The sequence below is a fragment of the Trematomus bernacchii genome, unplaced genomic scaffold (genome assembly GCF_902827165.1).
Source record: "Trematomus bernacchii unplaced genomic scaffold, fTreBer1.1, whole genome shotgun sequence".
NCBI classification, from domain to species: Eukaryota; Metazoa; Chordata; class Actinopteri; order Perciformes; family Nototheniidae; genus Trematomus; species Trematomus bernacchii.
The window spans coordinates 9,389,591-9,461,679 of record NW_022987720.1 but is presented as its reverse complement, the minus strand read 5'-3'; the positions used below and the strand labels follow the sequence as shown (position 1 = coordinate 9,461,679).

The window sequence follows — 72,089 nt, the reverse complement described above, 5'->3', positions numbered from 1 at the left end:
TTCTGCTTTCTGACTCACAGTGCTCTCCTGCAAGGGGCATACACATGGAAATACACTGGTACACAAACATCAACTCAACAGGGTTTTTTTGTTTATGAGATAGAAATAGGGGATTGGGAAAGAGATGAGGAATGGAAAAATGGAGTCAGAAGATGAAAAAAAACAAGAAGAGAAGCAGGGCTGCCAACCCTCGCATTGAGCGTGAGAGTCACGCAATTAACACACATCTCAAGCACACACATGCCTTTCCTCGCATTACGTTTTCGTCCAAAATAAATGTATATAAAAATAAAGTGAAGGAACAGCAAACCGAGCGGTCTACGAAATGAGACGGTCTGGTTTACGGAGGACTTCCTGTTTTGCGTCACGACCTGACACCCGCTGAGCTCCCATTAAAGTTATTTACGTTAACGTGGTAAATCGGCTAAAATAAAAACATGTTTTCCAAAAGAAGTACGCATCGTATTCTCTCTTGAATGACAATATGCCTGCACTCAGGGATGTAGTGCTGCCGCCGGAGAGCACCGGAACGCCGCTCCGAGCGAGAAAGAGAGAGAGAGAGAGAGAGGGCGCATGGTACCTGGCATTGTTGTTGTTATCTCAGTGGGTCTCAAACGGTTTGGTCACCATTTATGTAAACAATTATTTCCGAGGCACACCTTCATATGATCATTATAGTTATAAAACAATAAGAGAATAAATTAAAAACAGTTAGGAAATAGCCTACTATATGACAGCAAAACAAGAATACAGTTTAAAAGGGGAGTGATTTGTAAAATATCCATAAAGAAAAAGAAATCTGTTTACAGTTCTGTTTCATATGGGTGTTGAGAGATGTATCCATAGATCTCTTCATGTTGCTCTCAAAGTGCACCAGATTGATGCATCTAACTTCAATATTTAAAAAAAATCTTCCCAGGGGAGCATGCCCCCGGACCCCCCTACAGGATGTTAGGTCCACCCCCCATTTATAAAAAATAGCACTTTACCCCTGCTTACACCTATGTGAGCTGATTATCGAGCCTTCATTGTAAGAGACGCGGGTACACTGTGTACTGTATGTGCGTATTCCACTGTAGCGCCCGGTACATTAATGGGAAACCCTAAATGTTTGAGCACCCTCTATGAAAGGTCAAGCTACCCCACAGCACCCCCAAAACAAAATATCTGGCGTCGCCACTAGTTTATGGAAGCGACCTCTAATTTATTAGAGTTAATCCCTGTCAGGTTATGTTTGTCAATTTTTTATGTAAATAGTTTGTACATGTTCAATACATTTGTAACACTGGACACATGAACATTTCTTTATTTTGTTCACCCCCCCCCAAAGAAAAAATCTCACTCCAAGCTGAACTCAAAGGTTGGCAGCCCTGAGAGAAGAGATCGAGAGAGACATGTGCTTAGAAACGTGACAGTCGAATTTGAGAGCAGAGCAGCTGTGTGTGTGTTTTCGTCAATCTTTTTTTTTTTACGTATGTACCTTCATTTTGCAGAATCACGCAGACTGTGAAAGAAGTCATGTCTGAGGGAACTTTAGGGGATATTAAACCAACTTGAGAGGATTGTTTAATCCTCGCAGGCACTGTTGTTTTGTTTTTACGTATTGGCTTCCCTTTTTGATGTCACCTCTCGCCCCTCCCCCACACTGGAGGACAGATTGTGTGCCATGTGAACATTGACCAGGTGAGTAGGTGACAAAGACAGGAAGCATGCATCAACAAAGGAGACGATGCACATTCAATGACAGCTCAGCACGAAAGAAAATAATAAATTAAAGTATACAGCTTCTTTTGCAGTGAAGACACGTTTACTAATGGAGACCAAATGTGCAAATGAATGAAGGATAGGAACAAAATACATTAAAAAGGTTAACAAAGAAAACTACTGAAAATGTAAAATATCTATTTATTCTGACATTTATGTATAGGGAAACATTTGATGTATTCTGAATTCATTGCAAACATTTATTAATTTATTTCACATGTCTCACTCTTTTCTCTTTTGTGTGGGAGAGAAACTGCCTTTGGAGGGAACTTTGGGATTTTAGCCTTTGCAGACCATTTGCATGCATAAAAACCAATACAACACACTTTAGGGAAGGGAAACCCCTAAAAAACATAATAGGGCTTTTATATGTTAATATTTCTACATGTATATTACTCAATACATACATAAAAAAGGCAAAAAATAAACTGAAACTGTGGCAAATGTTTCCAGCTTTCTTTGTAGAGAGGATTCTTGGTAAAGATTGGTATCATATGATTCACATTACTTTCATCAAAGCATTCAATGGTTATAAATGCATTTGAATTTATGATGTCTCCATACTCATTTTTCCAGGTTCTTCTATAATTTCTCACACGTCTATAAGTAAATAATTATACCATCATATCTCAAGGTGTTTGTGAGAAGAGGGCCAATTTCTTTTAGCCAAAGCTTAAATATCTTATGTAAAAGTAATAGATATGTGAATCCTGCAACAAATGAACCATGAACAAACACAGTCTCGTATATAATGGAAACTGCAATCAAAAGCTTTCATTTCTGCAATTTCATCAGACTATTTGTCCTCCACATCACCCACAGTAAATGGTGGTTATGTTGGAGTTCTCTAATATAGACTGTGAGATTAGCAAGCGCCACAACAGAGGCTAATGGAGATCCAAACTAGCTAAAAGTGCCTCTTTGGTAATTAATTCTGAGTGCAAAAAGAAGTCCCACTTCCACAGTACTTTATGAAATGAAATTTCAAAAACACTGCTCTCATCAGAGCTGCCAAATCACTCATTCAAGTGTCCCTCTGCTCTAACAAAAATGACAGCGTTGTCGAGAATAATCACTTTAATGGATGAAAATTCTGTTCACATCATTTTGTCCAAGGGGGTGCTGGGTTCATACAATCTGAGCTTGTTTTTAGCAGTTCTGTGCTTTTAAAATTAACAGATTCTGAGAGAAATGCACTGAAAAGGAAATATTCCTTCAATAGAACACCTTTTATCTTATTTGAATGTATATTTCCTTCTTTTTTGTCTACTTTTTGACTTATTCGTCCATCTGCATGTTAAACAAGTCCCAACAGTAAAGAAAGCCAGCAGAGCATCCATCCATGCATGACGTTTCCCTCCTACCTCTATTATTGGACTCTGCACATTACAGGCTCCAAAAATATAATGTTTCTGTCAGCCACTTGTTTCACCTGCAGCCCTCTCGATGTGTGTGGGCACCTGAGTGTATGGCGGCGAGCGCAGGGATGCGAGTGTTTAATGCAATGTGTGGGATGTGGAGATGAACAACCCTTAACCTCGGCATCTCTCACCTGCTGGCAAGAGGATATGATGAGCAGGTAGGTGGAGAGTCATCCGGAAATTTCAAAGGCGGGAGAATGTGGCTTGATGTACTGTAATGATGCTGCATCTGTTACTCTGTGGGGGAAAAGGGAATCTGTTCCCAAGAAAAGAGCTAATCTAACAACAATTGTAATAATTAAGTCTTAATTAAGAGGCAACTTATTCATTAAACACATGCTGATCACGTTTCAAGATTTATTTTTACCTTGACTCTGGGGGTAACCATAAAAAAACAACTTGACACTCAGCTTTCGTCATGATTTGCCTCCTTCTAAATTAAAGTGTCTCAATAGAACAAGCCTGCAGTCAGTTCGCTAAACCTCAACATTTTCTTTAAATTGTTTATTCATGTCGATGGCAGTCTTTTTAGGCCTACTATCTATGGTGTTAAAGAGCACTTCTCCATCCATTTTTGAGTGTTATTAGCCCATTGGATGGCAGTTAACTAGCAAGGACCACGTCACAACAATAGGTCAGTTGTATAATTATTCATAGCTGTTATTGAATGTAGGGGGGAAAGGAGGACAAACTGAAGTCCAGGCAGAGGGTTGCATCAGATTAGATATACATATATAATGGGAGACAGGAAGAGGGGATGAAGGCATGTAGGGGAGGAGGGCTGAAGGGATAAAGAGCTTTAGGGAGGGATGAGGGTTGAAGGGATGTAGAGAGGAAGGGATGAATAGATAATGAGTCATAGGTAGAGAGGGATGAGGGTTGAAGGGATGTAGAGAGGAAGGGATGAATAGATAATGAGTCATAGGTAGAGAGGGATGAGGGTTGAAGGGAGGAAGGGATGAATGGGAGGAAGGGATGTAGGGAGGAAGGGATGTAGGGAGGAAGGGATGAGGGTTGAAGGGAGGAATGGATAATGGGACGTAGGGACGGAGGGATGAGCGTTAAAGGGATGTAGAGATGAAGGGATGTAGAGATGAAGGGATGTAGGGAGGAAGGGATGAAGGGATGATGGAAGGTAGGAATGGTCAAGGAAGGGAGGGATGAGGGTTGAAGGGATGTAGGGAGAGAGGCTTGAATGGATAATGGGATGTAGGGATGAAGGAAGGGAGGAATGGTCGAGGGAGCGAGGCATGAAGGAATATAAGGAGGCAGAAATGAGTGGATGAAGGAATGGAAATGGATGAGTGGAAAGAGAAAGGGAGGGTGGGTCATGATATCAAGACAAACAAGGCTGGATGTGTTTACGGGGTATGATGGGGCTTAGCAGGTGTGGCCCCCGCTTTCAAAACCTAAATTGAAAATGTACTTAATTTATTAGTTAATATGACTTCTAATCTATTGGTTCAGATGGGCCAAAATTGGCAAATTGCACATATTCAGACGTTGTACCTTGATGGACACAGTTTCAAACATAGGGTTTAACAAAAAGATCATCGTTTTGGTTGTATGTCTCTGCCAATCAGTCAATTTGCAGTTTATATCCATCCATCTCGTTGCAAGTGTTTTAGATTAGATTAGAATTTGTGTGCAATTGTCGTAACTATCTTGATAATTCTTGAGTTATGGCCCAAAACGTGTTTGGTGAGGTCACAGTAATCTTGAACCATCTTGATGTGATGAAATTGCTTCAAGGCATTCCTGAGATATGGTGAGGTCAAAGTGAGAGCATAGTAAACTTGGCCTTTGACCAGCAAACTCTTATCAGTTCATCATTGAGTCCAAGAAAAAGCTTGAGCCACATTCAAAGATATTCCTTTGATAAGTATCCTAAGATATTGCACAAGTGCACTAATGCACATTCTATGGACAAACTTGCACTAATGTACATTCTCAAAATATTGAAGTGACTGTTATTTTGTATATATTGATTGTTGTGTTTTTATTTAGGTCTTAATGTGTGCACATTATGCATGTAAAAATTATGCATGAAAATGTGTCTTTGACTTATATATATATATATATATATATATACATATTTGCACACATATTTCTATATACATTTGTTTTTATATTCGGGATTGTGGGAAACGGTATTTCGATTTCTCTGTACACACAAACTGGAAGATTGACAATAAAGTTGACTTTGACTTTGACTGACTTTGAGTGTGACTAACAAAAGCACAGATGGAACGAAGGACGTACGAATGTTCTGAAAAACATTATGGTTTTGGTCTCACACATAAATAAAACACTGGTGTCCTTAGTTAAATCTGGTCTTTATCCATCCAGACTTCCTCCTTAAGCACACTTGATTGTCTTTAAACTACGACAAACTGACTTTATTATTTGCTCCTTACACAAATAGTATTTGTAGCCATGAATACAGAGCAGGTCCCTTCTACCCAAATCTATAAGCCTGAAAACCATTGACCTTCTTGGTGGGAAAATTCCTCAAAGTGGGAAATTCTCTCTGTCCAATGATAGCACAGCATCTCATATATAATAAATATAGTGCAACCACTGGCTGACCACTCTCTGCTGGGATGGTTTTGTAGTTTCTGACTCTGCTGTTAGGAGCCAGGGAAACAGCAAAGCAATTACACAGATTCAGGCTAAGTGTTACGTAACAGGAATGGTTTTGTTGCATATACGGGATCATTTCAGTAGCAGCAGGCTGAAAGCCTCGGTGCTGCAGGATTATTCCAGTATATTTCATCAAGCTTATTTGTTTCCCCTCCTCCTTCTGTTATCCAATTTGATATGAATGGAAAACTTTGCGCCTGAAATCACTTGCCTTGACCTATTTTTTTCATCAGGTCAGGGTTCTGTTTTGCGTGTTAAGCTAAATTCAGACCAAAGATTTGCAACAAGACATGTTGATACCTGCCAGTGCAATTACACCAATGCAATTGACAAGTCGGTCTATCATCCTCATATTTGGTACTTTCTTTATTTTAACATCTGACTTTTCATGTCTGAACATGAATGAGGAACTTATACAGTTGCATTTCTAGAGGAGCATACAAAAAAGTCCCTGTAGGACTGGATTATTCTTCCATCAAAATATAGGGCATTTCATATCTTGATGATATTGTATAACAATAAAGCATGTTTTTTCTAGACCACTAGAAAACATTATATATTTTTTCCGTAGACTTGATATATAAAATATAGAGAAAAATAAATATATATTTCCATTCATACATTTGGTGTTAATGGCATTTCACTGAGTAACACAGGATGTAAAACAGCCTCTTCTTGCATTAGAAGAGTATACAGTTTAGAAACCACAAAGATAATAGAACATTGACTAATTATAAGGAAGAAGAAAAGCCTATGATTGTCAAAAAAAAGCCTTTTAAGTACATGTGATTGATTAAGTACACATGATACAGACTAAGGCCTGCATGACCACATCACCCCTGTCCTGCAGAACCTCCAGTGGCTCCCCGTCCCACAATGCATCCATTTCAAAATCCTTCTCCCCAACTTTTAATTATGTTTTTATTCATTTCTACTCAGTAAAGTGTCTTTGAGTTTCGATAAAAAAACGCTCTATAAATAAAATGCATTAATGTCCATAAAAGGGGTTGTCAGTTTACTCAATAGAAAAGGGTTTAGGTTTGAAATAACTATTACAGAGGTGAAGTGGTCTCTGTCCAATCAGCAGAAACTATCGAGACAGCATTGACGTCACTGAAGAGAGGCAGATGATTACTTTGCGCTTCATGGCGTCAGGTGAGCTAAAGCCCATGGATACTGAGAAAAAATCCCTATATAACATAATTTGTGTAATATATCCCCTAACACAGGGGTGGGAAGATTAAGCCTTGTATTTTCCTACTTACGTTAATGTTACATGAATGAGAGTTTTACAATGGAAAAGAGGTCAGATGTTATCAGTCACTGTCACACCAAATCACAACAGCACAGGTACGGTTACTCAATCATACTGAAACATTTTCCACTGTGCTTACAGATCAAACTCTAATTAAGGCTCAGAGCGGAAATTGATTGTCAATACGTTTATCAAGATGGTTCGGTTTGGGGTTAGATTTACTGATCATTATGGTTTGCTTCATTGTGTTTACTGTTGACTGTAGTTATTAAGTATTGTTCATGTTATTTCAGAAGAAACGAAACGAGAACTGTAATGACACAATATTAAACTAAAATTGGGCAAACTTGAAAGTACAAGATATAAGACTAAATAAAACCACTGTAATTCCAATCATTTACTACTAAAAATGTTTTCAACAAACAAAACGAGAATTAGCATGCCCTTCCTGCAAAAACCTAGCAGATATGCGATATGCACATTTTGTCACATGGCATGTTTGGTTGGTTGAACTTGTTTAAAATAATTTTTTAGGGCTTGTGTCAGGCAATCCTTGTTTTCCTCTGTCCAAAACTCAATTTCACCCAGGTCACAGATGTAGGCTACTATAACTTACCTGATCCGCTACATTTGCTACGAGCTGATTGGCTGTTGACCGGATTTAAACCAGTGGCACCTTGATGAGATGGCTGGATTCGGGGCTGAGACAGACTTGTAACTCAAGTACTTTTGTCCAAGTTTCAAGCAAGTCCTAAGTCACAGGTTACCTGCAACTACCAAGATAATATTGTTTTTTTATGTAAACTGTTCAAAAATAATTTATTATCTATTAGCAATATTGATATATGGTGGAACAGCCTTGTAAAAGCTTAATTGTTTCCTAATTTATTCTTATTTTTTTTTAAATTGCCTTCCAGTCACTTTAATGAACATAATGACGGACAGACTTATATGTAGTCGAACATTAAAACTAAATAATTTAACTCTTGTATATCTTAATTCTATTCAAACCAAACCAACACAGTCTCACTCCCTGATAGTCCAATAGCGACGCTTGGTCAGGGTCCTTTGGCGTGCAGTTGTGACGCGCCGAGTCTCCTTCAGCTTCATAAACGGACGCAAAGAGCTTTCAACTGATTGCAATGTATTCCCATCGGCGGCAGTATTTGACGCTCAGGGAAGCACCGCATAAAGGCAATGTGAGCGTCCATTCCCATTGGATAACGGAGAACTGTACACCCGGAAATAAGTATTCTCCTTACTGTCAATTGATTTTACAGTGATATCTGCACTACTCATCAACTCAAAAACACCAGATTATCCTTGTTAATTACACAACATTGATTGGTTTAAATTGTGTACAATGCTTTTGTGTGTTTCCGCTTCGATTCGGAGAAACAAATATTTTTTCGGAGTTTAGGATAGCAGAAGACACTACACTCAGGGGCGCCGTAAAGGGGTGAAAAGTTAGGACGATTCTAAGGGCCCGTGACTGACAGGGGCCCAAACAATTTTAGAACATTAAGAAAAAAATGTTTAAGTAACCAATGTGATATCTTTTCATGGGGCCCAAAATCCCTGGCGGCGCCCCTGACTACACTACCCATGATCCTCAGCTATCGTTTAGGACTACACCATGCGCTTTGCTTGACAAACCCCGTGATTAGTCCTCAAGCTCTGTGATTGGATGTGAGTGGCAGTGCGCAAAGTTTACGCCGAGCGTCAAACAGCACTTTGAAATGGAATTAAACCCATCGACGGCACACTATCCAAAACAGGAATCGAACATGTCCACCAATGGGTTAGGGTTATTTTGCACATCCCTTTCAAGATTTCAAGATTTCCAAAGGTTTATTGACATATATGACTACGGTGTAGTTATGCAATCAACAGTGCATTACAAGACATCTATCAATATGTGTGTACCTCCACCATTAAACTGTCGTATTCTGCACATTTCTTATTCTATCTACATACATCTTATAAGAGTATAATAAATATGTATAATATCGGTTAAAACAAGTGCTTCAACATAGATATCATTTACAGAATCTTCTTGATATTTTCTATTCTATATTTCTATCATTCTACTTTCCCCCTATGTATGTATGTACTCTTAATATTTAAATGTTTTCATCAAATATAACACATTCAACAAAACATGCAGCAGACCTTAGGCAAAGCAAGGCAAAGCAAGGCAAGGCAAGGCAAGGCAAGGCAAGGCAAGGCAAGGCAAGGCAAGGCAAGGCAAGGCAAGGCAAGGCAAGGCAAGGCAAGGCAAGTTTATTTATATAGCACCATTCAACACAAGGCAATTCAAAGTGCTTTACAAAAATGAAAGACATTAAGAAAAAGGCTTTTTAAAACAGTCATTGAAAAGCAACACAATCTACCTGCATTGCAATTACTCTAAATGTGTAATAACGTGCTTTAACCACTAGATGGTTTGGGTTAAAAAGCTGTCAAGTTTACAGTGTCAACACAATAAAATATACTGCTGTTTCTGGTTTAGTTTACGACGGATATATTTTGTGTCCACACATTTATTGTTTTGATATTTGTAACACAAAAGCGATGGAAAAACCCCACAGCAGCACAGAAAAGATGGTCTTAACATGACCCAGCAGTCTAGTTAATAAAAAACAATAAAATCAAAACAAAATATTACTACTAACTTTATTGTGAAATTAAAACAGAACGGTAAAAGAATAGTTTCCGGTCTATTCTGAGGCCCAATCTCTGTAGATAAATAAAGAACTACGACAGATGTGTAATATTTAATGCAGCCAAACCATTTATTACAACGCATTCATGTGATGACTTCCAAAGAGTAAAGCAAGCACTGCTGAATAAAGTATGATTTTATCTTTTACTTAACGTTTTCTTCATATGGAACTTCTCTTATTTTTCATTTCCTCGCTCCTCGGTCTCGGTCTCACCGGAAGTTGATTTGTCTGCGCCATCTTGAGTACCGTCCCAGAGGCCTTATTTTTGCCGGAGGACTGAGGATCGAGGATCAAGGAGTGACAACGGAGGAGCGATAATCGAGGAACTACCAGACCATCCTCCGGTGAAATTTCTCCCCCGGGGGCATCCGGGCTTAAACGGTGTATTATAGAATGATCACACAGGTGTGACAGTACTCTTCAAAGGGTTCACGAAATATGACTACTACTCTTACTGTTTAACATTTTGGGTTACTTAATGTTACTTCATGTTAAGGCTAATACAAATGACAAGGCTGTAATGCTAACTAACGTGCTTGCTACTAGCTAGGTAGTTAACTTGATCCAGCCACTCCTGGTCCTTTCATCAGACGGGAAGCGAAAGAACGAGCAAGACCCATTGCTGGTATGATTACAACCTGGTACTAAGCACACAGGCATCTTGTTAAAGTTATCTTATCTTAGATATCTCTTATATTTAGTGGAGGAAAACAATTATGACATTAGTTATGACATCACTTACGCGACTCTGGGATTTGTAGTCTTTCTAGTTGCGTATTTTTCATAGTCTTATATTTCAACAGTTTTACGACAAACTGTGACTTTTTTGACATGGAAATGATTTTTTAAGATTGACAAACATCATATGTGTAATTCATGGCACAATTCAAACGGGATCGAAAGATACGTTTTCTCTCCCCATTGACTTCAATACATAATTTTTCCGAAATAAGGTCCCATGGGTCGGAAGTAGATGGGCGGGACTTCGCCACTCTATTATACATCGCGTCACAACTGCATGCCAAAGGACCCTGACCAAGCGTCGCTATTGGACTATCAGGGAGTGAGACTGTGTTGACCAAACACATATTAGTCATGCAGAGATGGCAATATAAAATAATGTTGAACGAGCACATTTTCAGTGTATTGTGCACCATAAAATCTTGTTTAACTTTGTTTTTTTTATGCATTTAGGCCAAAGTTAGCAAAATAATTTATTCTTAAAAGAGATAGCCATACAAACTCACTGGTAATATTCCCTAAATCTCTTGTACTGTTGATGCGGAAGCATTTCTTTTGCAATGATCACAAAACATGTTCATGTATTTTCAGAAAAACTCCTGCAGAACACAAAATATAAAAGTAAAGCTATAAAGAAGTAATCCTCTCCTAACCTTACCTAAACATTCTTATTCATGGAATATAAACATGAACAAATGTCAATCATCATGCAAGGACATTCTCTTTTAAAAGTGCTAATTTATTTTACTTTGAAAGGACTTCGAAAAAAATATGTTGTTTATCTTTACAGGAAACCTTATAGCAAAACAAAAATATGACTGTGCGTCCCTGACACTGAGGAGAAGCTAGCCTCAGTTTAGCTAATCCCCATTGCTTCCACACACAAGTCTTTGTAGTGCACTGTCACAGCCTTAAATCACATTTTCACAGTTTCTTTTTATGTGCCCTTGACTAACTCTTATTCAGTGATTCGAGGGCATGCTGCTCCATTCAGCTGACCGCTTGCATACAACACACGTTTTGTTCGGCTTTTACGTCACTAATGTCTTCTACACAAGTTTCTCACAGTTAAAAACCCATTCCTGCACACACCGCATGACATAACTTGCTCAATCTATCAGCTCCCTACCTGCAGGTGACTGCCCATGTGAGTCATCTAAACCCCGACCTTTGACATTTGGCCTGCAGCTATCAATCACTTATCTGAAAAGCATTTCAGTTGTTGATGGATGCACAACAATCACCGCTTTGCCTTTATCGAACATGCATGACAGCTCTGTGTGCATACCATAAGTGAATCTTCCTCAAACACCATACGGTTGGTTACATCACTTTCACTTTTTGTTGCCATATATTAAGAAATTATCTCTTAATAAGACCCTTTTTTTTACTATTTGGAGTATCTGTATTGTTTAGGAGCAGCTGACGTAATATGGATTTCTATACTCATAAAGAGTAAAAAAACAGCTTAAAACCAAACAAATAAGCATTATTTTTGCACTGCTGCAAGGCCTTAGAGGTTCTTCTACCTGTTAATAAGTGCAACACGGTTCATATTTGGAGCTGCATGCAATTTTTTCCTTAATAACCCCAAGCCCCCAATGCCACGTTTTGCTCAAAATTCCTGTTCCTTAGTCATAACTCGAAAAAAAGGAAGGAGTTATTGCCTGGGATTTATCACACTGTCCAGTGATAGTTGTCTGTACATTCATGGGTACATTAAAAACACTTCAATTCAATGTTGCGAATTTGCTACAATGTTAACAAATATGTGGTAATAAATGGGGCTAACTCATTTGAATCTACTGCAACACTTTTCTGTTCCAAATAATTGGTTCTCAACCTGGGGGTTGAGACCCCCAAGAGGGTCGCACATCATTTCTGGTGGTCGCCAGATGAAAATGTAATTCCTTAATTTAAAATAAATAAAGAATCTATACCTGGGAGTGGCTATTATATTACATTGCCTGTAGCAGTGATAACATTTGCGTAAAACATATATCATTGTGTTTGTGAGAGACAAAGTGTGCATGCACATGAGTTTCTAACTGCCCAAAAGCATCATGGAAACTGTTGTTCTAAAACTTAAGAGCATGATTTAAAACAATAAAAAGCCCACCACTGATGTCTTCAAGAACAGAAAAGTGGAAATGGAAACCGTTGGTGCTGCTGGAGTGTATATTCATGTCTGTGAATGCTGCCAGTATTGGAAACATTTTAATATTTGCTGCTTTTATTATTCATTTTATTCAGTGGATTTTATTTTCCATCTTATGTTATGTATTATTTCCTCTTGGTTTTTGATGGTTATCAAGGTTTTTTAATCTATTAACTTGGCATTGTATCCTTTTTTTATGTTCATGTTCTTATGTTGTTTTCTATTCCTTTGTGCTGCATTAATTGTATGAAATGTGCAAAAGAAAATGTTTTATAATTATTATTTGGTACAAAAATTGAAATTAATTTAAGATTCTGCACATAAAACTTTGTTATTTGAAAGTATGAAGATGTGTATGACAATATTTTGGTGCTTTTTTATAGTTGTTAGATGCAGATGTCATCTTGATTTTCATTTAGAGAGTTCCTGTGGGAAGGATCAGTCCTAAACACATTTTTGTATAATACCAAGTCACCAACTGACCTGGAGAAGACATTTCCATCCAGCAGTGCTTTGACCTTAAACTTCCTGTGATGCAAAGACTTGCTTTGATGTCATAAAAAATGTGATCTTTAGTTTGCTATGCCGTGCCATTTTTACAGGAATGAGGACAGTTTCAGATAAAGGCATTTGTCTCAGTCTGGTAAGCACAATCAGATCCTTTCATAGGGCTTTTGTCATATTTTTCTTCGTGTAATTACTTTTCTCTTCAGCTTGTCATTCTTCCCATCTCTGGATTGTTTGTGTAAAACAATAAGACATTAAAAACAAAAAGTGGGCAGAGGAAAACTTATGCTTTCTAGGGTAGTATAGTTGCTGAGTCATATAGTTCCAATGTGCAACGACATGCCGGATAGAGTTGCAGTCTGAAAACACCCATTGGCTCAAAGTAGGTCAAGTTTACATTCACGTCATTCTTTGCTGGTGGTAGATTGAGCCCTCCTTTTTTTCCCTTTGTTTGTTCACCTAAATGTAGCACCCCTGAGAAGCTTATTGTGTCATGAGTGTGACAAAAACATCTTGACATGTGTGATATCTCGGTTAAGTTGGACAGTTTGTGCTCATTAAGGAACATCTGAGAAGAGAAACTGTACCAGTCAGGAATCTAAATCTGTGTCACTGGCTCAAATGAAGTGGCTTTATTCATAAGAATTTGGATACACATATTAATTTGATAACATTTTTTGTATCCAAAGGAATTGTAAATGATACAAGTATTTAAAAAATGTGCAATTACGCCTATTAAAATATAATAAATAACTGATTGTGTTGTTTATGTGCTTTTTTTCCAGTTTTGCTCCTGTCATTTCCAGTTAATGTCAAGACCCGTTTTGAGCCATGAAAATTCTTAAAAGCTGAATAAATAACCTTTTAATATATGTACATGTAAATTGGAATAACACACATTTTTCGTTGTTTGTTGGATGAGAAATTATTTGTGTTGCTAGAGAAAATCCCCCATATATAGTTAGGAAAACAGATGTTGGTGGGGTTAAAAGAAAGAAGAAATCCAGACGACGTAAAACTGAAGAGTGACAGTCTGGTAATGGGCCTGTCACTCATGATTATAAATGCTTGGCATACCTGCCTTAAAGTGCTGCAATTGCAAACAATTACATGAGAGCAATTGAAACTTGATTATATGATTGATGTGAAGGGAATGCGACCATAAACTGTCAGTTTGATAATCGAAATATGCCATAAATCCACAAAATTAGGGAAACTATGGCCCTGATTTGATTTATAATATTTACACAAGTATTCTGAAGTAAACAACTAATGTCATGTGTTACATTTATGGGGAAGAACTGTTGAGTTTAGTGAACCCTCAGCAGTAGCCTGCACCATGGCCGTAGTACCTGGCCCCAGGACAAAAAAGAAATGTGGAACCCTTGTGACTATCATCTACTCCCCCATCCAAAGGTTTGGTGTGTTGATTTAAATTTGTAGTCATTTTATTTGTATCTATTTTTTAACAGCATTATGTTTTTATTTTAGGCAATGAAAGAACATTTTCCAAAAAGGTGCATCTGTATTATAATGTGATAAATGATAAATGCAACAGAGTATTAAAACAAGGAGCATTAAGTAACAACATTATAATTGCATTAAGTGGTGCATTATACTGCAAGTAGAACAAAGGAGAACATTATGATTAATACAATAAAAATTCATTCTAGTATCCATTTTTTCACTTTTTATTTTATTTTGATTGCTCACAAACCATTTAGTGGAGGGGTCAAGAAGTAACAGACAATGCGTCAAAAATAATAATGAAATATATGGGGAAAAAACTAAATAGGAAAATAAACTTACTATTTTTAACGATAAAGAAATGTAAAAAGACAACAAAAATAGAAATATTATTTAAAAAAAATTGCAACAAAGTCGAAGAAAGATATATATTTTTTTAATTTATTTGGTTTGCCTCAGACATTAAATATCCCACTGTCTGTGAAGGGAGGGTTCTTTGACGTCAGCAGCGTCGCTCCGCTCCGCACATGGATGAAGTGTAGAGGCTCCGTCAGAGCCCGCCCTCCTCCTCCAGCTATTTGCCATCCAGCTCCGTCGACAGGCAGCCAGCCGCTCACCGTCCTGCTGCTGCGCGGAGTCCCGTGTTTTCGCTCTGAGCCCCGGCGTCGTTTTCACCGCGTCTGCGAGGATCTCCGAGGGACCGGCTTCCTAGTTCGGTCGTGTCTCTTATTTAGGGGGGGACATTTGGCTTTGACTTTGCGAGATTTTGTTCTCCAATTGCCCTTCAAGACATATGGAGAAAATGGCCAGACCTCTTCCTATAAACGCAACTTTCCTGCCGCCGACTCACGGCGTGCTGAAATCCCTGCTGGAAAACCCGCTAAAGCTGCCTTTCCATCACGATGAAGGTATGTTTTTGTTTTTAAAGTAGTTAACTTGCACGTACACTAACTCGCCTTTCGTCTCCCCTTCTGTCATGTTTATCCGCTGGTTGTTTTTATTCTGTAGACAGTAGACACCCATGGGTTTTGACGGTTTTGACAGATACAGCGCAGTTAAGACACAGATCAACTTAAATCATGCAGAGTGATATCTCATAATATTAACACGATCTTTGTCGAAAAATAAAGTTATCGTATTGGTTTTGCAGGCAGCAGAGATACGTACAATAGAATGATGATTGTTTTGGCTGTTTTTTTGTTGACTGACAGATTGACACGAACTTCAGCTCAAGTTAACAAGCTAGTTTGGCTTTTGCTTACGATCTAAATTAAATTATTATGAACTAATTTGATCGTGTTGTGACTGACAGCGCTGTTTTGAGCTCGCAGGTGCGTTCATAACCTTTAAACCTTCAATGGGATTTATATTAGTGATATCGCAGTGTGTCCACAGAGGGCGTCTTTTCTTTTATGCAGCTTTTGTGTATGTTTTCATAACAAACTGATTGTATTGTTAAATGTGTTTTCTGTAACTAGCCTACATTGTCATTTTTAATCTTTAAGGGAACACATTTCCCCAATTAATCATGCACATGGATTTGGTTTATTTGGATAGATTTCAATTCAATAGACCAGTGTCAGAAATGTTGGGTGGCATAGAGCAAAAAAAATCATAATGCTTGAGATTGAGAAAAATGTATATATTTACTTACCAGTTAAGGCTACTATCCATATACTTTATCAAGCAAACATTTTATTTTAATTTAATTTTAATTTCAATCTCTTAAACACACAGTGATGTTGTTCACACTACACAGCTGTTATAACAAAACATAACTAATCCTGCAGTGTACTAACCAATGATGCAGTCTTTTTAGTCGAGTCTATAATTGTTTTCATCTATGCTACACACATCAACACAGCATGGCTACATTTGGCAATGCAATTAAACATGCAACAATCTTTAACTGCAGTTTTTTTATATCTATAAACCAATGATATTATACATATACAAAGGCTATTAAGAACAACTTAAAAGCCTTAATAATAATGAAGTTGATTTCCCCGAAGCATACTCTCTATTTATACCCATGCACTGACCCGTGATCCTCCTGTGCTGTGACAATGAAATGACTTTGTGCAAATATTCACAGGATTTGGGAAGGACCAGGAGAAAGAGAAGAAGCTGGACGATGAGAGCAGCACAGCCAACCACCCGCAGTCGGCCTTCCTCGGCCCGACCCTGTGGGACAAGACGCTGCCGTACGATGGGGACAACTTCCAGCTGGAGTACATGGACCTGGAGGAGTTCCTGTCGGAGAACGGCATCCCCGCCAACACAGCCCAGGGCGAGCAGGCCCTGCAGGCAGCACGGAACGCTCGGGCATCTCCGCCTGCACCCCCCGCCACACTTTCACCCAGCGTGGTGGACCTCAGCAGCCGTGCCACCACCTCGGTTCACACCACCATGGCACCTCAGACCTGCCTCCACAGCCCCGGCTCAGCAGGTAGGAACCACGGCACCCGAAACTGAGGCCTGTCACAATAACTACTTTGGTTCCCGGTACGGAAGACGATTAAGGCCACACTTTTTTTGTTTTGTTCTGAGATTAGAGTATGAGTTCTGAGATTTAAGTCAGAATTCTGAGAACTAGAAAAAACAAACACTGATCGGCAGATGCACAAAAATTGCACGTGTCCATATAATCCTCTTCCGTATCCCAGAAATAATTACAATGAATCATATTATTGTCATTTGAAGACTATTTAAGGACAATAATAGTATAATATTGCAAATACATTTACAAAAATCCATGAATTTTGAATTCTAAAACAGATTTACAAAAAATGAATGTATCAAGATATCCCAAATAAAAATATGAAATGAAAACAAACAGCCATCACTTTGAATAAAACGGCTTTAATAAAAAATTATTAAGTCTAATATTAGTATGGAAACCCTGCTGTTAAATGTTGATAATGATAACATGTTGGTGGCATTCTTATATAAGCAAACAAACAGGCATGTAAACACAACAGGGATCATCAAGGTCAGCAGAACGTTATCCAGGTGGTTTCCACATATTGTACCATAAGTTAAAGGTGGGATATGTAATTTATTTCAGAAACACTTTTTGCTATATTCCATGGAATGCTCTTAACATCCCGATAGCAATGAATATATTAAATGCTTTGACAATAAATACATACAAATATTTCATCTGTGGAAGCCGTGGTACTGTAAAAAGTACGACCAATCATTTTAGCCGGCCCGGCTAAAATAACTGGATGGCCTGCCTGCCTGTCAGCCTTCCATCTGTGCACAAACTTATCTCGTGCCCTCATTGGTCATGTGCGCGTTCGTGTGTGTTGGAGGAGGGGCTCTGTAAGGAAGTGGCAGATCTTTTCCGGCTGTGTATTTTCAAATTCTAGCGCACTCGAGCTGGTTTCTCCAAGATTACCTACCCCACCTTTAATATCGTATAAATGATCGAGGTCAAGCTCACAAAATTGCACCTTAGTTAATAGGGTTACTTATTGAAGTCCATATAATGTACTATAAATCAATTCGTAATCATTGTGACAGGCCTACTTTAACTTTCACACACTTGTTCACACCTCCACTGCCTCAGGGGATGCTGTAAAAGGCTTGTGATGCTGTTTGCTCACCTGCCACACACACCTGCCACCCACACTTATCCTCTACCATTAGACAAACTGCCTGCCCTGAGAAATAAAGAGAACATTTTGTATTTAAAATGTTGCTCCCCACATAATCTCTCTTCAAAACAAGCAATCGGTTGTGTTTTTTTTCTTCTTCTTCTTGGCAAACCAGCCAAAGGTGCATACTTCACCAACTGGACTGGAGTTTGGAACCAAACCGGAGTGAGCGCTTTCTGAGCTCAGAGTTTGCACAGTCACACATGTGGGGATATAGGCGAACTCAGGGGATGATGAGTCATAAGGACCTCAGCACCCCCTCAATAACACACGGATGCAAAAAGTATAATTTGGCCTTAAGCCTCTCAAGTCTAAGATGAGTGATAAATGAAGGCGACCTGTACGGTACACTCTGTCTGTGTGCATTCTGGATGTGTGTGTTCTGTTTTGGTCTGCATCTTCACATTTACCTCCCACATGAACATGTCTGGGGTCTCCTGCGGAGCGCTGGGCCATGTGACAGACACATGCAGGCTTCTCACAGAAGCTTGTCACGGCACAAACCTTCCTTCCTCTCGCTCTCCCCTCTCCCCTTGCCTTTAACACTCTCCACTTCCCGTCCGGTCCTCCTCTCCCTCCCTCTCTCGGGCTCAGCTCCGACTCTGGCCCGGACTCGGAGCCAAAGCACAGGCACAGGCTGTTCCCTGCAGAGATCACATGGAGTCTGCTGTGCTTTGGTCACGTGTGCCCGAATACTGTTCCAGCTCGCCAAGCCTCGTCTCGTTTAACCAGCCCCCCCCACAACAAACCTCCATCCCTCTGTGCTTGCAAGCAGCGCAGCAGGCGGCTGATAACATTGTTATCACAACCAACGCACAAGCGAGTGGGCGTTTCGCTGTTTTTCTCAGTCTGAGCAGCCTGCAGACTTTAAGGGTCTGTGCCGGGGCCAGGTTCAGGACATGGACCCCTGCGCGCTGTTGGCAGGGGCTAAAGGGGAATTCGGATGAAGGGGGGTCAGAGGGTGTGTTGTGGTGCATTCCTGCGTGTTAGTCAAGGAAAGTTGGCTCATCTAAACATATCCATCAGCACATTTTAGGAACTAGATGTAGAGTACTTGTATTTATCATCGTGGAGGAATAATGTGTCAGAGTACAATCACTCAATACTGAGTACACATGTTTTTCTTTCTCAGTGTCAGAGCCAGTTTCCTCTGGCCTAGTTTCTTTCAAAGTAATGTCTTGTCATGCGGTGAAGGGACCTACATGTCCTGCCTAAGTGACATGGAGGAATTATGATAATGACGATCAAGTGCATGTCTTTATTTATGTTGTTAAATCTTTTTTTTTAAAAAGGTCCAAAACCAAAAATGAGTCAGTCTGTCTCTCAATACATATAATACTATCTGTTGAAGACATAAAAAGGACTCAAAAACATTTTTTAAAGACTTCCTAATTCCTAAAACACTGTATTTTTATCAAAGGTTACTCAAACTGGAGGAAACGGCATCTGTTTTGGACTATTTTCAGCTGTGGATTGAAACACAATCTGTCTTACATCTAGTGTGTATTTAAAGCTGCAGGACAGTGTATTTGGGATTGAGTCAAAGTAATACACACTGTCAGGAATGCAGGAGCTGTTTTTAATAGCTTTTTGGATCACAATCAAGCTCTATGGAAGAATAAGTATCCGTGGACACACACAATAGGTGTTAGTAGAAAGAAAACAATCTTATTTCTGGTCTTTATTTTTTTCAGGATAAAAATATTGTAGAACATCACTGTGTGGTCACGTAAACCAAAGCCAATTAGGGGCTAAAGGGCAAAGCACTCTCTCAGTGTGTGGCTGCTGTAGGTCCCACCCAGGTCAGAGTGCTGCAATCCAACCTGCAACACAGCTTATCACTGGCTGTAGTACTATCACCACACAGCACCGTGATAACACTCTGATACCATCATGTAGCGTGACAGCAACCTGCAGCCGGCGTTTTGTGTAAACACATAAATACTGCCACGTCAAAATGAAACCAGTTCAGCAAGGTATGCATGAGTTCAGCTTTCACACGGCTCACAGCCACCTTTCCTGGCCTAATTTTAGATTTCCTGTGCAAGGAGGGGGACTATTTTATTGTTTAATCATCGACTTCCTCTCCACTGGAATGTGTGGAAGGGCACTCCAGGTTAACGAGCGGGCATGTACTTTTAGCCCGTGTTTTAACTCCGCTAATAAGGCGATCCAAATGAGCGGTAAAGGTGATTAAGGCGACACTGCTGGCTATTTGCAGGCCGGACAGATTGTCTCACAGCGGCTGGTTTTAGTGGGTAAGGAGCTTGCCGCCTGGGAGCTGTGGGTCTTACCTTTAAGGATGGGTTACCTCCACCAAGTCAGGTGATTGATGGCTGGAGGTCAGATCTTCTGAAGGCAGAAGGATCAATAGGTTTGAACTCTCTGAACCCTGAGCAGTTTCTTTAGTTGTTTTGGAAACAGCACGACCATAGCTAGAAGTAAAGAGGATGCAAGAATGTCTTCTTGAACATTTCTTATAATCTTAAAATACATTAAATGCAAAGGGAAAAAACCCAGGTTTAATTTGAACAAGTAGGAAACATTTAGTTTTTCCCATAATGGCCACAAGTGTTGCCATTATGGGAAAAACATGGATAAGTTGATTTACAGAAAATAAATGTTTGAATGACAACAGTACATTTGGGATCTGGGAAACTGGATGCACATTTTTACATTTTTTCAGAGACATTTCATGAATTTATAAAGAATCATTTTCAACAATTTCCAGAAACACATGTTCACAAAAAGATAGTTTGATAAACGCACGACCTCTTTTAAAATCAATATACAGGGTGCGTACAGGTGCTGGAAATCCTTGAAAATGCTTGAAATTGTACGAGGTGTTTTCAAGGTTTGAAAAGTGCTTGAATTTTGGGAATGATGCTTGAATTTGGGATAAAGTGCTTGAAATTGTAAATGCTTTACTTCGCTTTTTAGATTAAAAGAAAATAAAGAAGTCGGAGCGCGCTTAATTGCTTCGCTTTTACATAAAACAGCTCCGCTCCGGCCTTCCCGCGCTATGCGCGTGACCGGCAAGTGTTTTTGTTACGTGTGTGACCTGGGCATTCTGATGAGAGTGATAGATGACAGTATGCCAGGAGGTTGCCGTTTCAACGAGCGTTGGCTAGCAGAAGACAAATACAAGCCATGGCTAAGACGAGGGTCAAGCGAAGCCCAAGAGTAGCCTCCTGCAAAGTGTGCAACAATAACGATGCGAGAGTCTGCGCTGACGAGCCACACACCACACGAAAGGTACGCCATCGTAGAGCATTTTAGATTAGGCTATCGTTGCATGTAAAATACATGACAGTTTTCTCTGTGCGCGGCAAAACAAGCTCGCCAAAATGGCTTCACTAGTCTGGCAGTATTTTAAGTGTCCGAAAATGACAATAAAATAGCGGTATGCAACGTCTGTGTGAAGCAGAAATCCTGCAGCTCCACCCGCTGTGACGGACCGGTGAGCGGAGCAGAACACACATTAAGAGTTAGACCTAACACACTTAGCTATTTTATCTACCTCTGGAACAAGCTAAACTAGTTATAAATATATTTATTCTTCACTGTCGGGTCGCTCATTACTGGATCAGTGAGCTGCAGGAGATACTGACGGGCTGTCAGGAGAGAGAGAGAGAGGGGGGGAGAGAGGAAAAGAGAGCGATATCGGTATCGGCCGATACTGATTCCGGCGATCGGCTCCAAAATTGGCGATCGGAGCATCCCTAATAATTGTATATGATATGTTTTATAATGATTGATCATGAAAGTGTTATCAAAGCTGGTAAAGTTACAGCTAGTTTGAATGACTTTGTATACTACAGAGTAGCTTGTGAATTTACTCCAGGTGGAACTAAAGTCTGATTTAACACTTGATTATATTTCACATCATTCATCCACATCTGTAAAGTAACTAAAGGTATTAAATACATGTAGTGGAGTAAAAGTACACCATTTACCTCTGACTTGTGTTTACTGCCAACCTAAAAGTACCTCAAAAATAGTAATCAATAATATATTGAAAAGTTATTTGGCTGATTGTTTTATATTGGCTCAACCAGGTTATATGGGATGCCCAGTCTACGTACAGATGGGTCACACATTTTGAAATATTAAACTTAGTTTTCTTTTCTAACATTTTAAATGTTTCATCCTCATGTAGATTGCTATTATGAAACACACATTTGGTTGTTTATAGCATAAAGAACATCTGATTTAATGTGAGGTAGGGAAATAATCATTTGAGTATAAGTATGTGTATATAAATATGTAATTTACAACAGCTGTAAGATGCTTGAAAAGCTTGAAAATGCACCTTGAAAATGCTTGAAAAGTGCTTGAATTTGACTTTGGAAAAGGTGTAAGAACCCTGAATATATATTTTGGACATTTCAGATGTCATCTTAAACCTCCCAACCTTTAACTGTCATGGTTTAACATAACTTTAAATTATTGATCTATCTTATAATTCTTATTGTTTTAATTGGGATGGCGTTGTTAATGGTTACATGATATCATAATAATAAAGGTTAAATGAATGCATCAAATAGAAAATCTCCATCTTTACCCAGCATACCTTGTGTTAAATGAGCTGCAACATAAACACCTCCTCAAATATCTGATTGTTATGTTTTCATCGGGGAATCTTTCCACATTTTCTCAGCATTACAGCTCAGTTTAACAAGCTGATAATTATCAGTTTCAACAGTCCTGCATAGTCTTTCACACGTTTGTTGTGGCATGCATGTGTCTGTGACGGAGCCAATCACTTCCTCTGATGTACAGCAAACACTTGCTGTTTGATTCTCATATATTCTCATCTGTGGGCCCCTCCTCAAATGTCCAAAGCATTCTGACCACGTACACACACTCTGACTGAAGGTCAGCTGCATTGACTGGCTGTCATGGCGAGCTCACACAGAAATGTAGGTCATGATGTACTAACTGCAGCAGCATAACAGCAGCTAATGAAAATGTCGCTGCTGCTGCAGTCATATCCCCGATGGTTGTCATGCTCATCAAGCTTCTACTATCGAGCGGGGGGAACGCAGGTCTGGTCCGTGCGACGAAAACAAATGAGCCCTAATGTAATGGATCACAGAGAAATTGATCTGGATCTGCGGCTCATCCAGTTCAGCTCATTGGCCCAGCCCAAAAGGAACAATTAGAGAAGCTTGGCACAGAAGGAAGACGGACGTGGAGGCATGCAGATCTCCTTCAGAAGATTACAGCTGCTCTGAGACCAGCTGAGCTGCTGATAGCTGCACCGTTTAAGATAAAACTATAAGACACATTATTTCTCCACCTGTGAATTTCAAAGCTGGTGTTAGAGCCCCACCTGCTGCCCAGATGGGGAATATACTCCTCTGGACAGGTTTTCTGTTGGGTTTTTTCTAGAAATGTACCAACAGTTGTCGAATGTTGAATGTTTACAAAACAAGCTTGTGCTAAGAAATGCATTTAAAGTTTCTCGTCTTCTATAAACATTTGTAATATTGTTATCATTTAAAAAAAAAAAGAAACAGTATTTTCTGAATAATTTGTTTTACAAAACTGGAAAAAAAGTATGAGCTTTTCCAAATGGCCACATGTGTTACCATTATTAGGAAAACAATTGGGTAGGTTGACACACTGCAAATGAATATTAATAACTTATTTAACGTCTTTTGGCTTTTGAAAACATGCACAATTTCCCCAAATGTTTCAGATCAAGAAAATAAAAATTGGCAATTTGTAGATGTTGATATGAAAAGAGTCATGGTTTGGTAAATACAGAACCTCCTCCTCACATTTTCTTTAGGACATTTCAATTTGAAAAAGCAAAACATATTTTTCTTCAATTCCTCGTTAACTTCAAATGTCAGAAAAGGCTGTTTTCGAGCCTCTCAAATATGAAATACCATGCCTTTATTTGTTTTATATGATATTAAAGTGGGTTTTGGACAGAAAAATTACACTTTAAAACATTACTTTGCACTTTTAGAGTAGTTCCTCACATTTGATAGACTAAAATCAAGCAATTAGTCTTCAGTTGCAGCCTAAAATCATAGTTAAAAAACAAGGAAAGGTAGCAGTGAGCCCCCCCTGTGAGCCTCCCTGTGAGCCCCCCTGTGAGCCCCCCTGTGAGCCCCCCTGCTCCGTATGAGTTCTCCTTACATAGCTGCTCCTCCCGCCAGCTTTAAGGGCTTCACTAAGAAGAGCTGCTGGTGAGGACGTTGCATAACCAATTACCGCAAAATGAAGCCCTTGAAATGTTGCAATTACAGTCAGAATGAGAGGTGCTTGGAGTTTTCCTCCTGCTGGCTTCTCCAATTTCTAAATAATGAGCTGTTTTCACACCCACAAAATGGGATGAATCTGTGCACTATGCTAATGTCTGGTATTTTTCTCTCAGCCCGGGACACCTCCAGCCCCATCGACCCAGACTCCATCCAGGTGCCCATCTCCTACGAGCCGGACCCCCAGGACCTGGCTCTGTCCAGCGTGCCCGGACAGGAGATGTTCGACCCCAGGAAACGCAAATTCTCCGCTGAGGAGCTGAAGCCGCAGCCCATGATCAAAAAAGCCCGTAAGGTGTTCATCCCAGAAGACCTGAAGGTGAGCTGCTGCTCTGTCGGGGGGGGGAGGGGGTGACGTGAGGTCAGATGTTTGGCCTGCTGTTATGTAAGCAGCTCAGAATAACCCTTAGGGGTGGAAGACAAGCTGCAAACTAAATGATACAAGGCTGAGCAACATGATGGTTTGAAAAAGGCTTTCTATGAAAAACTTGATTGTCGTAAGCTGCTGTCATATACCTCCAATATTCTTTCATTTCTTAAATTGCTTATTTATTGTAAACTATCAGAATATTATCTTGGAATTTAAGTTTCTTGATCTCCATTTTATGATGAAATAAATACAAATATTAGTGGCATTTATTTTTGAATATTTGCATTAGCACAAGTAAGAATTTGCACTAAAAATATCAAATTAAAAGCATATATTTATATGAACATAAGAAGTTAAAGTAAAATACAAACAAAATCAAATCAAAACCTAATAAATGTGCAGTTTATTTAGAACATTTAACAGTAATCAGTATGAATACAAATATGGTGCTTGATATTCAATATGTAAGGTACTACTGCCAAGTTTTTGTGTGTTTTTATTGAAAGAATACTTTATTTGATACTTCATATTAAATCCAGCCAAATATGCCAACGTTTAGACTAAAAATGGAAATATCTCTGATTTAAATCAATAAGTATGTGATCACAACATAATCGATAATCTAACCTTAAAGCAGGAGTTCTGTTTTTAATGTTCTTTATATGACAGAAAGAGATTTAATTTGCTGAGTGATTGAAAAGGTACTGCAGCTTTGGTAAGAAAACATTGTTATTTAATACATGTTGCACTATATTTAGCAGCCATTGTTGCTTTCTTCAGGTTCAGATGACTCACGCAGCCTTAGACAAAAGGAAAAAGCTTCACTCTGACGTACGGCAGCCCAGAAACAACATCATTACCTTTGTATTTTATGAACTAAAGACATTAAGCTCCAAGGTTTTCAGCAGTCTGTGGATTAAAGTTTTAACTGTGAGACAGTAAAGGTATTTGCTGGTGGGAATAACTCAAACTGACAGCGTTGGGTCAGCAGAGCTTCCTGAGTTGACCTTGTGACCCTGCCAGGAGCAACAGGCCTTCATCATGGGACTAATCACTCCTCAAGACCAAGCACCAGACTCTGGGGCTGAGGGGAACAGAGAAAGGATATGACAGTATACAGTATATACTATGCAAGGGTAGATGTTAAAAATAAAGATTCTGAAAAAACGTTTTTACCATGGTCGCTATTATCTGATTATCATGTGATCAGAAAGACCTCTTACTGTATGACTACCAGCCTTTTTCCCAGTTTCTCTCAGATTTTTGAAATGGATAATGAGAAAACCTGAAGGAAAATTCAATTTTTCTTTCAATTGCCCTAAATAAATGTTCTCAGGAACTTTAAAGCTTCAGTTTTGAATTTTCGTGCTGCAGCACCTCTTTTCACCCTCTGTCTGAAACCAGAGCCCAGTCTGCTCTGATTGGTTAGCTGGCCAGCTCTGTTGTGATTGGTCAACCGCTTAGAAATGTCCCTCCCCTTAGCCTTTACGCACAATGTGTTGGAGCACTATTTAAAAGAAGTGCAAGTGTTACATAGTGATGTCACTGCAAAAGAATATTGGGGAAAAGTGGATCAACAAAAGCAAAAGAGAAATTGAACAAAAGGCCCCAGGAAAAGTGGAGCGCTAAGAAACCTGCTGATGTAGTGACCATAGTGCAGCGAGGAAAGAGAAATCCAGTAAGTCTCTTACATGTCCCCGTAGAGGTGAGAGGAATGCAGTGTAAAGCTGTTTTTGACACTGCATGTACATATTCCCTCATGCGGCACAGCCAATGGCTGGATGTAGTCCAGAAAGGAGAGCAACTGAAGCCCAGTGAGAACCAAAGCTTTGCTCTAGCTGACGGGAAGACATGCCATGGAGCCTTAGGAAAGGTACAGCTACTCTACAGCTGGCATGAAATGATGTGGTCGCTAGAAACATACATCATCGATGATAACAACCTGGCATTCCCCATCATTCTAGGCTTGGATTTCCTTACCAAGACCTCAACCATTATCAACCTGGGAGACAGAACATATGGAGTAAAGGGGCCAAGGGATTACACGTTCTATTCATTCCTTTCTCAACCTACTGAGATCCCTGGCGCTCACCCCAGTGTTAGTCTCATAATGGCACTTCCGCTATCCAAGTCATTTCCTGTTCAAGAAGAGACTGCCCCAGATTTTTCAGCTCATCCACCAGAGGTTAGAGACATATTGAAGGCTTGGCCAAAGGTGTGTTCAGGCAGTTTAGGAAAAACTAAGGTAGAAGAGCACAAGATATTTACTACTAACGAGGTTCCAGTGCGCTGCAAAGCATACAGGGTATCACCCCACAAGCGTCAGATCATAATAGACCAGGTAGAGCAGATGCTTAGGGATGGCATTATTGAACCGTCACAGTCAGCCTGGGCGTCCCCAGTGGTCTTGGTTCCAAAACCAGACATGTCCCCAAGATTTTGTGTGGACTTTCGACCTCTAAATGCTAAGACTCTGCAAGATGCCTATCCTATGCCACTTATTCATGAGTTGTTGGAGTCATTGCATGGAGCCTCATTCTTCAGTACCCTTGACCTAAAATCAGGCTACTGGCAAGTGGCAATGTCAGAGGAGAGCAAAGCCAAGACAGCAGTAATCACACCGATAGGCCTCTACCAGTTCAAGTGCATGCCATTTGGGCTGAAGAACGCCGGTGCATCTTTCCAGCGATTGATGGAGAAGGTCCTGGGGGAGCTGAGGGGAAAAATCTGCTTTGTGTATATCGATGATGTAATCATCTTTTCACCCTCACAAGAACAGCACCTCAACGATTTAAACGCTGTGATGAAGAGACTTCATGAGGCCAATTTAACACTCAATCTGAAGAAATGCCATTTCTTCCAGCAAGAGTTAAAGTTCCTTGGCCATATAGTGTCTGAGAAAGGGGTCCAGGTGGATCCAGAGAAAACACTGGCAGTAAAAGAATATCTTACTCCTACCAATGTCAAGTCACTGCAACGATTTCTGGGACTCGTGGGATGGTACCACAAATTCATTTCCCACTTTGCAGATATGGCGGCCCCCTTGCATCGCCTGACAAGGAAAGAGGTGGAGTGGATATGGAGCGAAGAATGCCAGCAAAGCTTTGAACACTTGAAACAGGCTATGGTCAGTGCTCCCATCCTAACACAACCTGACCACTCAATTCCTTTTGAGGTGCACACAGACGCTAGTGATGCCGGTTTGGGTGCAGTCTTAGTCCAAGCTACCGATGAAGGGGAACAGGTGATAGCTTATGCTTCACGGGGATTGAGAGGGGCCGAGTGTAACTACTCCACATCAGAAAAAGAATGTCTAGCTGTTGTATGGGCTGTTGAAAAGTGGCGACATTTTCTTGAGGGAAAAGAATTCACGGTATACACCGACCACGCTGCTTTGACTTGGGCTTTCAACTGTCCGAAGACCTCTTCCCGGCTGACTAGGTGGATCTTACGACTCCAGCAATTTCAATTTAGGGTCCAATACAGAAAAGGCCTGCACAACATAGTGCCTGATGCCCTGTCCAGAGCGGTTGCACCTCTGTCCGCAACTGCGTATGTTGCATCAAACACCTCTCACTGTACTTCTGACTTGCCAACCACCCTATCAGACATACAAGAGGCCCAGGAAAGGGACCCTGAAATTAGTGACATGGCAAAACAGTCTGCTGCCACCTGTAAGCCAGATAGGATAGGGTACACTCTGTTACAGGGTATTCTGTATCGGCGGTCACCGGTGAGACTGGGGGGAGACAAATATCAGCTAGTGGTTCCCAAGAGTCTAGTCATGTCTTTTCTGGAATACTTCCACAACCATCCCCTGAGTGGACATCTGGGCAGGTTTAAGACTCTCCTTAAGATCCTTGAGGTTGCCTGGTGGCAGTCTGTCAGGAAGGATGTGTGGGCCCATGTAAAGTGTTGCAACATCTGCCAGGCCTACAAAGCGGATAATCAAAAACCAGCAGGGTTCATGCAGCCTACCCCTGTGGAGGAGCCCTGGGAAAAGCTGGGGATTGATCTCATGGGACCTTTTCCCCGCAGTAAAAAAGGCAATTGCTATCTCCTTGTGGTTGTGGATTATTTCACAAAGTGGATTGAGATGTTTCCCCTAAAAGACAGCAAGACTCACAAGATTGTCGCCATCTTGAAAGATGAGATCTTCACCCGTTTCGGTGTCCCACGTGAATTGGTTTCTGATCGGGGAGCGCAGTTCACTGGCCATGAAATGGCCAACCTATGTAAATCCTGGGGAGTAACACAAAAGTTCACCACCAGCTATCATCCTCAAGCCAATCTCACAGAACGGTCCAACCGGACCATCAAGACGATGATTGCTTCTTATGTGGGGACACAACATAAGAACTGGGATCAGTGGATCAGGGAATTTCGCTTTGCCGTAAATGCTGCCTATCAGGAAACAACGGGGCAAACACCTGCAGTTTTGGCACTCGGAAGATCTCTGAAAGGCCCGCTGGAGAGGTTGATCAGTACTCCACCCCCACCTCATCAACCTCCATATACACTACTGGAAAGACAGCAAAAAATGGTGGAACAAGTAAAAAAGAGAGTCGGGGTATGCCAGGCCAGACAAGCCAAGTATTATAATACCCACAGGAGAGGTGCGCAACTCCTGCTGGGAGACCTGGTCTGGGTCCGCACTCACCCACTCTCTAAAGCATCAGAGAGCTTCTCATCAAAGCTTGCGCCTAAATGGTCGGGTCCAGCTACAGTGGTGAGAAAATTAGGCCCTATCAATTACCAGATCAAGTGGAACGGCCAAAACAAAAAAATTGACACTATCAATGTGGTCAACCTAAAGCCCTACTTCGGGATGCAGCCCCTCATACCTCCGGTGGGGGGGGGGGGATCTGTGACAGTTGCAGATTGATCAAAGTGTTTCTTATAAACTGTAGTGGCAGGGAAAAAGGTTAAGGCATGTGGTTTATGTTGAAATGAAAAGAAAACTGATACATGTGTATTATCCTCGCAACTACAGTTGTTAAATGTCCACTTTTATGTATGGTTTGGGGGTGTGGGTCATTAAGCCTCATTTACATATTCACCTGTCGCAGCACGCACGGAGCCTTTATAGTGGGTGCGTCACCGGGATGTCAGGGGTTGGTTCTCACGGGAGGAGGAAGCGTGTGTGAGGCGAATGCGGGTATGCAGCGGGATATTTAAGTTTTCCTCAGTATGTATACATATCTTAAAATGCTACGGGGAAGTAAAGGAAAGTAACTGCATTGTGGATATTGCATCGACCGACCTGGAAGCACGTCTCCTTGGAGAGGACGCGCACAGATCGAGAGAGATTCTCTCAAACAGGGTGAGATCGCGCCTTTGGGCCACGCCGATCATCCTATTTTTTCTTTCTGTGGATTATAGCCTCAATAGGCCTACAAACATTTCCAGTTTTTTTCTGCCGACGGGCGCAGGAGTAACAGCTTTTTTTTGTCAATGAACTATGGCCTGGGTTAGGCAGTAAAGACAATCTCGGTTTATCACCGAGCGGACTGTTTGTTGAGTTTTGTTTGTTTTGTTTGGCTCAAAAGCGGTGAATACACGTGAATAACGTATAAAACCTGTCTTTGTTTATTTTGTGAATGTGTGCATATACTGTAGTAAATACATTTCCGTGGGGACTATTTTGTGGAAAGAGCAGATTATCCGTTTATCAGTTCTGTTTACCTTTAATATATTATTTCATATCAAGAACCCCTTGTGCGTTTATTTAACACAGCTATTCATAATAGCTGATCGTTACAATGTTACAGACGTAAACAAAGGATTCCAATGGAGGTGTTTCAGGCAGAGGGGGAGTGTGTGGGAGATAAACTCCCTCTGGAGGGAACACAGGGAATGTAGCCTTTGCAGACCATTTACATGCACACAAACCTATAGAACACACTACAGGAAAGGGACAACCCCAAAAAGCACTAGAGCCTCTTTAATATTTGCTTTTAGAATATGTCGGTGTCAGAGTTGTCCAGCCTCAATTTGCTATTATGATAGTTTGATTCATATTATAATTAATGATATATACAGTCTGTGAATAAACCCCTCTGTTCAGTGTTGACACCTCCTCTCCGCTCTCAGGACGACAGGTACTGGATGCGGCGCAGAAAGAACAACGTGGCCGCCAAGAGGTCCCGGGACGCGCGGCGGCTGAAGGAGAACCAGATCGCCATCCGGGCCAGCTTCCTGGAGAAGGAGAACGGTGCGCTGCGCTGCGAGGTGGCTGAGGTCAGGAAGGAGCTGGGCCGCTGCAAGAACATTGTGGCGAAATACGAGGCCCGACACGGGCCCCTGTGAGGCCCCCAAAAAAAACCTAAACACCCATCCCACACCCACTCATCTCCCACGACCTGCCTTCCCTCAAGTTTAAAGGACAATGTGTCTCTTTTGGTGGCACTGCCCCCCCCCCCCCCCCCCCCTCCTCCTCCTCCCACAAACCTCCCCCATTTCCCATCACACACCTGTATGATTCTGGTATTATAACTGACTTCTATCATAAGCTTTGATCCTTCTTTTAGTTTCCGTACACATTGTTCCACTTAATATATAGAAACATATATTTACACACACATACTTCCTGTTTTATGTACTGAGCTATGAGCCAACCCACCAGCTGAGTCCCCCTGCTACCTTTTTGAGAGTCGATGCCATGCTGTTTGTCGTTCACTTTCATACCAATTTTATACGTGAGGTAGAGACTGAAAACTGTTCTCTCTCCCTTCTGCTTCTTCTTCTGTGGTATAACATGTGGCGTGTCCGAGAGCCTGCTCAGACCCCACAAAATCTTGAGTTTTTTATTATATTTTCTTCCCATCATCTTATACTGTTTTCATGCTGATCATGTCGTTGTTCAGTTGTCCCTCGCAGCTTCTCTAACAGCTCGATATTATTAACGTTCAGAAAGCACTTCCCAAAAAGATTCCCTGTGCATTCGTGGCGTAGATTTTCTTTTCTTCTTTATCCTGACACTGAGCAATAATTCCTCTCCAGAAGTAAACTGACATGACTACCTAACATGCTCCTCACCCTCCCCCCCTGTACACTAATACGTGTCTCACAATCTGATCCGGTTATCTCAAAATAAATTCCTCCACTTCATATTTATCAGCATTATTTTTTCTCAGATGGAAGATTGTTTTCGGTTATATATATTTGCATTCTGTTTATATAATTGTTAGTATTAATACTACTATTGACATTGTCGTTTAGCTCCTCCTTGTTTTCAGATTACAGCATGATTTTTCTTTCACAGAACGATAAGCTTTTTATTTGTTTTGGCAAAGTTGTAAAAGAAAAATCCCGCTTCTGCCTAACTTAGCATGATTTAATATGAGTTTTATTTTATTTTTTAGAAATCAATACAGATGTCTCTCATTGTAGCTCTATGTTTGCCCTCTTTAAGGATGGCTGTATGAATGTAAAAGATGTTGACAAAAAAAAGTTGGATGGTGTTGTCCAATACCGTGGTTAACCCGATCGATTTGTTTACTGCAGACCAAAAGATTCACAACAGAGACGATATATTGGTTACAAGAGATAATATGTTTATATGAACCTATTCTATAAGTTGTTCTTTTTGTACAGTATTTTTCCTATACATTACTGAACTATGTATTTTAAAGGCACAACAGATCCAGAATATTGTTATAGAATACAAATATATAGCTAAAAAAACATATAGTGGTATTTTGATATTCTATATTAGCTTAATATGTGATAGTTTTACAGAGATTTGTGGATATTCAGCAGCACCCAAACCTCCTGGGCATTATTCTTATCATCATCACTACAAATATTATTATGACAACACTCCTTTTAGGCTCTTAGGTCATAACTAGGGATGCTCCGATCGATCGGCCGCCGAGCGATATCGGCCGATACTCACTCTCTGCCGATCGATCGGTGCTCTCTAAAAATGCCGATCGCAAGAGCCGATGTAAAATGATGACGTAAAATACATGACACTTTTCTCTGTGCGCGGCAAAACAAGCTCGCCAAAATGGCTTCACCGGTCTGGCAGTATTTTAAGGTGTCCGAAAATTACATTAAAATAGCGGTATGCAACGTGTGTGAAGCAGAAATCCTGCAGCTCCACCCGCTGTGACGGACCGGTGAGCGGAGCAGAACACACACTAAGAGTTAGACCTAACACACTTAGCTATTTTATCTACCTCTGGAACTAGCTAAACTAGTTATAAATATGTTTATTCTTCACTGTCGGGTCACTCATTACTGGATCAGTGAGCTGCATGAGATACTGACGGGCTGTCAGGAGAGGGAGAGAGGAAAAGAGAGCGCTTCCGTTCATTTCTCCCGTGTTATTATCCAAAGTTAATGTAAACTTGAATAATGTACTATATTTGAATGTAATAATTATGTTGGATGTTGTTTGTGGAAGCACCAGTGAATGAGCCCCATTAACTGAGTTGTAAACATCACTTTAAATGGAAGATCCCCATAGGCCCCGCCCACTCGATCGGATCGGCGATCGGTATCGGCCGATACTGATTCCGGCGATCGGCCCCAAAATTGGCGATCGGAGCATCCCTAGTCATAACAAATCCCATTAAACTCTGAGGAAGCAGATGCAGTCCAGAAGAGAGAATGTACAGCAAGGCACTTTTAAAAAATCGACACAAATCAGACGCGTTTGTTCATTATGTTTGGTGTTGTGACATGCCCCCGACTCTTAAGGACTTTTCGTCTTTACAATGCTGAATATTCTTAAGGCTTTTCTTGTTTAGTTTTTTTTAACCGCGCAGCTTGTGAGTCATTTCTTTGTGATTTCATTTGACGGGTTGAAGTTACAATGAAGGAAGGGAAGCTGGTTTATATCTCTGCTTTGTGTGGGATTTGGCCGATGCAGTTGTAGCGTGTCCCTGAACCTGAGTGATGGATACTGGGAAGCTTTCCTTATTTTTCTTAAATGAAGGCTTACAGTAGAGTTTCCCTCAAGGTCTGTTGTGTTGTAGTGTAGAGCTGCATGCTGCTTTTCGCCAATCAGTCCAAGACTGGGATGGATTTGTGTTTTTCACGGCTGATATTGACATTTCTGATAGAAAGTATGGAAGTCCATTGCTACCAATATTACAGTAGGACAAAATCATCCAAATTATGATATTATTTTATTTTTCGCTGAAAGATAAAATAATTATTACCAAAATGTATTTGTTTGCATTGAATATGAATTCAGTTTGCGGCAGATTAGTTTAGTTTAGCACACACTTTTAAAACCGAGGGGAACAGCTCCGCGTGTTTTCTAAAAATAAAGATTTGTTTTGTTTTTTATAAAACACAAAATAGCTTAAGACAGGACATTTCAAATGAAAAAAACATTTGTTATTTAATCTTCAATTTAAGTTTTTCTGCCAATTTAAAACAATGTTTTTCATGTTGATTTATAGATAAATAATAATAAATTTTTTTATTGATTTGGTTTGTTATTGAATTTGTAGCAGCTATTCAGTTTCAAACATAAGATTATTTGTTTACATATATGTTTATACACATTAAGCACACAAATGGCACATTTATTTATTTAGTTTTTAGTTGTTGCAGCTCTGGGCTTCCGTATTTTTGTTGAGATATCTTTACATTTTAAAGCATCAATAATTTATCTACTTCAGGGTGAAAACTGGATTTTAAAACAAAATCTTTGAAAAACAAGAGTCAATATTGGCCCAATGAAAACAGATTGAATCTCAGTCCAGACTCGATTTAACTTTATTGATCCAATCCAAAGGTGTGTGTGTGACGTAAAATGGTTATTTTTCTAACCACAAACTATCGTCTTAGTATTTTTGCGCTTTAGAGGGGGATTCCCTTCCTGCATCTTATCTGCACAGACGAGTGTGAACAGGGTTCGTAGAGAGAAAGAGTGAAGACTGGAACAATGCCTCCTGAATCTGTGGGGCATCTTTTTATGAAATTATATATATATATATATATATATATATATAGGAAAAAGCCAATAATTAATCCATGTGTATCCCAAAAGTACCTCACTGTCGAGTGATTTCACTACCTCACCCGGAAACGTTAACCATAATTCTGAGTCTATTCCAGTGCCTTGAATACACTGACTGTTTCCCAGTCTCTCAGCAATGTAAAGTTCTCATCACCAATCGGATAGGTTCACATCTGCACTGAAGGGCTTCTTAGTGCATCAAAAAGAAATTCTATATATATTCTATACACTGACAACTCTGTTCATTTCTTATTTTGGACATTGCACCAGACTTGTAACCATTGTATTCATGGCAACACCAACGGACTGTTACAGAGTGTATAAAAACACAGACTAAAGGTGTTTTGGTTTTGATTGTCATGGAATGGATGCATAACTTTTATTTGTGCTGTTCAGCCTCTCTGTAATTTGTAGTGTCTAATAAAATCCCAATTCTTATCCGCTGTGTCTAATTTCTCCGTTCATCCATACATGTTTTTCTCAAAATGACCAATTCTTAATTACATCTGCAACCTTGCCACAATCATTTTAATAATTTCTGCTTGATGACTTGCCTTGTTAAAGGTTAAATATACAGTATACAGTTATAAAATAAGTATAATTATCAAAGGAGCTTGGCCAGACTGGTCTGTAGCATTGAGTATTGAAATGTATATTTTAAGTATTCAAAATTGGCACTAGTCTAGTATAGTTATTATTTAGATAATCTGAATAAAGACATTTTACACATTTGTACATTCTTTGTGCATTTGATTAGGTTTTGATCTTTAGTGTAATTATGGTGTGGAACCATAACCAGTTGTACTGGGAAGTGTGAATATCTAAGTTCCTAGTCGGAAATTCAACTGGACCGCCCCTTAAGGTCGGACTTTCTACTTGGAAACTCAGAGATACCTCGCCATCGATCATCCGTGATCATCATTCAAAATGGAGTCTCTGCATATGAACATTAAGAGAACACTTTGATAATATAAAATGTTTAGCTCTTCTGTATTATTTGTCTCATGAAATCAACTTTACATATGGTCCTGCTCATCTTCTATCAGTGGATATTTTATACAATGTTTGTATTTATAAAATACAAAATAAAGCAGTTATCAACCGTATTGCTAACAATGGCTAACTCGAGGTGACTGCTAAAGCTTTAAAGGTCACCTATTATGTAAAATCCACTTTTTCATGTCTTTTATACATAAACATGTGTCCCCTCTGTGTAAAGAGATTCTGAAAGTTTCAGGAAAAAAGATTTGCTCACTTTTTGTCCTGATCCATTTATATAAAAACCTGTCTGAAAATGAGCTGATCAGGCTAAGCAATCTATAAAGGTAGCCAGATCACATGTGGCCAATCCTTTTCCCTGATCAAAGAAGCTGGCTGGCTTTATGTGGAATCCTCACAATACAATTGTTTGTCTGCATGAATGATCTCTTATGAGAGGGATGTTTCCTTTTTTCCTCTGACACATTTTGTACGGAGTGTCTTGTCAGAGTGAGTGATGTCAGGGATCCAGCTGTGCGCTCTCCTGCCTGTCTACACGCAGAGAGCTGCCCTTGTTCCCCCCTTTTGTTTATCGCTGGACAAAGTGGGACCTTATGGCGCATTTCCACTACACGGCCTCGCTCTGCCTCGCTCGGTATGGCTAGGCCTCGTTAGGACTGGCTCACTTTATGGCGCATTTCCATTACAGTTTAGGAACTGGGGTAGTATCTATATAGTAACGCAGTGTAGGCGGAGCCGTGACGTCATCTTCAATGAGAACCCCAGAAAAACAACACAGCCGTTAGCTGTTAGCACTCAGAGCTCACAGCTCCTCATATATGTTCAGAAACTAGACAAAAGTTAAACAAGTACAAACCACAGACTGCCTGTGTCATGGCGAATACAGTCGCTGCTTTATTTATGTCTGTATAGGCCGTTGTTGTGAGTGTGGACGGTCGGAGCATATACTGCGTTAGCTTAGCCAATCTCCATTTAGAAAACACGCATTTTAAAAGGTTTTTCGCCTGCCGTCTGTCTGCAGACTTGTCAAAGCATTAATTCATGGTTTTTACTAACCGGTATCAGTATGTTGTTACTTCGGCATCATTTTGAAACGTGTATTACAATTAAATCACGGTCAAATATGTCCATCTTGTTGTAGTTGTAGCCCCCTTGCCCGCGATTCTCTCTCTAGTTTAGCATACTCAGCCCGACTCAGCCTCGTTGTGTCTGGCCCTAGACCCACGATTTTATGAGGCCAGAAAAACTGTGAATTAGGACCCGCCGGCCGGTACTAGGCCAAGTGGAAACGCAACCAAAAACGGGCCGCTGACGTCACAGCCCTCTTAAACCGTGCTCCGCGCTGTAGTGGAAACGCGCCATTAGTCTCTACTTTTTCACAGCGGCAGGTTTGTATTGTTCCCAGCCTTCGTCCCCTCATGGAAAATATTCATGTTATGCTATATTCCAGGGACTGTGATGCGCCATTCGCATGGCGCAATAGGCATGGGTTGTTATCTGAGCAGGTGTGTCTGTGCTTCTAGTACCGGGCGGACCCAGTGGGGCGCAGACTACATCTTGCTTCGCCCTTAACCCAATAGCGATAGCCTTAGAGGGCGAAGCCATATACGAAATAGAACTGAAGTTACCTACTGTAACTCCAGCTTCTATGAGTATTGGCGTAGCCCTCTAAATTCTGGGCCCCACTGGCTCCACGAATAGCTGAAGAAAAGTTGTTTTGTGTGGGAGCAGATTGTCGGGCCTCCTTCCTATTTATACCAGAAGGGAGCCCGAGGGTGGGGCCCACCTTGCGGGTGGGCATGGACTACAAGTGTTTCAGTGCTGCGCGGGTACGCAGGGGATTACCCAATAGCGATAGCCTTAGAGGGCTACGCCAATACTCATAGAAGCTGGAGTTACAGTAGGTAACTTCAGTTTCATTCCATTTCAAAGTGCTGTTTGACGCGGTGTAAACTTCGCGCACTGCCACTCCAACATCCAATCACAGAGCTTGAGAACTAATCACGGGGTTTGTCAAACAAAGCACATGGTGTAGTCCCAAACGATAGCTGAGGATTCTGGGTAGTGTAGAGACACTAGTGTAGTGTCTGCCATCCTAAACTCCGAAAATATATTTGTTTCTCTGAATCGAAAGGGAAAAACACAAAAGCATTGCACACAATTTAAACCAATCAATGTTGTGCAATTAACAAGGATAATCTGGTGTTTTTGAGTTGATGAGTAGTGCAGATATCACTGTAAAATCAATCGACAGTAAGGAGAATAGTTACTTCCAGGTGGAAAATCCTCCGTTATAAATAGAATGAAATAAATGAAAACATTTAGACCGGTATAGCCTACAGTCCGGTGGGATTTATAAAATGCTACCCTGACGTGTAGCTGCTGTTTGCTTTATTTATTTCTCTGACATTTTGCAATGTTTTACTGTTTATTAAACTTGGGGACAACATTACAACCTTTTTATACAGCTCATGCTGCTTTGAGGTAGGGCAAAAAAAAAAGCCTATTTTAAATATTTCCACCAGATTCGATCATCTTTTAATTAGGTTAACGTTTATTGAATTTATCCTAATCCCATAATAATAAGACAATCAAAAATAGACAGCAGCCTTTTGCTTGATTTTTGTTTTTGCAGTGCTGTCAAAGGGATGCACGTGTGACTGTCATTTCATCTCTTTAGTTTTTTGAAAACCAAAACAGTACATCATTTTAAATGATCCTTTAAGGATTGTTTGTCTGAAATGCTTAGAGTTACATTTTGCAATAATACTTTTGCAACCCTGTGTTTAATATGATTAATTCACTTTTTTATTTTTCTCTTGTTTTTCTCTGTAATTAGGACAATTCTGGAGAAATGGATCTGCTGGAGAAGGACCCCTAATCTGAAAAGTGCACAGCGGATCATCAGGACAGAGCTGCCATCCACCTGGACCCCCGTGGTGCTGAAGAAAGCAAAACGGCGATCAGGAACATCCTCCACCCAGACCTCTGCTTACTGCCGTCCTACAGACTTGTGTCTTAGTTTCAGAATTAGATTTTGTATGTGTCCTTTCTTTTAATAGATATTTAACGATTATAGCTTGAGTCTGTCTGATTCCCCAAACAGCTGCTTCTATATACTTGCTGCACATATAATACAAATAAACAACTCCATAAACACACTTTTGCTGATATTTGTTTTACTGCTGGTGATGTTAAATAACATGATTGATTTCCTCTGTCTCAATGAGGAAAGTTATAATAATAGAAGACATGAAGCTGCAGAGAGAGGATGGATATATTCTTACCTCTACTTTGTGATAAAATGAAAATACAAAATTAAATTAAAATAGTAATTGTTAAATACATTGTTTATTTCATTTACTGAGATTTTAACCATTATTTACAACATGTGTACATACGCAGTGGAATAATAGGATATCTCTAGGTCATTAAACTGTCTTCAGTTTAATTGTATTAATACAAAAAATAGATCATAGAAAATGTTTAATTGTGTATTTCAGCAGAGCGGGGGGTCACGGTGCTGCTGGACCTGGAGGTGCCGACCTGGGGTCAGTGGGACATCATCTGGGCTGGTTTAGGGGAAGAAGGATAATATAAACTGTTATAATCACAGCTATTAAGATTAGAACACTAATATTGTTAAGAATCAATCTATACAACATGCTTTTGTTCATTTAAGAAAACATATTGTTTTATTAGTACAGAAAAATTAAGACTTATTTTAAATATGAAATAATATGATTAAATTACATCAGCTATACATGGGCGTAATTTCCACTGGGGACAGGGGGGACATGTCCCCCCCACTTTTCAAAATCCCGTTTGTGTCCCCCCCACTTTTCAAATGTGTTTATTTTTTACGCAAACGGTCCTCGTCACGGAGGAGCGTCTGTGTGTGTGGCACGAGCGCATTTTGTGAGAGAGAGATAGAAAGAGAGAGCGACATAGAGAGTTACGGGGGTTGTTGTTAGCATTTGGTGCTAGCTCGGAGCTAACGGAGATTAGTAGCTGTTTCAACAATAAGGAGAGAGAGAGCTCTTTCTTGTCGGACTTTGAGAGACTGAGAGAGAGAGAGAGAAATAGAGAGAGAGAGAGACAGAGGGACAGAGAGAGAGACTGAGAGAGTTACGTGGGTTGTTGTTAGCATCTGGTGCTAGCTCGGAGCTAACGGAGATTAGTAGCTTGTTTCAACAGTAAGGAGAGGGAGAGCTCTCTCCTGGGGGACTGAGAGAGATCACGTCCGCTCAGTGAGCTAAAGGACTCTCTGAGGGATTAGATTGTAAACTGTAGTCTAAGTTATCTCAGTGGGTCTCAAACGGTTTGGTCATCTATGTCAACAAATATTTCCATCTATGTAATATTAGTTGTATATAAAATAAGTTAAGAAATCCTTCCAATGTGTACTATAGGTCAGTACAAAAATAAAAAACACAGTTTGAAAGGGGAGTGATTAGTCAAATATGCATAAATAAAAAGAAAGAATGCAGACTAGGTAATAGCGCGTTTCCACTACACGGCCTCGCTCGGCCCCGCTCGATATGGCTGGGCCTCGTTAGGACTGGCTCACTTTATGGCGCATTTCCATTACAGTTTAGGAACTGGGGCAGTATCTATAGTAACGCAGTGTAGGCGGAGCCGTGACGTGATCTTCAGAGGACCCCAGAAAAACAACACAGCCGTTAGCTGTTAGCACTCAGAGCTCACAGCTCCTCATATATGTTCAGAAACTAGACAAAAGTTAAACAAGTACAAACCACAGACTGCCAGTGTCATGGTGAATACAGTCGCTGCTTCATTTATGTCTGTATAGGCCGTTGTTGTGAGTGTGGACGGTCGGAGCATATACTGCGTTAGCTTAGCCAATCTCCATTTAGAAAACAAGCATTTTAAAAGGTTTTTCCCCTGCCGTCTGTCTGCAGACTTGACAAAGCATTAATTCATGGTTTTTACTAACCGGTATCAGTATGTTGTTACTTCGGCATCATTTTGAAACGTGTATTACAATTAAATCACGGTCAAATATGTCCATCTTGTTGTAGTTGTTGCCCCCTTGCCAGCGACGCTCTCTCTAGTTTAGCATACTCAGCCCGACTCAGCCTCGTTGTCTCTGGCCCTGGACCCACGATTTTATGAGGCCAGAAAAACTGTGAATTAGGACCCGCCGGCCGGTACTAGGCCAAGTGGAAACGCAACCAAAGACGGGCCGCTGACGTCACAGCCCTCTTATGGCGCGTTTCCACTACAGCCCGCAGCCCGGTTTAAGAGGGCTGTGACGTCAGCGGCCCGTCTTTGGTTGCGTTTCCACTTGGCCTAGTACCGGCCGGCGGGTCCTAATTCACAGTTTTTCTGGCCTCATAAAATCGTGGGTCCAGGGCCAGAGACAACGAGGCTGAGTCGGGCTGAGTATGCTAAACTAGAGAGAGCGTCGCTGGCAAGGGGGCAACAACTACAACAAGATGGACATATTTGACCGTGATTTAATTGTAATACACGTTTCAAAATGATGCCGAAGTAACAACATACTGATACCGGTTAGTAAAAACCATGAATTAATGCTTTGTCAAGTCTGCAGACAGACGGCAGGGGAAAAACCTTTTAAAATGCTTGTTTTCTAAATGGAGATTGGCTAAGCTAACGCAGTATATGCTCCGACCGTCCACACTCACAACGGCCTATACAGACATAAATAAAGCAGTGACTGTATTCACCATGACACAGGCAGTCTGTGGTTTGTACTTGTTTCACTTTTGTCTAGTTTCTGAACATATATGAGGAGCTGTGAGCTCTGAGTGCTAACAGCTAACGGCTGTGTTGTTTTTCTGGGGTCCTCTGAAGATCACGTCACGGCTCCGCCTACACTGCGTTACTATAGATACTGCCCCAGTTCCTAAACTGTAATGGAAATGCGCCATAAAGTGAGCCAGTCCTAACGAGGCCCAGCCATACCGAGCGGGACCGAGCGAGGCCGTGTAGTGGAAACGCACCATTAAACCGGGCTGCGGGCTGTAGTGGAAACGCGCCATAAGATAAAGATATAGAGAGGAGTTTATCAATGATGTGTTATTGCTTGTGAGCATATTCTAATGGTTTTTTGATTATTGAAATATATACAGTTCTGTTTCATTTGAGTGTTGAGAGCTGTATCCATACATCTCTTAATGTTGCCCTCAAAGTGCACCAGATTGATGCATTCAACTTCAATTTAAAGACAAAAATCTTCCCAGGGGTGCATGCCCCCGGACCCCCCAACAGGAGGTAAGGTCATCTCAAATAAAACAGGTTCACATGGATAGGATACTAGATAAGTGTGCACACTCATTATATACACTACACATTTTTCTTGGATTTGTTAACACTATAGTCCCTAATATATTTGTAGAAAGGCAGGAAATGGAATTAAATTGAGAAAATGTTTCATTGCGGAGGACCCCCTGTTTTGTGTCCCCCCCACTTCTCAAACCAAAGTTACACCCTTGGCTATATATAATGTATTTGTTAACTTACTAATGTAACATTACTGGGGGCTAAAGGAACAGCTTAATCTTAATTACCTGGCCATGGTCCTCTTTATTTCATCGCCATCGGTGATCTCCAAAAAATGGTTCAAGTAAAAAAGTAAAAGTAAAGTTTCTGGATCCTTTTCAGCTGAGTTAGCTTGTACTCTAATTTGTTAGCAGGCTGCTGGAGCAGCGCAACCGAACAGCACGTATCACGTGCTTTACAGTCTATGATCACGTGACGTAAATACCAAGCGCTCCGTAGTCTAGACCAGTGGTTCTCAACTGGTCAGGCCTCGGGACCCACTTTTTACTTGGTCAATACATCGCGACCCAACATTTTGAAGCACTCAAATCTATTCAACAAAAAATCGTGCTGTAATATATACGCTTTTGAGCATACAATATTAATAAAAGTGAAGTACAGTGCATATATCCCTTATATCCCTTCACAGAACTATAGTATGCTTTTAAAAAAGGTTTAATGAGATGATGGAATCAAAGCTGAACTATATAAATAGGCACACATGCTGAAACCCAACCCAGCAGGGGGGTCTGGGGGATTCTCCCCCAGGAGATTTTTAGAAATACTAACAAACTACGCATTCTGGTACACTCTGAGAAGAAAATCGGGCCTTCAAAATAAAAGTTTGAGTTTTTCCCCCCAAAAAAAAAAAAAAAAAAAAATTCAATTTTTTTTTTTTCAACTTTTTTTTCTTCACTCACACATCCGCGACCCACTCGAAACGGGTCCGCGACCCACTTTTGGGTCGCGACCCACCAGTTGAGAACCACTGGTCTAGACCGTAGCAGAGCCATATAATAGAATTCTATCTATATGGCGCTGGACCGTAGGCTTGTTTGAGACGAGCGAGACCGACGCAGACCCCCTCTTTGCAGTGACACTGTAGTCTAACTCCAGAAATGGGCATTGAGGGTAGAATTGAAGTGAGCAACTTGAGACAGCCCTCAACTATCACTTGAAGCAGCCACGCCCCAAAAAACGTGTAACCTTATCAGAAATCAGAATCAGAAAGCCTTTATTCGTCCCACAGCGGGGACATTTACAACGTCACAGCAGCAAGTTGCAGATAAAAGACAAAAAGACTAGACATACATATTCAATTAAAAGTTAGGCACACGTTAGTAAGAACACAAACAAATAAGTAAAATCAAGTACACAATGGTAAGTAGCTTATTCTAAAAAGTGAACATTTAAAAGTATTGAAGAAGATAGTAACTTTAACCAACTGCAAACAGAAGTAAAACAACATGTATAGTGTGTAAATTCAACATATTGTGTATATTGTAAGCCTCATTACAACAAAAATGTGTAAGTTAAATAAAAGTGCATCCCTGCTACAATTCATAACACCTTATGATTAAGGATATTAGCTAAAGAGAGACTAACCACTATTTTATACCAGGCTGTAGACATGTTTTTTCAGAGGTCTATAAAGCTAGCTTTATAAGAACTGCAGTTTTTGGCACTTCCTCATGGGATCCACTGCTCTGCCCCGGAGGTTGCTACTTTGTCAATTAGAAAATGTTTGCCCTAGTGCCAATAACCAGTTAGCCAGACCTTGATTATTGCTGTGGTATTTCTGGAACACGCAACTATTTTGTCACTGTATTTTGATTTAATTGTAATGCTTTTTTTTTTAAATCTCTTTTCTTTACTTTGCGTTTCAGGCATACCTTTTTCAGCTCTTAGTTTCCCTGTATGGGATCATTAAAGTTAATCTTCCATCTTTGCTTTTGAGGTCACTTTATTGATCCCATGACAGGATATGAGAGCGTCTTACGTGTTTGTGGTTTCCCACCTGTCTATTAAAGGTGTTTCCATGTTTTATTTGTCTGCTCAGCCAATATGGCTCTCTCTAATGAACCCAGTTCCTCTGGTTATTCAACAGTGTCTTATCCTCCAAAACATGAGAGTTTATTTCCTGGAAAGAGCATGTAGATTCATGGACATCAATTAGTTACCAACACCTACCAGAGCAGCAAAAACGAAATTCTTGCCGTTTTAAAAAGCCTCAGGGCTGGGCTAAGCACCTTCCCAGGCTCCCTGTCTGTGAACAGATTTAGTCATCACAATAGCGTTGCAAGTGTGTGCAAGTAACAATCATGAAATCGTACAGATGTGTTATTGACATCAAGTTCACACATGGGCGTGGTTTTAGCAAATGTAGACAAGGGGCCATTATAAGCCCCCCCCCCCTCCTTATAGAGTGGGGGGGGAAAAATGTTTCCAATAAATGAATAAAATGATTTTTGACCACTTTGTTGTTCAGATATATCACATATTTGTAACTGAATGATGCATTAATTGAAACAAAACACAGTATAAACTGAGGAGTGACTCTCGTGAGTTTCATGTATTTTCTTCACTCCGCTGGGAAACTTCTCTCATGTCAAGAAGCAACAGATCAGTGCATGCGCTGCATCGTCCAATCAGTGAGCGATACACAGTAAGGGGGCGGGGAGAGTATCTGAGGATTTCATCGGAGGATGGTCTGGTGGTTCCTCCATTATCGCTCCTCCATTATCGCTCCTCGATCCTCGGTCCTCCGGCAGAAATAAGCGTCATGGGACGCTACACAAGATGGCGCAGACAAATCAACTTCTGGTGACACCGAGGACCGACAAGCGTGGAAATGAAAATAACCGACCTGAGATGCAGCCCCTGAGAAACACCCACGGCCGAAGAAGTGACGTCAGCGGCTTCATTTGCCTAATCCTCCCTCAGGGACTTATTCCGGTGTGAACGCGGAACTAAAGAGTTCCGATTAACTACTGGGAACTAAGTACGGCAAAGTACTTGGTGTGAAAGTGCCTTTTGATCTCTTATCCTTGAACCAATTATCTTTACACAGATAAATATTTGTTTTGGTCCTTTGAGCCGGAGCAGATCAAGATTCAACGGACAGAGGACCACCAAAGAGATGGCTCACTCATTCCCAAAAACCACCCAGCTATCTGGCCGATTACCAGACGTCCTTCCCAGGCTGCCAGCCCAGATGCTAACCCTGATAATTGTCAGCTTTTAGCCCCTTATGTTAGCTATCAAACCACAGATCCCCCTGATAAAGCTAAGGTAATTCAAAGAGTCCAAAGGAAAAAGGTTGAGCCCCAAGAGGAGCATAACCAATTATCCTTACCCAGATAAATATTCCTCATAGGCATATTTAAAAAGTATAGTTTGAAATTTGAATCTAAATCTGGGTAATAATCTTGGCTGAATGTAAAGATTTTAGAGCATGTATCAACTGAAATGTGCCATTATTAAGTATCAAACATTGCCTACTGAATATTGGCATAAAAGGCTTTGTCATTCAATTTTGAATGTTTCAATATTTAAATAGTTAAAGGGGACCTATCATGCAAAATGCACTTTTGTACGTCTTTTATACATGAATATGTGTCCCCGGTGTGTCCACCAAGTGTCAGAAAACACAACCCTCTCTATTTTCCTCCATACCCAAATCTCTAAAAAAGGGGCTGCAACGGATCTGATAAAAACTGATCCAGATTTGAACACTGTCCTGACGTCAGGACAGTGGCGCTACAGCTATTGGGCCAACTCCACCAATCAGGAGGAGACAGCCATTGCCGTTCGAAAGCGCTGGAGACGCTGTAGTACATATGCCAGGCCTGTAAGTGGCGCTGTAGTCTGCCACAAAAGCAGCGAAGAAGACTTCCCGCCCATAGTTACCATGGTTACCCTTCTGTTTATTCTCCGCTGTGGCTTTTTTTCTCCCTCCCCGAGGCAAGCGTTTGCTCCCGCTGCAATGCAATCCCTCCCCGTCGAGGCAAGCACTGTAATTCTCTCCGGTTAGTCCACCAGCAGATGACAAACACCCACCTCTCTGCCTCTTCCAAGGAACGAGGGGACCGTGCGGCAGAGTTTCAGTTTCAGTTTGTTTCGCCGGTCAAGATGTCCGCTAAAGTTTAAATCTTCCGGACAAAATTAGAAAAGTGCCGGTCAAAGGTCTTCTTTGTTATTTATTGAGCTTTAAAACAAATGAATAACGACTCTATATAATAAAACACGGAGGACGGAGATCTCTTTTTCTCCCCCTCTTCTGACAGCCCAGCAGCTGATCAGAGCACGTCTCCCCTCTCCTGCAGGGGGGCGTGGTCAGCAGAATCAGACCCTTAGACAGCAAACAGCACATAGAGCGAAATGAGGCATGGCTAAAATGCATGATCTGTTTGGTATTTTGAAAACAGAAACGTATAAATATACCTTATATAGGTATGGCCCTACAATATATCATTTAAATATAGCATGATAGGTCCACTTTAAGATATGTTCTGATTTATTTTAGACAGTTACTAAAGTTATTTTATATGAATATGGGTTTTTGAAGAGAAATGGAATTAAAAGGGGACCTACAGTATTATGCTCATTTTCTGGGTCACATTGTATTTTGGGCCTCTACTGTGACATGTTTAAATGCTTTAATTTATTTTTGCATAGCACCTCTTTTCACCCTCTGTCTGAAACAAGAGCCCAGTCTGCTCTGATTGGTTAGCTGGCCGGCTCTGTTGTGATTGGTCAACTGCTTAAAGATGTCCCAGCCCTTAGCCCATCATGTACAATGTGTTTGAGCGCTAGCCAATAGAAGCTCGAGGTGGGAGTGGAGCCCAATGGAGGCGGTTCAGTCATTTCTTTCCCACACACTTTGGGATTGTAGCCTTTGCAGACCATTGACATGCACAAAAACCTATATAACACAGTAAAGGAAAGGGAATACACAAAAAAAACTAATAGCGCCCCTTTAATATTCCAAGTTAGATTAAAAAAAGTGCTTTACTGAGCTCTTACTGTATACTCATCAGCCCTTGGACAAAAGCCTCTTTATGTCACACATATAGGTTGCTTTTAAGATTCTGTAACAAGAGGAATGTTCTTGTTCCTTTTTTGACCCTGCAGGAAATGAACGTGGTCAGATCCTGTAAACAACACAGTTAATGCAAGCTACATTTCAAAGAAAGCCATTATGAAGATCTTTACCCTGGGGCATTATCATTTTTATTGTCACATTAGAGGTGATATTCAGGACAGAGGAGGATCACTCGTGGATATGCAGCACCATTAACAGCCAATGGAACAGACAAGCAGCTTTTTCCCCCCTGTCGAAGGCCAGGATCATATAATCAACGGAAAAAATAAAAACAGAATATACAAACATTACAAAACAAGAGTGGTTAAGGAAATATTTTCAACATGAGAAATCATTTTGCTGACTAAGAGGAAAGGTAATCTTAGGAGTCGGGAGCCAACATTTACAAAACCAACAGCATGAGTAAAATAAACATGAGGTTTCTCTACTTATCAAACCCGCTTCAGAATACAGACAGGAAACACTGTTCGTACTAGTGGTGCAAAATCAAAACACTGAGAGAGAGAATCAGTGGAAATGTAATACTGGACTACAGTACAAAGGGCGTGCATGCACACTCTACCGCACACTGTTCACATTAATAAGAAAGTGGAAAAATTCTCATCATATTACCTGAACTGATTTTCTCTCATCATTTGGCTCATTTAACAAAGTCCCACCTCCCCTGTGTGCCTTACTTTACACACCCTGTAACGCTGTTCATCACCAGCAGGGGTGCTAAACACTTACAAACTGTGAATCCCTGAAAACTGCATTAGGATACTGGTCAGAAAAAAAGAAACACATTGGTCACAGAAGTTGGTCATGTGGATAACGGTAAAAAGAAAATATAGAAAATGGATAAAACAATCCTGTCAAGAGTTGTTTCTTCCTGTGTTAACTAATAACAAGGGCTGGGTAACACCTCAATACATTTGTTGGTAGAGTATGAAAGGTTGGCATCATGTGTGGTCAGATTTATGCCCTTTTGTACCGAGAGTTCCTTGTTTTAAACTAATCTTGCCCAAAAACTATTTCCCTGGGGCAAATGTATAATACAGTTGCGTGTTTTGATCATATTTGCGATCTTTGGATTCTTTTTTTTATTGAAAAAAAAGAGAACCGCATTATACCCCTCAAAAACAAAGTATGAAAAAAAGGAATCCATGTGATATTAGTTCTCCCAGCCCTGCCTAATTTTTAGCACCTCACTGGATACTCCTATTGTTCAAATAATCCGCTGAAATTATGATAAATCTCCCAGTTATGACATCACAAATGACCCCAATGTGGAATGTGACTCAAGCGATACAAAAGTCTGCTATCAAATCAAACACTCATTGTAAAAAGTCAAAATTCACCCCTGGCTGCCCTGTTTTCCGTTGAAGTTTTACAAAAAAGCTTTGAATGTAGCTTTTTCTTTGTCAGAAATCTGTTCTCCACGTTAGAAAACAGTAAACAATTCATGGTCATTTTTTCGTAAACTTCAGGGCTGTGGTGGCAGCTTCAGTGGGCAGTAGAGGAGTGTGCAGGCGCTTTCTTCAGAAGCAAAAGGTGGAGAAGCGGCGTCCAGCCCCGGCTGTGGTCACGACTGGAGGTGGGGGTCCGCGCCGGGGGTCTTGTAGAGGTATTTCCAGATGGCGTAGTAGTGTACGGCCGCAGCCAGCGCCACGAACACGTGCCAGATGGCGTGGGCGAAGGGGATGACGCCGTCGCTCTTGAAGAAGAACACGCCGAGGACATAGATGAGGCCGCCGCACGCCAGCTCCTGCATGCCCTCCGTGTTGCTCTGCAGGAGGCAAGGACACGGGGAGATACAGGAGAAATATTAGGCAACAACAACAACTATCCAGCTGTGTTCACAATCAGCTGATTCCGACTGGGGATATAGAGTGTGTTGTTTTTTTTACTTTTTTTTTGTGTTGACTCGAAAAGTGTACCTTCCAACAAAGAAAACAAATTCTGACAAGAAAAACGAAATGAAAGAAAAGTAAAAAGTAAGAAATCTATTCCTAAAAGTTTTCTGTTTTTTTTAAAATTTAGTATAATTTAAATATCTTATTTCTCACATGCAACACAACACAGCATGTGATGTTTGAATGTTGTATTACCCCTGGTTTTGTTATCTGTATACATCCTTTTTTGTTGACTGATGTAATCTCACCATTAGTGAACATGTGGAATGTTTTATTTCCAAGAAGTAAATAAAGATTAAATTACATAATGTGTGTTAACATTGGAACAATAGTAGTATTAGTGCTATTTCAGGCTGCTATATCCATGGAAACCACAGGAGGGCAGCAGTAAAGAGTTGATATGTTGACAAATGTTATCATGCATTACAAATCCTGCAAAAACCCCATAGAACCAATATTACAAATGTTTTGTTCCTACACATTTATTGCCACAATGTGCTGCAAAAGAAAGCTTATGCATGCTTACATCACTATCTGATATGGATAACAATGTGTTTATTCACCATACTAATGAAATAAAAAACCGTGTTGAAGTGGTATAGAACGATTCAGCACATGGAAATGAACGGAATGGGACTGTACATGTATTTATGAATAGTGATATTACCATCGATGTCACAACTGATGCAGGGAAGAAACCCATCATCAAGTAGAAGGCCAGCTCAACAACTTTATACCTGTGGAGACGAACAACATTTCACTGACTCGGTGGATGGGGCAAGACAAATAGACCGCAACAAATCTTCGTACAAGCCTCAAACATATCTGCTGCTAACGGCTTAGCCAGAGCCAGGTATAATGTCGGATTGGCTGCTAAATCTTTGTTTTGACAGCTTCCTGCATGGGGCTACGCTCAGGGCATGAAACACGTTAACACTACATTTTGTGACCAAGATGAGACATTTTGAAGCACTGAGGTGAACTGCCCAACCTGTCGTAAGAAAATATATAGTAAAAAAGCCTTTGTTGGATTGTCTGATGGGAAATGTAACACCTAGTCTGCATATGAGTTACAAGGTCGTCTAGGGGGGTTCGTTTAGCATGAAACACTTGAAATAACTAAAGGATAAGTTAAAAAAGAAAGTAGAAAGAAAGTGAGGTCATAGAAAACTATTTCTGCTAAAAAGTTAGCAATGATTGAGAGTCGGACCTAAACATTTCAGATGTGTGTATCTCACACTGCACTGTCACTTTAAAAGTGGGGTAGGTAAGTTTGAGAAACCGGCTCGAGATACACTTTTTGTTATATTCCATGGAATGCTCTTAACATCCCGATAGCAATGAATATCTTAAGTGCTTTGACAAAAAATCCATAAAAAAATGTCATCTGTGGAAGCTGTAATACTGTAAAAAAGCACGACCAATCATTTTAGCCGGCCCGGCTAAAATAACTGGATGGCCTGCCTGCCTGTCAGCCTTCCATCTGTGCACAAACTTATCTCGTGCCCTCATTGGTCATGTGCGCGTTCGTGTGTGTTGGAGGAGGGGCTCTGTAAGGAAGTGGCAGATTTTTTCCGGCTGTGTATTTTCAAATTCTAGCGATCTCGAGCCGGTTTCTCCAAAATTACCTACCCTACCTTTAATTCATGTACCTTTGTTATTCATGTTTTATTATCTTTGCTTTTAAATTTGTGTTTTTAAATGCCATTTTATAATATGTTTCTTAATGCTCTTAATGTCTTTCATTTTTGTAAAGCACTTTGAATTGCCTTGTGTTGAAAGGTGCTATATAAATAAACTTGCCTTGCCTATGTTCAGTGGTAGTTCCGACTTTTAAATTCACATCATCACATCAAACTCACTTTTCATGGTAGTTGAAGACGTATATGGTTCCAGCAGCAGCCATGAGCCACACAAACCATCGCATGTGTGCTGCGAGAGGGCCCAATTCACGAAGGTTCAACCTGAGGAGAGAGGAGAAATAAGATCTATAACAGGCCTTCATCTTCATGCAGGCCCTCCGATACCCCTTTCACACCAAGGCTTTTCCCCTTCTAGCTCCGTGCTAGAGCTTTTCTGGTTCAGAACCGGTTCTTCGGTTTAGCGCCAGCTCTTTTCACACCGCTCAGAGCCCGACTGGTGCTGCCGCTGCTGCGTCATGACGTCACAGTTTACGTCGCTGAGTTTCTCCCCAACGGAGCTCACCTCACAACAACAACGGGGGGGGGGGACTGCGTCGGGTCGATGATCGTGTTGCTTTTAATCATACGAAGCCAGATTAAATTAAATAACGACTTCTCCAACCGTATACTTTTCTCCAGAGTGCCGTGGTTCATTGTTTATTAATGTGTTTCAGCGGCATTTACCGACCGCTGCAGTGCTGGCTGCTCTTCCACGGGAGTTTATTCTCCCGTTAGCTCCGGGTTAGCTCACACGGCTCTAAAGTATTCACTGTCTGACTGTCACACAAGCAGTTGATACATATCCCCAGTTCCCCTTAAGTGAATGTGTGTCAGTCTGAATTGACGCTGTTTGGTGTCAGTCTGAATTGACGCTGTTTGGTGTCAGTCTGAATTGACGCTGTTTGGCATCACAACGCTGTTATGAAAGTTTCTCTGGTATAACATGGGTGATGTTAGCATAGCAACCGAAGCTAAACTGACTACTTGCTAAGCCGTTTTCTACAGGCACTTTTTACCGGCGTATTTTTCATTATGATTCTATTTGTGATAGTCGGACATGACAACCTGTGCAGCCCATGTATTGATTCCATCCGATAGCTGCTATAATAACAAACAAAACGTCTGCCTGCTCTCCACAATGATCAATAACAGCGAACGGATGGTCAAAGTAAGGTACAAATAAACAGAATCACACGAAGCCTGGTTAGTGTTGCCTGACTTTATAAAGCGTGTTTTTTTTTTTACAAGTGTGTGGTTGCGTTCTAGTCACTTTGCTCAGCACTACTGCTTGTTACAACTTTTATTTGCCGTACTCGCCTTAACTGTTAGCTCAGGTTAATCTCGCCCCCCTCCGACGTAAGCGTGACGTATGCGGTTCTTGCTTCTAGACGGACAACTTTTTGGTGCTCGAAACGAACCGGATTCCGGAGCTTAGAGGCGGCTCCGCTGCGGTGTGAACAGGAAAACCCGGTGCTTTTCAAGCTCCAGCTCCGAACCGGCCCTGAAACACCGTTGGTGTGAATGGGGTATCAGTGTAACTGTCCTCTGTGTGACACTCACCAGGGTGTGTAGGAGGCAGCGATGAACAGATAGATGACCACTCTGTCACACATGTGGAAACACTGTTCCATTGACCTGAAACAAACAATAAACAGGTGATTTGTTTATTTCAAGGTCACAGATATGCTAAGCAGACATATCGTTTGCATGCTCTAAGAGGGAAAACTCTTGTCACAGGAAGTGATATCATGTTTCCATCCAAAGGGAAATCTAAATTAAGACTTGTAAGAAAAGCACAGGTGTTGTTGAGTCCGGCTGGGCAATCATTATTAACACTGTTGGCACTTTTCTTTGAACAAATAGTTCCTAATGGAAACAAAACATTACCAATTTTCAAAATAGTTTCATTGAATGTGTGTCTCTGCTTGGGTTTGGACTCCATTTGGCAACATTGCTCTTTTCTTGTGCAAATAAAAAAAGGGATTTATAGAAAACCATGTTTGAATCTCTTCAGGGAAGGTGCTGAAAAGTACTGTTATGTTACTGGTATTGGTAATAACGTGTCTGTGGTCTAACACTTCTGAAACTACAGTAAAAAATAAACATATAACCAGTGGAAATAGATTAAATAATTTCTTGAACAGAAACTAACCCCCAGGGTTTCTGTAGCACATAAGATCAAAATAAGGAAACAAAAGTATGACTTGAACGCAGTGTGCAAAAGGTTGCAAATGAAACTTGACACCAACATGCCAGCACTGGAAAAACCCCAGCATGGTGACAAGGAACGTAAAGAGATAAGGAAAGAACTGACTGTGTCCCTCGCTCTTTTTTCTTTGTCCTCTTGCATTTTGTGACGTGTCTTTTACGACAGTGTGTTCTGCTACGTGTCTTGGTTCTTTGCCATTATGGTGGGTTGTCATCATGCTCCTTCTCACCTCATGTGGCTCTTCTTCCAGGTGATGATGTGAAACACAGTGGAGACCAGGAAGAGGGCGCACAGGCCCATGCCGTACACCCAGGCAGTGACCTTCTCCCAGCCGTTGTCCGACAGACGGTGCAGAAATGCCATGCCCACGAAGGCCGGCACGATGAGGAGCTACGGAGACGAAATGAAATTTCAATAATATACATACATAAAAACACAATACCAGACTCAGGGACAGTTTCATCCCACAGGCCATAAGACTGTTAAACACCTGAACTGTTGAAACAACATCCATAACATTCATCTGTTCGCAACTTACTAATTATTTATCTAATATCTAATATTCCAATTACTTGTATATCAATTATTCTTGCACTATTTCTATTCTATTTTATTTGTATTTAGTTGCACTATTTGATCCATTTGAGGAGCCTGTGACCTAAGAGTTGTAGCTATGTACAAATGAGAATAAAAGCCTTGAATCCTTGAATGGAAACTACATTAAAAGAAGCACTAGAATAATGAGGATGAATCAAGGTAAATAAATAGGTATAAAATACAATGTTTGCATGGCATCAAAAGTTGCTGTCCTTACTGATTGAGATATTTGATGGCAATAGGGACAAACTATGTTTTTCTTTGCACATGGGATTTGAAGGCTACTGTGATATTTTTAGAGCGATCATTTTTATTTGAGATGAAGTCATTATCATCCTCTTCCCTAGAAAATAAAAGATTAGTCCCATCCACTCACTGCATGGGTGTAGCAGTTTGCAGCATGCTCATAGCAGGTGGGCTGGTAGCGGCAGTTAGCAGAGGCCCGTCTGTTCATGAACCTGAAACACACAAATAAACACAACAACAAATAAACAACAGTGGTAGTTTTATCAAGCATCAAATGGGAGGATACCTTTAAAACAGTGCTCAGTAGTATAAAGGAAAATGCTGGGTTGACTTATTAGGCGTAAGCGCAGTCACATTCTTCACAAAAATGAGAAACACGAGCTCTCAAGAAGGGAGATAGGAATGAAAATAAATAAAATGGCTGTAATATTAATATAGAAACCATACACGGATAGTTATATGTTGTACCTTTTCTAAGTGACTGACCATGACATCCTTATTGTCGGATTTTAACCTGCTTGAGATGTAATGACTTAACTAATAATATATGTATAACTATGGCTAAGACTACTCTTGTGTTGACGACTTTATTAAATGTATGGCCATTTCACAAAATACTGATTATTGTGCAATTTAATAACAATACATAACAATTGCCATTCACATTTAAATGTTTATTAAAGTGTACTGTCTGTACTGATCCAACACCAAAATATACCCAATGTCAGTGATTAACACAGAAATCAAAATGAGTTGAAAGTGAATCATTATTAAAATTGCATTCATTTTAAATGACATTGTCCCCATTATGACACAGCTATACAGGAACTTTAACCACCATGTTAACCTGAAAGGAAAGCATGTTTAGACTGCTAACGGTCAGGATGAATGAGGCAACGTTAACCAACCACACCTGGCATTATTAAAGGCAAATATTATTAGTAATCCTAGCTTGACAGCCCAAAACATTATTTTAACAGTGAGATATTTTGATTTACAAACCTCTGAAAGCTGTTCACTCTCTTCATTTCAATGCCTTATTCACCAGAGGAAGCAAATAAACAAAATCAGCAAACAAAAGACCTACAAAGCCCCGCTCCAAAAAGGGAAGAATAAAACAATAAACTGTCTTGACAAGCCAAAGGAAACGGAAGGCCTAGCATTAGCTTGTGGCTAACGTTATGCTACTCATTAGCTAACTTTCTCTACAGCTACAAGGCATCGGCAGCATCAATACTACGACTACAAAGGCACCGTTTTAGTCTTTTCCTTAATACCATTCTGTTAAAAATACTGGCTTACTGCCTCGTCTTTAAGCTAGAAATATCCATAAGCACCAGCAGAAGCCAGAACAAACCGAAAAGACCCCTGCAAGCAAGCAGCTCCGCCGGTCAATGACAGGCTACTCCCCGCTGTGCCGCTCAACAAAAAACATGATTTCTTTTTGTGCCTCGCCGCCCAAACAGTGGTGAGACATTTAGTGGCAGTGGTTTAAGCCAATGAGCAGCGATACCACCGGCAAAGTGGCCAATCAGGTCTTAGGTAGGCGGGGTCCAGAATAGGAACATCACAGACACATTCACATTCAGAGAAATATGCAAATATAAAAATGCACAATGTTTATGTGAAATGGTAAATAAGAAATATAGAAATACTGCAAGATGTTGATCTATTTGTCGTGTCTGTGTGTTGCTTTAAGTGACTTAATATGTGTTGTGATGATAAGTGACCAATTTGTGATTGTATTTAAATGTTTGAAGACTTTTCACCCCCCCCCCCTTTACAAATGGGTTGTACATTTGTAATTAATGATGTCATACATCCTTTACTTCATAGATTAGATATAAATACTTCAATTAAAGTAGTCCTGTCTATACATGTACAACTGCAGAGTTGAAGGATTACTGTAAAAAACACTTAATAATTACTTACTTTATATTTTTAAATTGCTGAATTAATAGCTTTTTCGAGAGCTAGAAACCAACTATGACTCCATTTTATTATTTTAGAAAAATGTAATGGCAATTGACTTTGACTTTATACAAGGTTTGTAAAGGAGGAGGAACACTTGTTGACCTAAAAAGTTGACTTAATAGGAGGTGGTACAGTACTAGACAGCATTGCATAAAAAGCTCCACAATGTCAGCTTGCAAAGTTTATTTGGAAATAAAAAAAATAAAATAGAAACCTGTCACATGATAACATAAATTATATTGTAGAGAGGCCATTAATAGCCTGGTTAGCAACGCTGAGCGTGTGGTTAAACAGAATTACATTTTGTTTGAGTATAGGAATGCAATAGTGAAACAAGTTGTGTTACAAAGTACTTTCATATAAACTGACAATCTCTCGCATTTTTAGATAAAACAATTGTGTTTAGATGTTTGTCAACTCAACTTTTCACAATCTGAATCTGACAATCCTGGCATTTTTCGTAAAATGTGTACAGATACCAAAAATGCTCTTGTCAAGCAAGTTCCTCTCTGTTGGAGGATTCAATGCATGCATACCACACTGATTGCGTTAACATCCACCGTAGTTTAAGCCTTAACAACTTACAGTAACTATTTGACATATTTTTTACAGAAAGATACCAAAGTCAGAAGTCTCTTCAGCATGAGTTATTGCAGCAGCAGCCCAATGTTGCAGCAAGTGACAGAACCAGACAGTGAACTGTACACACACAGGCTGTAACAGCAGCACAGTTACATAACAGCACAGTAACTTGATCAGTGACTCTTAGATATAACAGAGGCTTTATGTAAGACCAAAGTGCAATCCTCGGGCTTAATGAAGTTCATGCAGTACACTCTGCTATTGAATGCTGCTACACACAACAAGAAAGACACCAAATGAAGCCTTAGTATAGTTTGTCTTACAAATGTTATCCTATGGGCACTTTAAGAGTGCTTTTCTGTCAGCAGATACAGATAGCCACTTTCTCTTGAAATGTAACTGACAAAGATACGTCTAAAACAAGTTCATAGCAGAATGGTGATTTAGCTTTTTAAATAATCTGGGCCTTTGTGGTACACATAGTCTGTACCAGTGAAAACAAACAATGGGATTGATCCAGGCAAAGAGAAAAAGCTCATTGTGTAGTTTTAAAAAGGACATTAGCACTGACAACAGGGGCATGTGAGAGGCCATATGTCAGGGGACAGAGTCTCCTTGTTTCTCGCTACAGTCTGCTTTATCCGCACGCTGCTTCGCTAACACCTCTAATGTGATACAGACCTGAGAGCTGCAGGCTGGCAGCGTGTCAGCGGCTCAGAGACCTTCCTGTGCTGGCCGTAAACAATCCCCATCCAACTCACTGTGATTGGAGGTTTCCTGTCTCTTTAGAGAACAATTGTATGCCGTTCTGAGCCATTATTTGATTTAATTAAGAATTGAGCTAGCATCAAAACTTTATAAAAAAATGTTTAACATTGTGAGATAAGATTTTGGCCTTGGTGGTGTTCTGTGCTCTCCTATTTCCTTCTTGGGTTTTGGTCATTGTTAGAATGGAACTCTAAAAGACCTGCACTTCCATTACACTGTTCTTCTCAAGACTTGTAGCATGTTCAGGTTAAGCCTAATAGGTAATGCACCGATTTAGCAATGCCCTCCTACTGTATGACATAGTCAGTGTACACCGACTATGTCATAGGAGGGCATTGCTAAATCAGCTGACATTTTTTACAAAATCGTTACAGCAGAACCAAAGATATCTTCTTTTTCATTTCATGCATTCTTTATCAAAACATGGTTACTAAATCAGTCACAATGCCTCTCAACCACCGACAGTTGGTGGGGGGATTTGGGTGTTATGCTATAGTGGCGGCTAATGTAGCCTCAAGCAACATATTTCAAGCTGAGGAAAGAAGCAAGCCACAGAGGTCTAAAGTCTTTAGCCTAACCAACACTGACTCAATTGACATCAATTGAGGAAATGTAGGGGAGAGTGGGGCAAGATGAGACCATTTCTACTTATGTTGTCCTCTTGGCAAGGAACAATTAGATAGAAGTCAAATGACAACAACAACCTTTATTTCAGGATGTATTCTGTCAATCAAAATGATGCATCTATCACAAAGGGCCATGAAAATATGACTTCTTAAATTAAAGTGGTCTTGTCGCTTAACTTGCCCCATACAGTATAAGGGGTAAATTGAGCCATCTAGGGGTTTATTCAATAATTGACTCTTTCAAGTTCAAACCTGAGTTGGTTGCTACAGGAATGTTGTTTCTGTCTGCTAATTCAAAAGCCAGTTCACAGCATTTCTTCCGAGTAAGGCCATGGAACTGGTCAGACAGTTTTTTGATCTGCAAGTTCCTTCTCTCTCCTGCGTGAAGATCCTCTTTGCCTCTGCTGTTCAACTGTACCCTACTTTTTTCACTTCCTTTTCCATGTTCCTTTTATGTATCTACACAGGGTTGACCTGTCCATATGTCTGTCCTTTGCCACTGCTCTGATGGATTTTCCACCCTTGCCATCAGTGGCTGCTCTCTCCATTGTATCATACGTTTAACCCTCAATACATTTGCGTTGCATTGAACATTTACTTTGTGCTTCCCTTCATCACAGCCAAATAGAACAACACAGTTCCCTAGATAAATGGGGTGGGTCCGCTTACCTACTGGCTCATCTTACCCCAATCTCCCCTATCAGAATTCCAACTAGACATGTGACCATAATATATTAGGGCTGTCAAGTTAACGCGTTAATAACGCGTTAAAGCAAAAATTAACGATTAACGCATGTGTATTTTTTGTCCTCGGCCGCCCTGTAGTTTCAGAGCGCATCGAGTTTAAAATACCATCTACAAGCTGATGCTGACAGCCCCGCTCCTGCCGCCCGCTTGTGGCAGACCACACTTCCACGCAGGCCCGGACTGGCCATCGGGAGGACCGGGAGGGTGTGTGTATGTGTGGCGCGAGCGAAGCACACCTTACGTGTTGTTGTTAGCATCTGGTGCGAGCTAGCTGCGCTAACGGATATAAGGAGCTGTTTCAATGAAAACAGAGGAGCGACATTTCGCTGACAACTGCGCCGAGCACTTGACTTTATGCAGGTAGCCAGACAGTGGGACATTGTACGAAAAGTCAGCACACTCCGCACGGATAGTGCGCGCAACACAGCTCATACACACAGGCATATATGCCTTGAGCTGCACAGAGCTCCAACGATCCATCACAGTGTCTCCACATTCTCACACACACACACACACACACACACACACACACACACACACACACACACACACACACACACACACACACACACACACACACACACACACACACACACACACACACACACACACACAGTATTGTATTATTGTATGAGAGAGGTTCCAGGTTGAATTGAGGCGAATATTTGTAATGTTCAGAGGTTGTTGTGTTTAATATTCCTGAGAATATTTGTCATTGTTCAAATGATAATAAACAAACATATAAAGCATAGTTGTCCACTCATATGTTGATAAGAGTATTAAAAACTTGAAAAATATCCCTCTAAGGTACATTTAGAACAGATAAAAAATGTGCGATTAATTTGCGATTAATCGCGATTAACTATGGACAATCATGCGATTAATCGCGATTAAATATTTTAATTGACTGACAGCCCTAATATATATATTTGTGATGCCCCTGTGGGTTCATCAGTAGAGAGGGTGTGGCTGTTCTGTCTGTGCTGCATTGGCTCCAGTGATTGCATTGATTGCAGTAACTCAGGGCACCTGGGTCTGGTGTCCTGCAGCTACTTAAAGCCTCTCTGCTCCTCTCTGTTCTCTCTCTGTTTTCTCCTGCAGGCACCCGGCTCTGATGAGTATACACATTACTTAATTTGAATTGTTTGTACAAATAAACACCTTTTTCTACCCGTTGACATGTTGTGTCTCCTTTTTGTTGTGGCCTTTTGAGCCAGGTCGCAACAAATGGGGGCTCGTCCTACGGGTTATTTCTAGAAAGTTTGTGTAGAGCTCAGAGCACATGGCGTCATTGAGCAGCTGAGTAGTTGATGTGGTCCAGCTGTGTGCTGGCTTGGCGCTGCTATTTGGGGGACACATCATGTCTTTTGTGTTTCAGGAAGCTTTAGTGTTTGACATGGCGTCAGGTTTTGTGTGCCAATCAGAAGGTAAGATGTTGCTGCTTGTTATGCTTTTGTAAAGAGTTTTCCCCGCTAGGCTTAAGTGGCGTTTCCCCTTGGGTTGCGTCTGTTTGTTTTTTTCATAGTGTTGTGGCGACGTGGTTAGTGTCAGCTGTTTTCGGACAGCTGTCTCGGGGGCACATCCGCGTGAGTTCTTGGTGTTACCTGCGTGCAGGTCGCTCCATAACTCCGCCGGGTTCCAGTGCGTAATTACCCGCCGCAAGCCACATGAAGACTAGGTGAGATTAGTAAGATTTTGGTTAGGCAGTGAGGGGGAAAATTCTCTGTTGGGTTTTGTCTTTTGCCCATGCGTGTTGGCAGTTTAACAATTTGCTTTCTGATTGGGTATAGGTAATATATTATGGCTTCTTTGTCGGTGTTTGTGGATGCGCCCTTAGTATCTTTCTTAGAAGATTGCCAGAAGGCGCAGTTGGTCGAAATAGCAGAGCATTACAAAATTGCTGTTGTAGGGAGCAAGCGGAAACATGAGATTAAGGCTGTCATCTTTGTTTGAGCAGGGGGTGTTGCAGAAGAGTGCGGCAGGGGTCGTGCCGGTAGTGGTTCAGACAGCTGGTATAACGTTCAAGCAGCAAAAGGAGCTTTTGGCCATGCAGTTTAATCAGGAGAGGTTGCAGTTGGAGTTGAGGGGTCAGCAGGTGCTGGAGGTGGAGATGATGAAATGTGAGGTGGAACATGCTAGATTACGGCTGATGGGAGAGGGCAAGCTTTCTCCGGTGGAGGATGGTTCTGATAGGTCGGCATCAGGTAGTGGCGATATTATTTCTTTGGACTATGCTAGAATAAAATCAGCGGTGTTAAAATCATACGAACTGGTTCCTGAAGCGTATCGTCAAAAGTTCCGAAGTTGGGTCAAGGGGGATAAGCAGACGCATGTGGAGTTTGTCCGTGATTTGACTTCTCATTTTCAGCGGTGGTGCGCGGCAGCAAAGGTTGCCAGTTTTGACGGTCTTTGTGAACTCATTGTATTGGAACAATTTAAAGATGTTATCCCTCAGCGTGTGGCCACTTATGTAAATGAGCAGAAACCTTCCACCGCGCTTAGAGCTGCTGAATTAGCGGATGATTTTGTGTTGACGCATAAGGGCAGTTTTACTGAGAAGTGTTCTAGGGGTGATTGGAGACGTGGAGAAGATGGTGGCTATTCCCGCGGTGGTGCAAAGTTTTCACCAGGCTCCTCCCGTAGATTTGCAGGTCCGGGGCGATCCGAGGGCGCCTGAGTGGGCCAATGTCATTATTGCCGAGAAGAGGGTCATTGGAAGGAGCAGTGTCCGTTGCTGGAACCTGAGGGGAAGCCTAGTTTTTCAACACATGCTCCAGCCATGTGTTTTGGTTAAAAAGCCGCAGGGTGTAGGATCGGGCATGGTGCCTGACAAGAAGCTGGTTTGTGCCGACTTGGATGTGGGTTCTGTTTTTGAGCCGTTCATAACGGAAGCCGTTGTATCAGTAGTTGGTAGTGACAAGTATGTTCCGATTAAGGTGTTGCGTGACTCAGCAGCTAGATACTCATTTATTGTTGAGTCAGTATTGCCTTTTTTTCGTCAGACAGAGACTGGGGATTTTGTGCTGATGAGGGGCATGGAGATGGGCTTGATTCCTGTGCGACGTCATGCAATATTGCTGGTACGGGGAGTTGTGTCTGTCGGCGTGCGTTCCGCATTGCCACTTGATGGGGTACTAGGGATGGGTATCGTTTGAAATTGATCGATTCCGGTTCTGCTTATCGATTCCGGTTGTTATCGATTCCCCGTTTCGATTGCAAAATTGTAAAAGAAAGAGGTCAAACGTTTAGATAACAAAAATATATTTATTAATTTATGCTTTAACTGACATTTTTACAAATAAAAAATATACATGCAATACAAATGTATTGCACAATAGCTGTGCTTTATTTTAACTGAGCTATCCCTGTGGCAAGCTATTAACAGCTACTTAAAGCCTCTCTGCTCCTCTCTGTTCTCGCTCTGTTTTCTCCTGCAGGCACCCGGCTCTGAATGAATATGTGTCCCCGGTGTTCCAGGGAACTCACCAAGTGTCAGAAAACACAACCCTCTTTTTTCCTCCATACCCAAATCTCTAAAAAAGGAGCTGCAACGGATCTGATTAAAACTGATCCAGATTTGAACACTGTCCTGACGTCAGGACAGTGGCGCTACGGCTATTGGGCCAACTCCACCAATCAGGAGGAGACACCCACGGCCATTGCCGTTCGAAAGCGCTGGAGACGCTGTAGTACATATGCCAGGCCTGTAGATGGTGCTGTTCTCACAGAATCTGCCCTTGCAAAAACAGAGCTAAAAAATGTCAAATTGAGCAAAATGAGGCATGGCTAAAATGCATGATCTGTTTGGTATTTTGAAAAAAAAAAAGTATAAATATGCCTTATATAGGTATGGACCTACACTATATTATTCAAATATAGCATGATAGGTCCACTTTAATTTGAATTGTTTGCAAATAAACACCTTTTTTCTACCGTTTGTTGTGGCCTTTTGAGCCAGATCGCAACAATATTGAATCCTATTTTGGCCCAATCCCTAAGTCAATCTTCTCTCTATATTCAACAGTGTGCGAAAAAGCACACGTCCCACCGTCCGGGACGTGTTATTTACAATATCGGACAAGTAGATCTTTCAATTGACTTGTCCGGTGGACAAGTGACGTTTTTCGCCCTCATTTATTGACAAATTATAGATAAATTCAGTTTTCAGAAGGCAGAACTCATTCGCAAATTGTCCGTGTCTGCCATTGTTCGTTTAGAAATGTTAGTTTCGGTTCTGCTTGTCGCTTCCCAAGGAAATGCATCTCGCCGCTTTCTGTACTGTTAGACGGGGGCGGGGCGGGACGTGTAGCACAATGGCAGGGTTGGGAAGCAAAACTCGGTTCCGAGTAGAAACAAATAACAATTGTCCGGTACCGTGATTAATAAGAGTTGTGAGGACAGGAGGCGAGGCCGAGCCCCACGGACCGCAGCTCTCTCTATGCTCCGGATCATCTGATCGCTGCAGATCAGTCTCTCTCTCTCACGTAATGAAGGTTATTAAGCGTTTTAGCTCCTACGTTGTTAATATTGACCGCCATTTCCTTTATGAAGTAAAGCAGCCTCCCTGTCTGTGTCCTCGCGCTGTCCTCACATCCCCCGACCCCCAGACTCGGAGGAGCACAGGGATGTCAGTATTGTTTATGAAGCAGGGTATAGAAAGTACATTATTGAAATGAAAATACTATTTATTTACTTTTACAAACAGTGAGCAGCTGCAGCATGTGTATTGCAGGACATGTGTAAGCGTGCAAGCGTCTTTGAGTTGTAGAAAAGCGCTAGGCCTATAGGCTATAAATATAATGTATTATTAGGCCTATGTGTTGGACATGTGTGGTTGGACTCTGATGTTACACTGCAACCTGCCTGTGAGACAGAGGAGACTGGGCCAATTGTACATTCTCAAACTGCACCACAATGCAGAGATTATTTTTATATAATTTTATTCAATAATCGTAAGAAATTAAACGGTATGAAGTGATTTGTAAATAGGAATACAGATTTGACTTAATGTTTTCATAAATATATTTTTCTCCCAGTTTGTCATGGGACTTATTTTTACCCTCTCAAAGAACCGGAATCGAAAAGCAGAACCGGAATCATTCAAATCCAAACTATACCCAACCCTATGTGTGATGCAGTAAAATCTTACCGCTCACTTACGTTAGCGGTGTCGTAAAAACCGTGGGAAAATGTAAAATACTATGGCGAAGAAGATTCCAGTGGCCCCAATTTTTGTCCATTCTGGACAAGTAAAAAATGTATTCGGACAAGTAAATTGCCAAACTCACTTGTCCATGGACAAGTACTCTCTAAAAACTTTTTCTCACACTGTTCAATGGTAACCGGGAACAAGTCTTGCCAGTTTTGTGGGGCTTGTTAGAACATGGCAAATTACAACTTTATCCTTCTGAACGTCACCTCGCCCTATTCAGTTACGTTAAAACCAGTATAAAGGGCAAGTTTAAGCTTTAATTCCAGTGCAATCTCATACTACTTCACTGTTTACCTGCAGAACAAATGTCCCCTTTCCGTTCAACAGTCGATATAAAAACTGATGCACTGTGTTTGGAATTGGAGTTATTCTTGCAATGTGCCATCACCCTGTCTGGTACAGTAGAGTAGACTACACTAACGTACTGCAGCACTGCCCTCACAGACTGTTTACAGTTTGGTTAAGGGGCTGTGGCTTTGTTATTACGTTAACTTTTGTAATTTACTGCCTAGATTCACCAAACTCACTTTTCTTTACTCTGACTACCTGGCACAATCCAATATTTTCTTTCGTTGCATTTAGGGTTAGGGTTGGTATCACATATCACCTATAACCTACTTGTTTGCAACTGCCTTTTTAAGACACTTAAAATCGTAACACTTATTTACTAAGATATTTACTTACGTATTCGATGGCGTAAAACCAAAATATCTTTGAAATATCTTCTGCTAAACCACCAACCATATCTCAGGCTTCTTTAAATTGCCATGCTATACCCTTCCACCACATTTCATTAAAATCTGGCAGGTAGTTCATCCATAAACATTCTGATCAACAGACATACAAACAAAAAACCTAACCTCCTTGTCAGAAGTAATAGAGTGGTGCAGGGATGACATGTTTTTGTAGGCTAACCCAGAAGTTAGCATAGCAAGGGCTCCCTCGGAAAAACGTCTATGGGATTCTTCCGACCGCTAAATTAAAAATGATTGTTCAGCGTGAAGAGTAGTTTATTTAGTCACTTGTTAGCAACTGACGTTTTAAAACACATGAGCTTTAGACTTTCTCCAGTTGTGGACGTGTTTTATATCGAAAGAAACATTTATGAAAATCTCTTCAGCTTCCGTTAACCACAGATCATCTCTCAAGCGTCTAAACTAGGGCTGTCAGTCGATTAAAATATTTAATCGCATGATTGTCCATAGTTAATAGCACATTTTTTATCTGTTCTAAATGTACCTTTTAGAGGGATATTTTTCAAGTTTTTAATACTCTTATCAACATGAGTGGACAAATATGCTTTTGTTTATTATCATTTGAACAATGACAAATATTCTCATGAATATTAAACACAACAACCTCTGAACATTACAAATATTCGCCTCAATTCAACCTGGAACCTCTCATACAATAATACAATACAAAGTGTGTGTGTGTGGACACTGTGATGGATCGTTGGAGCTATGTGCAGCTCAAGGCATAATATGCTCGAACGGGAGCTTCCTGGACGCTGCAATCATGTTGCGCGCACTATCCGTGCGGAGTGTGCTGACTTTTCGTACAATGTCCCACTGTCTGGCAACCTGCATAAAGTCAAGTGCTTGGCGCAGTTGTCGGCGAAATGTCGCTCCTCTGTTTTCATTGAAACAGCTCCTTATATCCGTTAGCGCAGCTAGCTCGCACCAGATGCTAACAACAACACGTAAGGTGTGCTTCGCTCGCGCCACACATACACACACCCTCCCGGTCCTCCCGATGGCCAGTCCGGGCCTGCGTGGAAGTGTGGTCTGCCACAAGCGGGCGGCAGGAGCGGGGCTGTCAGCATCAGCTTGTAGATGGTATTTTAAACTCGATGCGCTCTGAAACTACGGGGCGGGGCGGCCGAGGACAAAAAATACACATGCGTTAATCGCGTTCATTTTTTTTGCGTTATTAACGCGTTAACGAATTCAAGACGAGGAAACACGGAAGTGCTGAAATACAAACTACATTTCGGGTTTTAGGACTTATTTCTGCAACACTTTCATAATGAAAAATATAATTTTTCCCCAATAAACATTTGGAAGTTGTAAAGGTAATCTTTCTGATCCTAACTTTATTTTAAACATCAGGCCTTCAGTAGTCTTCTTCTTCTATTGTTTTATGGCAGTTGCAAACAACTTTCAGGTGCATTTATCGCCACCTTCTGGAATGGAGTGTGGATCAGCACAGTGTTAAACTCAATTCTTAATATAATTCCCGTCCTATTTTTAAAAACCTAAATACTGCCCTGTATGCTACATCCCCTGAACTCCTTCTCAAAATCTCTATATTTAATTCTGTTTGATTTCTGTTCAGTGCTTCCTTTAGTATTATACGTTCTTGATGGTATTTGGGACCTTGCAAAAAAATGTGCTCCACTGTTTCATGATGACAACAATATTCACATTTGCCTGTTGCATGTTTTTTCATAATGAATGTGTTATTTAGCCCTTTGTGACCAAATCTCATTCTTGAAATGATGTCCTCCTCTTTTTTACTTCTGTTGACTTCGTCCTGCCATTTCTTTTTAACTTGGGATTTGATGTTGCTTTTGATCTCAAGGCCTTCTTTAATCATCCCAGAACTTCCTCCACCTGCTCCTCCCTGCACACCTGTGCCCCATCAAGCCTCAGCACATAACCATCAGCCACCTGCCTGACCACAGATGGCATGCTGGCCTCAAAGACTGGTCCAGCTTTTTTCCCTGCTACTATTTTCTGTTTACTTGCCCAATCCAACCTGTTTAGGCTGAATCCAAGCCAGTCATTGATCATTGTTTCAAGTAAAGTTCCTTTATTTCAACCTTATATTGGTTATTATTTGAAATGCCTAGACATTTTATATTTCAGGATATAAATCCTTTTTTCCCCACATTTTTTAAAAAGGTAACTGAAGGAGCCTCCACTACATCCACTAGTTTGTGAATTTGGAAGCGAACTGCAGTACATAGACAAATTGTGATGATGCGTCCAATATAGTTGAAAGAAAATCATGAAAATAAATATGGAAAACATGCCAAGAACATATCAAAACTGGAACTGTTTGTGATTCATGCCAAAGTTAAAATTGACACAATGATGGCAAAAGTTCAATATGTTCTTCGATGAAGTATAGGCAGTTTTGTATTCCTACCAAGAAAAACAAAAAATAATCCTCGGAAAAAATAAAGCAGTTTAAAAATAAAGGAAAATAATTCAACTAAACCAAGAGCAAATGGTGGAGAAAAAGTATGAACATTTAAATAATTATAAGGATAAAAATGAGGTTAGCTTAAAAAAAATGGTGTTAAAAAGAACAGGACAAGTTCAACGCTAGTTCTTAAATAAAAGTAATTATTTTGATTTCCTTCAGGGTATTTTGTATTGTTGGTTGTAGTGAGAAGTTGGGGTGCCGGTACTGCATTTGGTAACTCCACAGCAACAATTTAGAAAACTAATATTATATAATTAGCCTTAAGCATTCTATCCTCACCTGACCTGCTCCCAGTGCCATAAATATAAAGCCCTCAGCTGCTCAAATATCACATATTATTTCATACCAAGAACACAAACTGGAAAAAGATCAAACTCCTTTAGAGGTAAACACTGCAGAGTGGGCACCTGACTGCAGCAAATATGTGTTAATATTGTATCTTCCAAAGGGCTTGTGAGGACAGGCATATAGGTGGGAGACACCTTAGAATAGAAGAGGCTTTGTGTACGTCACACAGGGTTAAACGGCTTTATAATTGGTTTACTGATTCATCTTCAGATGCATGACCCATAGTTGACCTCAAGTGTTGGATCTAAGGAAATGCATGTGGAGATATCTGTTCTCCCATCAAGTTTATGCAAGTCTAGACAATAAACACTCTGCTTCTAAATATATTTAAATTTCCTTTAAAAGACAGTGCCATATACTGAGAGCATTTTAAAATAGCCTTTTCTTACTATTACAAAAAAATATATTCAAGCTGACTGAACGTCAAAAAATAAAACCCTTTCCACAATTATATATCAACTGTAAGTTAAATTTAAGATCGGATAAGTTTAACTTTTTACACAATTTAAACATCTTCATGTCTACCCCAAATTGAAAATCTAAGGCTGCAGTCGAATAGTCCAAAAATCAGCCCCTATCGTCTGTTCCTTGACCTCTGTGTGAAACGTCACGGGGTTAAGGAATAGTGGATAGGAGAATTCAAAAGGATTTAGGAGAAGAGACTGCGGTGCTTTGAGAATCCGACTGCACTTTCATTATCCATTTATGATGCGCCAGCGGACGTCATTAATGTGCGTCTGCTTTGGGGAAACTACAATTTTCTATACAGTGGAGTGAGCGGACTACATGGATGTTTAATAAGAACGGCGAACATATATAGACTTTGCACCACGCTCTTATGGTGTTGTTTTATGCTTTATGAACGTGTATTTATTGTTGTACTGCTATTTATTGTTGTACTGCTGTTGTCTGTATTCTATTTAATTATGTTTTTATTTCTCTAGTCTTGTTGTGGTTATTTAACATCTTGCCAAGGACAACAGTTGAAAATTAGCCTGCTGGCTAATACTGGCTCATTTACAGCAATGTGGATTAATGTGCACTGTCCTTTAAATAAATAAATAAACAAGTAAACGTGGACAACAGAGAAACATAAATTCTTCATGAACGAGGTTACAATTGAAATAAAAAAGTAAAGTGAAACGTATGCTCGTCACCCTCACCCTCCGGTCCACATTAATACAAATGATCCCAATACGTATGATTGTATCAAAAGATCATAACATAAATACAAATGTATTTCTTATAAACGTTAGTCCTTAACATCTATCACTGTGTATATCACCATTCAAACATCTTTTAAAAGTTTTACAAATCCCACACAGCTCAGTAAAGACTGAAATGTTTACTTTATTTGATCATTTCAGTAAAAATTAACGTTCCTATTTCTCTTTTTGATTATAATACTGATGAACGTTCAAAATAAAGCACTTTGGCAACTTACCATATACGTTTTAAAATACCGTAACTTTCATGATATAATTTCTCGGTCATAATCGGTTGTTTCCGAGAATGGACGAATGTTGTGTGACGGCAAATGTTGCAGCCGCAAGGTATTGTGGGGCCCACAATACCGATTTTTATTTTGATTATAAAGTTGTGTATATTTACGGACTGTTGCAAAAACTAAGAAGCTTATCAACATCAGGTATAAAACTAAAAGAGCTTTACAAAAAAGTAACACAATTAAAGATGTTTGGAGTTTTATTTTAGTTATTAATTTACATTTTTTGTCAAAGAAATGCTGATTTGAAACCGTTGTTACATGCAGTTATGGCATTTCCTGTTTCTGGCGGAGAGAGGGGAGTTTGTCCCAAAGCTTGCCGTTGTATTTAGACTTGAGCTTCCGGTTTCGCTATGAGTGGTCGCATTTTCGAGAGCTCCCGCTTTGGAGGTTATTCCTCACGATTTTTTACATATTTCATCCTCCTGACAATATGGATTATGGACTCCTACCTCAACTCATCAATGAGGCAACATCACTTAGAGAAGGAGAGTAGTGAAAGCAGGGATAAAATGAACCACAATGACTTTTACCTTCTCAACGGCTGGGAAAGGAAACACCTCGCTTTTGGAAGTGCAAGCATTCATGCATTATTAACTGCAAACCCGACGCGAAAGTACTTACCCCCGTCAGGCAAACTAGACCGAAAAAGTATGATCGTCTTGGTCTTATTGTTAGCGGGAGACATCCATCTGAATCCGGGCCCGGTGCAGACAAGAAGCCATTCCTGCAGGCTCGAGGAGCTAGCATCACAACTAGCATCACAACTAGCATCTCTTCCGCTACAGCAACAACTACGCGACGACAACAGAGACCATGGAGACAGCGGAGACCGAGGAATCAACGGAGACTTCGACATTCCCCCGGGGACGCCTCGGCAGACAGACACGCATGAGGCAGTGACGAGAGGAAGAGAACCGAGATCCGAGGGAACAAATATCCACCATGTTGTTAGCCACCCTGCTAGCATATCGACGGCTAAAGCTACAACGGAGCCTCCCTCCCCCCACCACCCCACCGCTCCAAGCACCACGGCAGGCCGCAAGCCGTTTGCTGTAACGGACAAAGACAAATATCTTCAAGCTGACGACATTATGCATTTAAACAACAAAAATGGACTACATATTTTTCATCTGAACACTAACAGCCTGAGACACAAACTGGCTGAACTCAGGCAACTGTTCATGAACGGTAAGGCAAGCATATTATGCTTTTCTGAGACCAAATTGGACAATTCCATTACAGATTCAGAGATTGAAATTGAAGATTATCTTGTAGTGAGAAGGGACAGGAACGTGAATGGAGGTGGTGTCTGCATGTACATACATAAAGACACCAATTTCAAAAACCGTACTGACCTGCATCATGAAAATATTGAATCTGTGTGGGTTGAAATTCTTTTTGACAATGCTAAATCTGTAATAGTCGGGACAATCTATAGACCACCGGAACAGAGTGACTTTTATGATACATTAGATGGGTGTTTGGCTGATGTGGGGGATGTAGAGACAATTATTATTGGAGACTGGAACACGGATATGCAACGTAAAGACACGTCCGTCTTCAAGTCCTTCAGTAGGATTTGTGATCTGCACGGCTTCAGCCAGCTAATCACCCAACCCACCCGGGTATGTGAAACAACACAAACTACCATTGATCTCATTCTGACCTCTGACAGGTCCAGGATCTCCAGTAAAGGGGTTATAGCATGCGGTTTAAGTGATCATTATATGATATTCTGTACCCGCAAAAAGCTAAAACAAAAGGCCGGCTGTCACAAAACAGTCATATCTAGAGACCTCAAAAACTACTCTAGCGAGGCCTTTAACCTAGAACTGGAGAGCCTGGACTGGTCAGATGAGCTCAGTGGTACACAAGTTGAAGAAACATGGCTTGGTTTCAAAAACAAATTCTCTGCAATACTCAATGATTTGGCCCCCCATAAGAACAACCAGGGTAAAAAATCGCGCTGAGCCGTGGATGCACTCCGGCATACTGACCGCCATGAAAACCAGAGACAAAAAATGCTCTGAGTTTCATAAAAGTCAGTCAATGCTTTCCAAAAGCACGAGCAGTGAACTCCAGGCCCACGTGACTGAACTAAAAATTGAAAGAAACAGACTAAGAAATGACGTAAGCTCCATGATCAAAACTGCCAAAAGAATTTCATCAATGACAAAACTGAGGAAAACAAAAATAAACCCCGTGAACTTTGGAAATTACTCAATAACCAGCTTGGCTGCAGTAAAAAACTCAAAACGAGATTTTCAAACGTAAACATAAAGACAGATAACAGGCTCATCACAGACAAACTGGATGTGGCCAAGTACTTGAACATTTTTTTCACAAACATAGCCACAACTCTTGTAAATAAATTACCCTCCCACTCAGGGCTTTTTGGAGTAGATCACATCATGACCTACTACAAAAACCTAGGGGTACGCAAAGATGATTTCAGTCTAGCAAGGGTAACAACAGCAGAGGTACTCATTAAACTGAGCGCCCTCAAACCTAACAAGGCCACTGGCCACGACAATATCCCCTCCAAATTCCTCAGAGACACAGCAACCGCCATCTCACCAGTCATAGCTCACATAATTAACCTCTCCATAAAACAGGGAAAAGTACCCAAAGACTTCAAAATTGCAAGAGTAACCCCCCTGCACAAAAAGGGCAGCAAATTGGACCCAGGCAACTACCGCCCTGTTTCTATACTTACCTCCATCTCGAAAGTCATGGAAAAAATAGTATATGAACAGGTCGAAAAGTACCTCGCAGAAAAGAAACTAATCTATGAATTTCAATCTGGCTTTAGAACATCCCACTCCACTGACACATGCCTTCTTTATTTGAACGACCACATCAAACAAGAGGTGGACGAGGGTAAATACTGCGGCATGGTGATGCTGGACCTACAAAAGGCTTTCGACACTGTCAATCACCCCATTCTGATTGACAAGCTAAAAGCAATTGGTTTTGATAAACTATCGGTGAGCTGGATGCAATCCTACCTGGAGGGGAGAGAACAGATGGTGGAGGTAAACGGTACTCTGTCCCCCCCCCTCCCAGTGAGCTGTGGTGTTCCACAAGGAAGCATATTAGGTCCGTT

The 72,089-nt window shown here is 40.8% G+C and overlaps 2 protein-coding genes across 4 annotated transcripts in view; one reads left to right on the top strand and one right to left on the bottom strand.

Annotated features, from left to right (window-relative positions):
- Positions 1–15,259: 15,259 nt before the first annotated feature.
- On the top strand, positions 15,260–38,867 carry hlfa (HLF transcription factor, PAR bZIP family member a). Of its 2 annotated transcripts, none has more exons than XM_034142749.1 (4): positions 15,260–15,590; positions 16,778–17,131; positions 24,736–24,938; positions 38,807–38,867. In XM_034142749.1, the coding sequence occupies exons 1-4, from the start codon at positions 15,476–15,478 to the stop codon at positions 38,846–38,848; spliced, it is 714 nt and encodes a 237-aa protein (XP_033998640.1). In that variant the 5' UTR covers positions 15,260–15,475; the 3' UTR covers positions 38,849–38,867. The 2 variants fall into 2 exon arrangements, with proteins under 2 accessions (XP_033998640.1, XP_033998639.1); XM_034142748.1 differs by lacking the exon at positions 38,807–38,867 and adding an exon at positions 31,083–32,105 and having other exon boundaries at positions 15,261–15,590.
- An 8,607-nt stretch (positions 38,868–47,474) lies between these two features.
- The window catches only part of mmd (monocyte to macrophage differentiation-associated), a 38,616-nt gene continuing 14,001 nt past the window's right edge, over positions 47,475–72,089 (bottom strand). Inside the window, exons 1-8 of one of the 2 annotated variants that reach the window (XM_034143542.1) lie at positions 55,364–55,418; positions 55,009–55,042; positions 54,137–54,218; positions 53,393–53,553; positions 52,515–52,589; positions 51,135–51,236; positions 49,940–50,009; positions 48,866–49,145 (exon numbers count right to left, since the gene is read on the bottom strand). In XM_034143542.1, coding sequence (XP_033999433.1) covers positions 48,942–49,145; positions 49,940–50,009; positions 51,135–51,236; positions 52,515–52,589; positions 53,393–53,553; positions 54,137–54,218; positions 55,009–55,034 — 720 coding nt within the window. In that variant the 5' untranslated portion in view covers positions 55,035–55,042; positions 55,364–55,418 and the 3' untranslated portion in view covers positions 48,866–48,941. Of the gene's footprint in view, positions 49,146–49,939; positions 50,010–51,134; positions 51,237–52,514; positions 52,590–53,392; positions 53,554–54,136; positions 54,219–55,008; positions 55,043–55,363; positions 55,419–72,089 lie in introns of those variants that run through there. The other variant, XM_034143541.1, reaches the window with a different exon arrangement.

What these genes read in the sequence shown, in the direction of transcription:
- hlfa (XM_034142748.1), top strand. Translation starts at nt 15,476, where the DNA reads ATGGAGAAAATGGCCAGACCTCTTCCTATAAACGCAACTTTCCTGCCG. An exon ending in GCCTTTCCATCACGATGAAG is followed by an intron (nt 15,591 to 16,777) that starts GTATGTTTTTGT and finishes AAATATTCACAG; the next exon opens with GATTTGGGAAGGACCAGGAG. An exon ending in CCACAGCCCCGGCTCAGCAG is followed by an intron (nt 17,132 to 24,735) that starts GTAGGAACCACG and finishes TTTTTCTCTCAG; the next exon opens with CCCGGGACACCTCCAGCCCC.